Source organism: Arvicanthis niloticus, chromosome 11 (genome assembly GCF_011762505.2).
Source record: "Arvicanthis niloticus isolate mArvNil1 chromosome 11, mArvNil1.pat.X, whole genome shotgun sequence".
Classification (NCBI taxonomy): domain Eukaryota; kingdom Metazoa; phylum Chordata; class Mammalia; order Rodentia; family Muridae; genus Arvicanthis; species Arvicanthis niloticus.
This window is the reverse complement of record NC_047668.1, coordinates 64811726-64883814: the sequence shown is the minus strand read 5'-3', so window position 1 is coordinate 64883814 and position 72089 is coordinate 64811726. Positions and strand designations below refer to the sequence as shown.

Genomic DNA, 72089 nt, shown 5'->3' with positions numbered 1-72089 from the left:
AACAAAAAAAGTAAAACAAAATGAAACAACCCTAATCGGCACAACTGGCCCCTAATCGACATGACACACAAACACGTCATCATTAAATCATATCCTCCCATTGTTTACCCTTATTTATTCCCAAGTCTCATGTTAACATCATAATATAAAACACAGACCAGCTTTTAAGAGTCTTTTAAATTTTCAACACATTAAAATTCAGTGTCTCTTTAAAATCACCAGTCTTAACTGTGAGCTACCTTGAGACCCAAAACATACTTTCTAATTCCAAGAGTGAAGAATCAGGACACATTTAAAATCATAACCAAACCAAACTTCAACAGTGTAAAAAGCTCCATGTCAGATGTCTGCTCGTCAACTCATGGTCTCCTGGGCTCCACAAAGCTTGGGGTCTTGCTCATCTCTCCTGTTCTGATGTGCACAGTACAAGCAGCTCAGCTCACAGGCTCTGGATGCACTCCATACCTCCCAGACAGGTCTCTGAAACTGAGGCTCCATCTTCACCAATAACCCTCTGGCTTCTTTGGAGGGACTCCATCCCAGCTACATGGTTGTCTCCATGACACCTTTAGTCCTGGGAATTTTATGCCACCAAAACCAGTACTACATAGGAAACTTACACATTACCAAGTTCACCTGCTAGTTTGAGATGCAGCCCTGGCTCCCTTTGTACCACAGAAGACTTCCTCTCATGCATATGTTTTTGCTTTTGCTTTTGCTTTTAGCCCCAGCTAACCAGCATCTATGGTCTCAAGTTAAAGTTTCACTCCAGTGGCACTGGTCTCTTGTTAATCACAGCTGATTCTTCAGCCACACTTCACTGGTGCTTGAGAGTCAGAGTCGGGGTCCCTGAGGGCTGGCTGGTCATCCAGTCTAACCAAGTCAGCAACCCCTGGGTTCTATTAGAGACCTTGTCTCAAAAAGTAAGGTATAATAATATAGTCAAGGCACAGCAAAATGGTTCTGCAGGTAAAGGCACTTGCCATGCTAGCCCAGAGAGACCTGAGTTTGAGCCCCAGGATCCACATAAAGGTAGAACTCAAGACTCCACCAAGTTGTTCTCTCATATCCACATATATACTGTGGCTAATAATAATAATAATAATAATAATAGTTATCTTATTATATAAAATGGAATGTAATTTTAAAATATACTCAGTGTTAATCTCTGACCTTCAAATGTGAAAATTCACACAGATGCACACACAGAAATGTATATATATATATATATATATATATATATATATATATATATATTTCACACTCATACCTATACATACACAAATGAATGTATTAGTTGTATTGACACTAGAAATATTGGAAACTTTAATTTATAAATATTTCTAAATGTGTTGGCATATAGTAAGTGAACATTTAATATGGAGGGGAGGGGAACTGAATAAGTGAACCAGAGCTGGTTGATGTAGATGAAACTTTAAACACAGAAAACCACACTAAAGGTGGGTTCAGCAACTTGCTGACTACAGTGTTGAGGCAGTAAACAAAAGTTGTCTGGGTGCTTGTTATGTTCTAATACAGGGAAACGAACAACTGAATGGAATAAAACTATAGGGTATAATGAAAAATTAAAAAAACAGCAAATACACAATATGATTAAAATCAAATGTTCAGTCTTTCTCTTGACAATTAATTGTATGATGATATGGCTGATTTTGTGTCAAAAACAATATTTATGACTCTGCTTCTATTTTCTTTATCTCCAACTTTTTAAAGTGTGTGTGTGTGTGTGTGTGTGTGTGTGTGTGTGTCTGTGTAAGTATGCCATCTGTGTGCCTGGCACCCAAGGAGGTCAGAAAAGGCTGTCAGATCCCCTGGAACTGGAGTTATGGGTGATTGTGTGCCACCATGTGGGTGCTGGAAACGGTACCTGGGTTCTTAGCAGGAGCAATAAGTGCTCTTAACCTCCTTAGACATCTCTCCGACCACCGCACCAACTGTTAACTCTCACTTCCTCGGCAATACTATCAAAAAGTAATCCTTTGAGGTTATCTCTGTTTCTAAAATGTTCTCACCTCAGTATAACAGCCACCACAGAAAACCCGTCTGTACATTGTCTACAAAATTAAGTTTCCCAATGTATTATTGCTTTAGGTGGAATATTCTCCCAGTGGCCCCAACTTATCCAATAATATCAGAAACTTTTAAAATGAAGAGAGAAAGAAAGAAAGAAAGAAAGAAAGAAAGAAAGAAAGAAAGAAAGAAAGAAAGAAAGGAAGGAAGGAAGGAAGGAAGGAAGAGACCAACCATGTTTCTTCTCCTGCCAATACTCTTATTACATGACTATTTCAATAGAAATTTAATTAATAGGAAGCAGTACAGCAAACAGTACCCTCAAAGAAGAACAGAAATGATGATTCTGAGTCTCACTAAGCTTTGCTACTCCCTATGAGTACCTTTCCCACCTCACATAGCAATCTCTGTGGCAGCCTGCCTGGATTGGCTTCCCACTAACTTCTGTTAGGGATTCTCTGATGGGGACTCTTGGCTCTTTCCTTCTCTAGGCACCTCCCATCTGGAATCTGTCTTCAGCCATTCACCATCTCTGAGAGAGCCCAGACAACACATTGACTAGATTATTTAGAACTGAGAAACCTGCCCCTCAAAGAGCCTCGTAGAAAGTCAGATAGAGAAGAACCCTCCAGTCTTCGATTTTGCAGCCCCAGTGGAGCCTTCATCCATTGAAGGTTATTCCAATTGTTATCCTGTTAAGTTATCCAGTACCAGGTGGCCCCTAACAGCTCTACCCTGGGGTTCTAGTCCCTCACTTAGGGTTCTCCTCTTAGGGATACCACCTCCTTTTTGGTTCAGATACCACTGACCGACTCTCCTCTTCTATTTCCAGATGTGCTGGCTGGTTTTATGTCAACTGGACACAAGCTAGAGTCATCAAAAAGGAGATAGATTGGGTTGAGGAAATGCCCCCCATGAGATCTAGTCTAAGGCATTTCTCAATTAGTGATCAATGGGGGAGGGCCCAGCCCACTGTTGGTGGTGCCGTCCCTGGGCTGGTGGTCCTGGGTTCTTAAAGAAAGCAGACAGAGCAAGTCAGAGAAAGCAAGCCAGTAAGCAGTACCCCTCTATGTGGCCTCTACATCAGCTTCCACCTCTAGGTCCCTGCCTTTTTTGAGTTCCTTGATGTCTTTTGGTGATGAACAGCAATGTGGAAATGTAGCCAAATAACCCCTTTCCTCTCCAACTTGCTTATATGGTTGTGCTATTTTGTTGCAGCAATAGAACACCTAACAAAGACATCAGACATTGTCCAGATTTTCTCCCTCGTGTGGTGGTTTGAATGAGAATGCCCCCCTCCCCATAGGCTCATTATGATAGTTTGACTATGCTTGGCCAAGGAGTGGCACTATTAGGACATGTGGCCTTGGAGGAAGTGTGTCACTGTGGGGATGGGCTTTGAGATCCTTTTTCTACCTCACATCTGCACACAGTTTCCTTTCACAGCATCTGACCTCTCTCTCAAGTAGCCTCCCATAGCTCTCTTAGAAAACCAGTTACTACAGCTACAAAAATTCAGGAAAAATTTTCAAGGACTCCTCTCTCCTTTGCATTAGTGACCAAATCATTGCTGTTAATGGGAGACACTTCCACTGAGGCCAACTCTTAACACAAACACTCCTTAGTAGATTTGGACCCTCATTATTGGTCCAAATAATGGACCAATACGTTGGTCCAAGAACATGACACAGGCGTTACTTCAGCTCGGTGAATTATAATGTGTGCCTCAGCAGCATTTAGTCAGTTGTTATGGGATGTCCCAAGAACCTAGCCACAAATATAGTAACATAAGTTTAGAAAATGGAAGCCTCCATTTCAAATAACTCCAAAAGGACCTTTGGATCTTACTTTTTCATACCTGGCATCTGTAGGCATTATCACCCTCTCCACCCACATGGCAGCTTCGTCTGAGTCTGGAGGTGCTAGATACTCTGTTCCAACAATTTGGAAAGATCCAGAAGAAATACATTATCAACCGGAAGAAGCCTATCAACTGGTAAAAATCACAATACAGCACTCACTGATTTTCTAAATCTTGATATGCTTTTATTTGGAAGGGGGGGCAATCTAATTTTCAAAATCATTAAGATATTCAGAAAAAAATAGTATAGATTTAGACAAACAATTCCCTTCTACTTATAGAAGGGAATCCTGGATTAAGGCCTTCCTCTGGTATTGATACAATATGCATTTAATAAAGTCACCAAATTCCTCTGAAACTAAAATTATTCTTTCTTGTCCAGTTGTGAGATGTTTTAGTAAAGGATGGTCACAAGGCAAACTAGGGGTAGTTGTACAACTTCTGGGCCAAGTAAGGCCCAAAAGTGACAAGAGAACCTAGGAGAAGCAAATCCAGCATGTGGAAACCAAGGCAACTGAACAGCATCTAGACAGAGCCACATGTGCTCCCTTAGAAGACAGAGAGACAGAAAGGCCTCACCCACACCTTACAGCCAGTTAGCAAGACTAAGTGAGAATCCAGTAGTTTATAGAATCTATTCCAAGGCCAGAATATTATCCCTGGGGAAGAAAAAGCAATAAAACTGCAGGAATATTCAGAAGTTCCAGGGAATCCACGTTTTATGAAATGGAAGGTATAGAAAACACTTGGAAACACAGGTATCAAACTACAAGAATGCTACATATTGGCTTAACTGCAGTTCAGGACAAGGAATTCTAGTGCTCTGGGCTGCTGCAATCCCATGCCTTATCACAACAAATCTCAGATGACTGAAGCTCACACAAGGTCATGGTGAGACAGATTCTAGAGTCTACTGAGCCAACAGAAGCTGGGCAAGAGACAGATCCCAGATTCTTCCTAACATGGGTGGGCCTCACTGAGGATCACATACAGGTTGGGATCTGACAAAGTTCAAGGGTTAAAGATCAACTTTAAGTTAAACCTAAAGTTACAGTCAACTGTAAGTTAAATCAGTTGACTGGGGCTCTGTCTATTTGGCTGGGTGCTCATTCCCAGAGCAGAGGACGATGTTTCTTGAAGCCTCCTGCCCACAAGTTCCTCTTTCTTCTTCAGATGTTCTGTAATGCTAACACCAGAGAACCTGGGACATGGGATAAATAGCAACCTATCAGAGGCTAACCAACGTTGGAGGAACGCAAGGAGAAATGACTATATAAATGTTTCTCTGTGTACAAAGGAAAGGACAGTGGCCTGATCCTGTATGTTAACTAGTAGACTTCCTTAATCTTCCACTCTCTGCATGTTGGAAGACAGAGTGATACTTTCTAGGTGTCACATAAGTACCACAATGAGAAGACAAGCAAGCATAAATGAACAGATGAGGAGTTGTCAGAAAAAAAAAATTCAGAGTCCCTATTGAAATGAGTCCAAACGGTGAAGATGAAAGTGTTAGGCAAGGAGAGTTCACTACTATACTAATATGTTAATACTTATTTGATTGACTTAACAGCCCTGACATCTGCTGCACTGTGCATTGAAGAACGTATTCTAGGAAGGAAGTCAAAGTGTCCCATTCCCAGCTGTATCTCTTTCTCACCCTCTTACTGATTATGTGAGGAATGTGACTAGGCAGGCCCCGTCTACCCTTGAACTCTGCCAGATTCCAACCTGTATGTGACTCTCAGTGAGACCCACCCACATCAGGGAGAAGCTGGGATCCCTCCCTTCCCCTTAATGCTCCTTTCCCAGAAACTGGTGCTTTCACATTTCCTAATTAGGTTATATTCAGTGTCTATGGGATTGGTGATGAGGGAGATGCTGAAGTATAATCACAACTGATATTATTCATGTCTCTGGAATGTGCAGCCGAAGCTGCCTGCTAGCTCTAGCAGAAAACAATGGTATGGCTGACAAGCTGCCCTTTTATGCTGCAGATTTGGATCCAAACTATTTCCTTGTGCTTCGTCATAGATGCAAAAGAGGTATCTTGAGAGATGAAACACACGTGTTATAAATTCCCATCTCTCGGCTGTGTGTGGTTCATTACGTCTGCTACAGACTGGTATTACCTGTTAGAATGTCCAGAAATGGGGCCAAGTGAAACATGCTCTGCACCTCCCTTGAGATGTTTGGTTGCCTAGAGGCCCAACTAACCACACAAAGAATAATGATCTTAATCATAGGTGTTCAGCCTGGTATGGTGCTGAAATATGATGAGGAAGATACATGTGTCTTCTGAAATGGCTTACAAATAGGTGAAATTAAAAAAAAAAAAAAAGGAGGGGCAATGGTTGCAGGTGCATCAGAAGTTCAAGATCACTCCTCGCTACACAGCAAGCTTGACACATGGTCAACAACAAAAAATTTGTAGGTCAAAATAGCGAATAACATAAAGCCAAAACAACTGGGGCTAGAGTGGAGGGATAAACAGGGTGTAATGACTCATCAGAGGAAGGGATGATTACCACTAAAGGGAGGAGGGCTACCAAAGGATGGTATAAGGATGAGTAAGGGCTTATGAACATGGGTGTGCATTCCAGAAACTAATAGATGGGACAGAGCCATGAGCAGCACAGAACAGTAGTAGTACTGAGGAGGGCTAATACCCCAGTGGGCAGGACCCTAAAGCAGAGATAAGACTCCTGCTGAGATGCAAAGAACACTGAGCAGTCAGATGAAGGACAAGAGGAAAGTCAGGGAAAGGGTCCCTGAAGAGAGTGAAAGACCACAGCAGTGTGGAATACCCCATTACTCACTGTTTGCAATACCTCTGTTACTCACAGTGTGGAACATGGCAGGCCATCAGATGAGGCTGTAGATGCAGGCAGATGTTTGTAGCCTGCTAAATGCTCCCTGTTTTATCTCAGTGGCTGTGAGAAGACAGCTAATGTACTCCCATCTATTCGACTTGATGACTAACCAGACCTTGGAAGAGTGTAAATGAAGGATGCAGGTAGAACATTATGAGAACTTTAGCCAAAGGTGTAATTAGGTGTAATTGGGTGATAAATGGTTTCGTATGATCCCATAAGTTTTCATAAGTAGTAGAGGAAAATTGAATAATTATATCTACTCGATATTATTAATCCCCAATGATCACTCTCTCTTGTTTCATTGTTTATGTGAGACTATTTTCTCACCAGTGATCAGCTCCTCAGATCAGTGAAGCCCATGTTTAATTCATCTTTGTGCTGCTCAGCTTCCAGCACAGCCCTTGCACATATCAACTGTTTTGTAAGTATGAGAGAATAAACGGAAGACATTGAAGCTCTGTGTTTGGGTTGTAAATGTCAGCTAAACATTTAAAACAATCTGGATTCATGAGCCACTCACACAAAGAGCCATATGTTGGTCAATACTAGGCCAGATGAAACGGAAGCCTCTTGTCAAAGATTCAAAATCCAATCACCTATTATTGACAGGTAAGGATCCAGGGTCACCAGGATTCTCTAAAGCAAAGGTTCTCGACCTTTCTGATGCTGCAATCCTTAATGAGGTTTCACGTGTTGTGGTGAGCCCCAACCATTAAATTATTTTTCTTCTTACTTCCTAACTGTAACTTTGCTATTGTTATTAATTGTAATGTAAATACCAGTGTTTTCTAATGGAAAGGGTCATTAACCTTCAAAGGGGTCATGACGCACAGGTGGTATTCTGTATATTGAAGCAGTATGCCAATACAGATGTGCTGAGTTTATTTTTGCCATGGAGACTTCATGGTTTCATCCCAATATTGCAACCACAATTGGCATATGACCACTCATATCATCAGTATTGGAAAAAGAATATGGAGTCTTGGGATGGAGAAATGGCTCAGCAGTTAAAAGTGCTTCCTGCTCTTCCAGAGGACTTGAGTTTGGCTCCCAGCACCCCTATCATATGACTCACAACATCCTGAAACTCCAGCTCCAAGGGGATGATACCTTCTCATGGCCTCTGAAAGCACTAAATAAATATGGTATACACAGATACATGCACATGCATACATAAAAATAAGAGTAAATCTAAAAAAATATGGAGCCTTATACATTTTATGTATAAACACACTTGGTGTTTTACTTTGCAGGATTGTTAATTCTAGTTTTCTGTTTTTATTTATTGAAAATTTTCAGCTCTTTGGGTGTTTTTTTAATGTAATCATTTTATATTTTTAAAGAAGTTAAAACCCCAAGCCCTCAATTATAGAACAACGAATAAAAGATGAAAATCAGCTTTTTAAAATAAAAAAATTAGGTGAGGACAGTACACTGTGTATATCATATACTGAGTATACACACCCCCTCCACTCTGTCTCCCTTTCTTCCTCCTCACCGCTGCCATTAGGCCCTCTTGTTCTCCTAAACAGTTGCGTCTCCCCTTTGATGTCATGCCTATGTACACAAATTTTTTATTGTATCTGCATAAAACCTGGGAGCCATATGTAAGAAAAGAAGGACACCATTTGTTTTTCTGCAATGGCTTAATTTGTTTAACACGATTAACATGTTTAACATGATTGGTTAACATAATTAGTTCAGTTGCATCCATTTTCCTGAAGGTCTAATTTCATTCTTCTTACTTCTGGCTGAAAATAATTCCATTGTGCATTTTTGCCACCTTTTCTTTATCCATCCTTCTGTAGCTGGATTCCTAGGTTGGTCCCTTAACTTAGCTACTATGAACCGATGTGCAAGCATCTCTATGGAATGCCCATTTGGAGTAGTGTAGCTGGGTTTCTTGAGGAATCACCAAGCTTACTTCCATAGTGGCTGGACTGCTTTACATCCTGGCTAGCAGTGCACGAGGGTTCCCCTATTTCCATCTCAGCATTTATTTTTAAGAAAAAAAAAATCTTAAATAGTCCTAAATTTGCAAGTAAACTATGATATAGTACACCAGTCTCACCTGTTAGCAATTAATGAACAATATTAAAGTGCTGTTTTAAAGATTTTATTTTAAATTATGTGCATGCGTGCGTGCGTGCGTGCGTGCGTGCGTGCGTGCATGCATGTGTGTGGTATGCCCTGGTGTTCTTGGAGGCCACTGGAACTATAGTTACAAGCAATTGTGAGCAATTTGGCATGGTGTGAACCAAATTTCTGGTCCTGGGAACCAAACTCAGGTCCTTTGCAACAGCAGTCTGTGGTCTTAACCCAAAGCCACCTCTACAACTCTGAAATGCAATTTTAATTAAGGTCCTAACTATTCGAGCTTCCTCTGTGTCCCCAGTATCTTTTCTGGGCCTGGATCCTGTGCAACACACCTCATTACTTTTACTTACGATGTCTCCTTAGGCTCGTATTTGAAGTGCCACTTTCTAAAATTTTCTAGGGTTTTGATGATCTATATGGTGGGTTTAGAAACAGGGTAACCCAGCTGACCTTGAATTCTCAATCCTCCCAGCTCAGTCCCCAGTGTCCTGGGCTTGCAGGCATGTGGTTCCACATTTGGCATTCTTGAGAGTCTTCAGAGTCCTGAGACATTGTAAAATTTCCTGAAATTAGAAAGTAACTGGTTTTTTTTTCTTCCCATGATTGAGCGGAGGCCGTGGACTTGAAGGTCAAGACCACAGAGATTAAGTGGGTTCTGATCACACCACACGAAGGCTGCTATTATCGACAAGAATTGTGACTATTGATGTTAATCTCAGCCACTTGTCCAGGATCCCACTTACTAGATTTCTCTTCTGTCCTTTCCCCTTCACAATGTGTTCTTTAAATGAAGTCATATAGTTTCAGCCTGCAATGAAAGAGCAAGGATTTCTAACTTACTTTTTCAGTGACTGTCTACATAAGCAATTTGACACTATTCTAATGGGAGCTGTCACCCATTTATTTGACTGCTCAGTCGTGCACATGGTCTTGTGGGTGTTGATCATATGTTCTGGAGTATAATTTAATTCTGCTTTATGATGCTGCTCAAATTGTTGCAGAGTTGGTCACTGGGAATTTTCTGTCAACTTCTGTGTTCCTGTCACATAGTCATCACGGTGTTTTGATGGAGTCTTTTTTATTTCTAGAACTACAAGATGTTCAAGACTTGTCAAACATATTTCATCAGCCTCTCCAAGAGCTAGCTATTTCTTTAATGAGCTTTGGCCCTTTTACTGGAGAACATTAAAAGCTGTAAGGGAAAAGGGCTGAGTAACATATAAAGGCAGACCTATGAGAATTACACCAGACTTTTCACCAGAGACTATGAAAGCCAGAAGATCCTGGGCAGATGTCATACAGACCCTAAGAGAACACAAATGCCAGCCCAGGCTACTATACCTAGCAAAATCCTCAATTATCATAGATGGAGAAATCAAAATATTCCATGACAAAACCAAATTTAGATAATATATATCTACTAATCCAGCCCTATAGAGGATTCTAGAAGGAAAACTCCAACACAAGGTAAGTATCTACACCAAAGGGGGAAAAAAAAAAACAAGAAATAAATCATCTCACAACAAACCCATAAGGAGAGATTCATACACACATAACTCTACCTCCAACAACAAATGTAACAGGAACTAACAATCGCATCTTTAATATTTCTCAACATCAATGGACTTGATTCCCCCAATAAGAAGATATAAGCTAACAGACTGGATAGAAGTTCAGAGAGACAGCAGAATGAATGGAAATAAATGAAAAATGCAGTCTCAGGGTGTTGGAGGTAGGGGGACTCTCTAGAAAGTACTAGAAATCTGGGAGGTAAGAAACTCTCAGGACTCAATGGGAGTGACCTTAGATGAAGTGCCCAACATCAGGAAGAGGGAACTTGAAGAATCCACCTCCAGTAGAAAGACAGGGCCTCAAGTGGAGAGACAAGGTTATCAACCCACAGTCAACATTTCTAACCCCGAATTGTTTCTGTCTAAAAGAACTACAGGGATAAAGGTGGAGAAGAGACTGAGGGAAAGACAGTCTAGTGACAGGTCCAACTTGGGATCCATCTCATGGTGAGGCACCAAGGCCTGACACTATTACTGATGCTATGGTGTGCTTACAGACAGGAGCCTAGCATGGCTGTCCTCTGAGAGGCTCAACCAACAGCTGACTAAGACAGACACAGATACTTACACCCAACCATTGGACTATATTTGGGAACCCCTGTGGTTGAATTAGGGAAAGGCTGGAAAAGCTGAGGAGGAGGATGACCCCATAGGAAGATCAGCAGTCTCAACTAATTGGGACCCCTGGGAGCTCCCAGACACTGAGCCAGACACTAACCAGGCAGACACTGAGCTACCAACCAGGCAGCATACAGGAGCTGGTCTGAGGCCCTGACACATATGCAGCAGAGGATTGCCTGGTCTGGCCTCAGTGGGAAAAGATGTGCCTAATCCTCAAGAAACTTGAGGCCCCGGGGAATGGGGAGGCCTGTGGTTGGGAAGCATCCTCTTGGAGAAGGGGAAGGAGGAATGGGATAATGAATTACTGGAGGGGGGACAATGAGGGGGACAGTGGCTGGATTGTAAACAAACAAACAAACAAACAAACAAACAGTTCCTCATGCTGTGATAACTCCCAACCATAAAATTATGTCATTGCTACTTCATAGTTGTAATTTTGCTGCTGTTACAAATCTTGTAAATATTTTTGGAGATAGAGGTTTAGTGAAGGGGTCATGACCCACACCACAGACCCACAGATTGAGAAACCAATGTTTTATGGTATGCGTTGTAGGGAGCGGGTGTGGTGGCCAGCTAAAATGGTGCCTAAGCTTGTGAATGGCACCCGCCAAAGCTTATGAATGGCACCTGCCTTATTTTATGAATGGCGCCTGACTTCCTCACACACCCAGTCAGAGCCACGTCCGCAGAACTACTGCGCAGACTCGCTGCCACGCAGAATCAGGCCATTTGAAGTGTGCCAATGCTGTGTGTCCACGTGGCAGGCTCTGAGTGACCAAGCATGGGGATAAAAGGGAAAGTGGAATTGGGATCTGGGGCTTCCAGAGAGATATTGTAAAAAGGTTCCTGAGTAAACTGCGTTGGGAAGAATCTCGTGTCGTGTTGCTCCTTTCTGCGGGTCGGAATGGGTAGCGACAATGTGTGTCATTTTGTTGTTGTTGTTGGTTGGTTGGTTAGTTGGTTGTTTTGGATTTTTTTTAAAGCAAGTGCCTAGTGCAGTGCTTTTAGTCGAGGAATAGCAAAACAAAGTTTAACTATGTTGGTGAAGTACCCAGGGGTTTACCTAGCCAACTCTTCCTCTTACCCAGAGTCCCTAGAAACCAATGATTGATTTAGCCTGTCTGTAAGAGTTTTGTCTTTTCAGAATGTCCTGTAAATGTGATTATACAGTATGTAATCTTTAGAACTGGCTTTTTTCACTTAGCAACTAGCACACAAGATTCATCTGTGCTTTTGTGTGAGTTGCTAACCTTTCTATTGTATGGGGGAAGTGCCGTCTGTTTAACCGGTTTGGGGTAGTTATGAGGCACTGTTATAACATTCTGGTGCTGGTCTTTGTGTGGTTCTTGATTTAATTGGTAGTGTGAGGGGTGGTTCTGGTGATGAGAAGATGTTTAACTCTGTGAAGAACTGCCCAATTGTTTTCCAAAGTGATGATTACCATTTTTAATTTGTGACTTTAAGGAATAAGAGTTTCTATTATCCCACAAAGTTCTCTGGACCCTTTATAGCATTTGTGTGTGTGTGAAAGCACCAGGAAGAAGATGGAATGGTCACTTCAATAGTGTTTTATATGCCATTGTTATTTGAACATTGTTTAAACTACTAAAACTTTGAGTTTTATCTGAAACCCAAATAAGAGACTTGAGTCTCAGGCACAAGCAATTAGGGACAGTCTGATGTGGCTGAGGCTAAAGGAGAAAAGGTGGTTCTCTAGGGTCCTCTCAGAAGTGGGGTGTGGCATGTAGAGACCTTCCTCTTGAATCTTCCATTTGAAGCGCTTATGTTCATTATTCTCAAATAAGAGAACAATGAGGGCCGGGCGGTGGTGGCGCACGCCTTTAATCCCAGCACTTGGGAGGCAGAGGCAGGTGGATTTCTGAGTTCGAGCCCAGCCTGGTCTACAGAGTGAGTTCCAGGACAGCCAGAGCTACACAGAGAAACCCTGTCTCGAAAAACCAAACAGAGAGAGAGAGAGAGAGAGAGAGAGAGAGAGAGAGAGAGAGAGAGAACAATGAGGTAATGCTGAAGAGAGATAGACAGAGACAGAGACAGAGAGACAGAGAGACAGAGACAGAGGGAGGGAGAAGGAGAGTTTTTCCGTGGTTTTCACTGGAAGGGTGAGGGAAGGTGTGTTTTTAAATTTTGTTTTATTTGTTTGCTTGTTTGGTGTATGTGAATAAAGTCAAGTCTCTCCTTCCAAGGAGAGAATAGGAACCACTTCAAACTGTTCATAATGGCTTATCAAAAGGACTCTAGAGGCTTATCTAGCCCTGGCCTGGGTTGATTAGGCCAGGAGATCTTGAGTCTACAAAAGGAGAGGTTGATAGAGAGGGTGGCCCAGTGTGGGTTTAGATTAGCTGGTTTGCATATGAAAGGCATCCCACAAGGCAAGAGGTTCCCTGCCTCTAGGAATTTGTTACACTCTGAAGAGCCTGGCCCCTTTCAAAGCCAGCAACGCTCCCGGGGTTAGAGCACCAGAATAAAGATACTCCAAGTACTCTTTCTTGATTGTCTACGTGCACTGGTGTTAACTGAAGCAGCTTCCCTTTGCTACAGAAACTTCCTCCAGATGCTCAGGACCTCCTCCTTCAGGATCTGCTAAGGTGTGGTTGCTTCTGGTGAGAGTGACTGTGCTGCACCTGTTCTATCTTTCATGCTTTGTAAATCAGGCCTATGCACCTGTTGTGTGATCCTTTGTGACCCTTCTGGAGATGGGAGATTCGCCTACTACTTTTACTGCCATCTAACAAGCTCAAGCCTTCCTGCTTGCCAGACAATCTAAATGTTTGCAGATGCCCTATCTGTTAATCATTGGGCGATCTTTGTTCTGTTTCCCTTTTCTCTCCTAGGCTGTAGGTGCTATTCTTTCTCTCCTAGGCTAACCCGGATGCTTATCCACACATCTGCTCTACAGAGTCCATAAGGGGAGGTGTTCCCAGAGACACAGGGATGAGTGGGGCTGTTCCTGTATGGTGGGAAAAATAGATATGAATGTTTGTTAAAGAATAAGGCAGTCACATTCACGTTACTCTCAAAACATGCTGTCATAACCTCCCCCCCAACACACACACACACACACACACACACACACACACGACTCATATACCACGGCTACCCTTACAAATAAAAAGCAAAGTCCAGAGAGCTGAGGTAGAGTGACCCCAGGCCACTGATGGGGAGCTGGGGACTGTTCCTGCTGCTGACTCCAGAGCATGTGTTTTTCTGGAAGCCACAGCCTTCCCACAGCCATAAAGTCAGGGCGCTTTCTCATCCTACTCTTTGTAAAAGTTCCATTTCAAATAAAAGCATTTCTTTGGGGAAAAAAAAAAGGAGAAGAAGAAGAACCTAAAACTTCTATACTAACTGAACAATCTAGGGGGGAAGCCACAATGTTGGTTGATTTTTTCATTTCCATAGTTAAATATTTGAGGCTAACTTTAAATTTTAGAATTTCACTTATTGGTATCATTGTGTGTGCACACATGTGTGCTATTGCACACTCGTGGAAGTCAGAAGGTGATTTTTTCAGGAATTAGTTCCGTCCTTCCATTTTGGGTTTGGGGTGGTCATCAGGCTTGTGTAGCCGCTGGATTGATACACCAAGCTATCTTGCCAGCCCCTGAGATAATTAAGTTTAAGAGAGAAAGTTTATTGCCTAATAATGAAGACCCTGGACCAGGTGCTTTTGGACTACAGTTAATGGAACCAATAGCAATGGATGAGATGGAAAAATGATGTGACAGCATCCCTTCAAAGGCATTCACTCAAAGACAGGGCCAGGCTCTGAAGGGCTACAGAATCTTCTAATATTGTAACCCTTCTGTACAAATCTTTCAACATATGGACCTTTGGGGGACATTTAACATTCAAACAGCAATCTGTAACTTTATTTGGGGCTTCAGGTTTCCCCCACCTTAAAATGTGAGCCAAGAATAGATAAAACCTTAAAATTCCATGAAGCTTTGAGGATCCTTAGATAATCAGATGCACCTGTGTCTTTTGCGTTTGGGATAAGAAACACAGAAGGAAAGCCAGACAAGGCATTCATCTGGTGACCGTCATTGGTGTTTTTTTGAGAATATTCGTCTTTAAGTTCTGTGAACTGGGAGTAAGCAGAAAACCAGCTTTTATTAACTTGAAAGTGTGTAGACTAGAAATGGCTACTATGGCAAGCAACCAGCTATTAAGCTAGCTGGGCTCACAAGAGCAAGTGTCCACTCCATTCAGGTACCCCACTGACTGACTACCTTGCTGGTTACCCATAAGCTTGACCCTTCCTGGTAAATGTCCCTAGAGTGCCAACAAACCCCAGATCCACCTTGTTCTTGAGCACAGGTCATTCTTTACAGCCCCTGAGCAGCCTGCCTGCTCTCACTGTTCGTCCTGTCATTATATGTATAGCTCCTTGCTTTGCATTTCTGTTTTATTATGCCACCATAACAAAACACCACTGGGTATATTGTAAAGGCTAGAAGACTTAAAGTATGAAAAACAATTTACTTCCTCATAGTTCTAGAAACTTCAAGTCTAGGATTAGCAGGGTTGGTTTCTCCTTAGCCTCTACTTCCTGATTTGAAGATGGTCACTTTCTCTCTGGTGTCTACTTGTGCATCCAAAGCTTTAATAAGGATGACAGTTGGATTGATTTGAGTTGACTTAGATGATCTCACTTAGCCTGAGTTATCTCTCTTATTATCTTTAAATACAGGTCATTCTGGTATCTAGAGGCTTGGAACTCTAACCTGTGAGGAAAGGGACTCAACTGAGCCTATAACAATCTTGGCTATTATCCTATTAATTCTTTTCAGCCCCCCTCAAATACATTTTCCTTTCAGTGAGGCTGAATCTTAACTAGATGGAGTCTCTCCTTCCTTCCTTTTTACACCAATCTGCCTTCGAGTAGATTATAATCCCTTTACACCAATCAAACTTAACAAAGGTCCTAATCGAAGGTTGATTTTATTAAATAACTGAAAAGCCTTGTTTAATGAATGACATTCTTTATTCTCTCTGCATTAGTTCACACGGTCTTTTCTGTCCTTCTGTTCAAAGGTGAAAAACATAGGAACATAAGTCAAATGGAGAATGCGGACACACACCCATAGGTGCCCATGAAAGAGAAAGCTATGGAAACTGTGAGTGCTGCTGCAGGCAAAGGAGAATCTAGGGAAGTCATGGCTCGGAGCAGTGGGAAGGAGAGCAGGGGGAGACATGTAGAGAGATGGAGAGGAGGAAGGAGATGGAGAAGGAGGACACAGGAGAATAGAGATGAACCTCATCTTCACCATAATGCCAGGGATCCCATATGGACTCCATAAAACTCACTAATGCAGTCCTTAGCTCTCATGGACACCCTCTGTGTCTGGCCATTTTGCCTAAGTTGTAAAGATCCTTACCACATGTGGTGTGCTCAGACCTGTGCAATGGAAAGTTCAGGAATCATCCCATATTAATCAAAGCACTATTACTTATTACTCTATAATTAAACTCTCCACTTACAGATCATCTCAAAGTGGTTTCAGCTGTGTTTTTTGGAGTCTCTCTTGGTCTGCGTGGTTTGCTATACCAAAAGGATTATTCTAGATCCTGGGTGGTGTACAGACAGTATTTCTCTCAATTATGGAGGCTGGAAAGTGCAAAGTGAAGGCCAAGACCTGCACTGAGTGAGTCCATTCCTGGTTACCAGGCAGCTGTCTTCATGGCGTTCTCATATTTCAGAAGAGCTGAGAACTTTCTGGAGTCTCTTTTCTAAGTAAGAGCCCTAATGACAAGGGCTCCATCCTGGTGTCCTTAAGCACCTCTCAGAGGCCCCACCCACCTCCTAACACCATCACTTTGGGGATTAAGATTCTTAACAAGTGAGTTTGGGAACACAAGTATTGAGGTCATAACAGAGCCCGGAAGAGTCAGGAAGGAATTTCAGTGCACTCTGGTGAGAGGGTGGGGCGCTAAGATGCAAGAGCTCCCTACAAGAGCTCAACAGGGACAGCTGCACCTAGGATGTGCATTCATCACTTCTCCCATTTACAATATCACATCAACTAGGAAAAATCTTGATACTACACTGATACATTCTATATTATCCATGTCACATGATTCTCATTTCAGTGAATACTGTCCCATTGTCAGATAAAATCAAAATACATGCCATTGGCAAGCACTCAGGAAGCAGAGTGCTTCAAGAGGCAGGAGAATCCCTGTGAGTTTGAGGTCAACTTGGTCTACATAGTGAGACCTTGGAGAGAGGAGGGGGGCGGTAAACAAAACAAGGAATATGTGTTCCTATCAGATGTTTGTAAAATACCAGGCAGATTATCTTGCATTAGTTTAGTTGTGTGCTTGCTTTATCATCTCTTCAAGTTTAAATAGCTTATGAGTAGAAAGTCTATTCATCTTTGTAGCCCTTGGAGTACTTGTCACAATGCCTCAAATTCTGGTGTTCAACAAACAGAAGATAAATGTCAAGAACATTAGACCATGTTCACCAGTGCGAATCCTGGGAGTTACTGCTTAGGGGAATGAAGATATACAACGCTTATCTTTGCTTCCTAGACACACTGGCAATTAGAAACAACATAAAGATAAGCTTTATAAAACAACAAGGAAGCCCTAGGCACTTCTTAGGGACAAAGTTTTTCTGTAGGTTCTCAGAGGACAACTCCCTTGGAAGAATTTAGCCTTCAGTGTTGTGTGAGTTTGGAAGCATTTCTGGGCTAAGATACAAAGCAAAGTTGTTTTTTTTTTTTTTTTTTTTTTTTTTTCCTGTGTGTCAGTCAACTCATATGGGTACCCAATCTGAATGTTTTTTGACTCTCAGATAAGTGCTCTAAAACACAGCCAGAGGCATCTAGATGTCCCTGGAAAGTCTATTTGGAAGCTTTGAGAATGTAGCTTTCATATGTAGCCAAGTGCCATGGAAGAGCTAGCTGAAGGAGAGGGCCAGTGTGCTAGCTCAACTGCTTGACACAAAGTGGGCACTTCATGAATGTGAGTGGACTATGTCACAGGGCTCCCTCCCATTGTTAGTCAACCTGTTAAGTCAGTGGCCCTAGTAGCTCAAAGTGCTGTCAAGGCCACACACCTACTCATCTGTTGCTACCTAGAAAGTAAACAGCCAAATGAAAAATCTAACAAACATTCACTCTACCAAGTAGTAAAGATTATTTAAGAACCCAAAATATTAGCAAAGGGAGATTCTGGTCCCTGGGAGAAGCCACATCAGATCCCTGAGAAGAAAGTGTGAAATACTACCAGTTGTAGTTCACAAATTGTCTCTTAGTCACTGCTCTACAGTGATCAGTAAGTAATCAGATTGTCCCCACATCTCCACTTGAAGGTCACAGCCACAAATATTTAGATATTTTCTGTGATATAAAGGTCAGGACAGCCCTGTGTGTGTGTTCTGTAGTTCATTTTCTGGTTCTTTTGAGGGGGAATCCAAGTTAAATGACCTGCATAAGCCCTCAGAAGACGAGGGCTTTATCCCTTTGTGCACAGAGATTTCTGACTATGGGTAAGAAGAAAAATGCCTGGTGGCAGAGAGACCTTTGTGTCTGCACGTCCTGCCCATGGAGGAGAAGAAACAGGGAGGATTATCACGGCAGAGGTTCCTCCCCCCACCTCCTTTCACATCATTCCCCCCACAGAACTGAAGTCATCATTCTTCCTGCTCACTTTATAGTCATTATCACAACTCTAGATGACATTTTTGTCTGGCACCAAATAAATCCTGTTGAGAATACAATAGTCTAGATTTGTAAGCAGATGCACAAATGAAAGAAGACTCAGAAAGAATCAGTTGGAACTGAGATCTCTATAAAGCACATGCTCACTAGGTATATGACCTGGAGTGAATCATAGATCTGTCCTGTCATTTGCTCATCAAAGCATTATTTCATTAAATAAATACTTACCATATGCCCAGTACCAAGTACTGGGATTTATGCTCTTTCAAACACTGCTTAAGTTCCTGCTATGTGCCAAGCATTGATCAAGGGGTCGAGGTGTAGCCGTGAAACAGGCAATGTTTCTGTTCTCCTGTAGTTTATGTTCAGATGTCGGGCCACATATGATCAATATGTCAGGTGTTAAGTACTATGGAGAAGAATGAGAAGGTGAAGGGATGGAAAGGGTCCAGACTTTATCTTGGAAGTCCTCTGGGGAGCTAACATTTAAGCAGAAACCTGGAGACAAATAGAAGGCGAACATATAGATACCATAAAGAGAACATATCCAGAGACCGTGAAAGCAATGATTTAATCAGCAATCCTCTAACGCTGGGGAAAGGAGTCAACGTGGAATGACTCATTCCACACCAAAGCCTTTTAGGTTGCCTCAAAGTGAAGAGTGAAAACTGAAAGCTTGGTTTTTGTTTGTTTTTAAGTTGTCAGCTTGCCCATTGCAAGCCTAAATACCTTATTACCCAACACAGACAAAACAACCTGCAATGAAGATGGCATGAGATATACACACAAGGGTGATTAAGAGTAGCAAAGGCTACATACGTCTTAGACAACACTCTTCATCAGTCTTCGATTGCAACTAACAATCAGATGGATCACACCTGCATCTATAGCTGAAGGTCTTATTCACAAACTGAATTGGTGCTGGCCCGTGTTAGCAAACTCACACAAATGCCTTCAAAGTTCCAGGCTGACTTTCTGCCCTGCTTAAACCTGTACACCAGGCCTGCAGTTTGCGAGCTACCATAGTGTCGAGTATACTATTTCCTGCTCCGTGTGGTTAGGTGAGACTCAGGCTTATAACCAAAGGTGACTTGAACTTCTTTATTTACAAGGAAATTGCTAGTTAGAAAATTTCTAAGGTTTTGGCAACTAATGAAGCCAACTATTAGCAGGGGTTAGTATGTACAGTTCCTCTCGGGTGTAGTTACAGTCAGTGAGCCAAGGGAATACCTAAGCTGCAGCTAGAGGTGCACTTAAAATGTTGTAATCAAGGTGGGACTGTAGCTCAGTGATAGAATATGTGCCTAGTATGTGCCCTGGGTTCCATCCCCAGCACCATCAAATAAAAGGTCTCAACCTTGCAGTTTCTTACTCACACACACCCCCACCCTTAGATCTAACTTGGGGGGATAATGGGGAACACACATGCTTCAGTTCAACCCGAATGTGGCAATTTAGGAGGAAAACCCCAGCTGAGCACACACGAGTACATTTCAGCTTTGCCAGAAGAAAAATAGTTATGCATTATACATGGACTACAAAGACGTTTTTTGTAAGCTTTCCTTTCAAATGTTTGAGTTTTAGAACTTAAAACGTTCCATGTGTTTTGTGTTTCTCCTTCAGTTAGACTAAAGAGAAGGGACTGAAATTTTGGTCTCAGCAGTCCCGTGCGGTATATCCCAAGAATGTTTAATATAATATTATCCTGTGCTATAGAATTTGTAAACAAGGCTCTTATACTCACGGCTGATTGCTATTAAGGGCTTTCTATTCAACAGGTATTATATGTGCCAGGCCCTGTTCTAGGTACAGAAACTACAAAGTACTTTATGTCCATCCATGCATCACAGAAAACAGGCCATAACCAACACTATAAATACATATGATGTCATGTCAGGTCATGAAGAAACTATTCTTCCTGCTTTATTCAGGGAAAGGGAATTTGGGTGAGGCTGCTATTTTAGGGGAGGGAAAGTCTCACACTTGAAGTCTTACTTGAAAAAAGATCTTAATGAAGGGAGAAAGGAGGCTTTGAAGCTATAGGAGAAGTGTCCTGGACAGAGAGAGGGCATGGCTCAACAGACATGAACTGCAGGGCAGCTTGGAGTTGGGTACAGTCAGATGGAGATGAGTTTAAGTATTGGCAAGGCAGCCATAAATGTAAGCTACATGATGCTTACTTCTCCCGTATCCTGCCTCTCCTCTCCCTACTCCAACCCAGTGGGACCAACACTAGTTTAGTCTGGCTTCATTTGGGAGAAGTCAAAGAGATGATAGGGACTCATCCATAGGTCCCACGTGCTATAGATATTAGTCACAGACTTCCAAGATTCCCATTGATTTTTTTTTCAAGGCTAACCTTCTCTGAAACACAGAGTTTCACAAGTGTCAATTGTCACTAGGCAAAGTTTTCCTTTCTGCTTAGCGGGAGAACCTTCTAAAGTTAACACTAAACCCACGAAACCTAAACTCTGCCATGACTAAATCAGGAAATGAACTCATTTGGAAAGAGAATTTGCAACACGAGGGCTTTTTTCCCCACTGAAGGTGTTCGGCACAAATAAAACAACACAGGGCCTCAGAGAAGCCAGGATGGATCAAGTCAGCACCACCAGACCCTTGAAGAAGTAGGTGAAGCAGGCATTGTTTAGGGCTCAAAGGTAAAGACTTTAAAAACACATAAAGAGATAAACCACCTCTAGATGAAACAGAAACAGCACGTAAGAGTGAAAATGGAGTTTTGGAATAAAAGTTTTAACTTCTAGCCATCTGCCACCCTATATTTGCACAAACTAACAAAAAGAAGTTATTTACTTAGACAAGTGGAAATGGACTGCTTTTAATGGCAGCTAACAATAGAACAAATGAAGAAAAATCACACACAAGACATATGTGTAAGGAATGTCTTTATGCGTGCAAAAGGAATTTTCATACAGCATACGAATGTATATACATGCATATTTGGACTTTTTAAAATACCATATGTAATGAAAGCTGTGCATAAATATTTATAAAAATACCTTTATCTAACTAGGCCAGTAACATTTAATATTTTTCAATAAATTCATATATAAAATATATACACTAGTGCCAAATGGAACATATATTTTGAAATATGAACCCCAAGTAAAACTCTGAGGAATCTGGAGTGGAACCCAGGTATCTGCCAAAGGCAACTTCGAAGCAGTTGGTCAGCTGGAGAAAGGAAACAGTGCCGGGTCCCTTATCTTCACCGACTGTTTTGCTTGTCAAAATTCTGGTATCAGTTCTGCGGTTTTGTATTTGACTTCCGACCTCATGGCCATTTAACCTGCCAACTATTATTTTCTTTGAGGCTTTTAACACTCCACCCAAGTATTTTGCTTTCCCGAACAGTTGTGTCCACTTCCTTTTAAAATTCACCTTAAAGTGGACCGTGGTTTAGGACGCAGGCTTAAAGTGCACCCCATTCTAAGGTTTCAGAGCGATTCGGATTCGGGGACGCCCACCCTTGTGATGACCTGAAGCCGATAGAGCTCGGAGAAGCCAAGGTCTCCAGGAGGGGCTCCGCTTTGTGCCAGGATTTCCAGGCAACCTGAGAGTCCCAGAGTTGGGGCCAGGCCGGGAGCGTGCGACTCCTCAGGGTTCCAGCTCCTTTTCCAGGTCAACTAAGCCGGCGGGGACCTCAACGCCGGAAAACGCCACCTTTTCCTGTCTCCAACCAGGCGGACTAAGGGAGAAGGAAGAGAGGGCGACTCATTAAGACAATTAACATTCATTCACTGGGTTGCTACAGAGGTCCAGGGACAGAGGGGTGGGTCGTCCTGAGGCCCTGGCCGGGTGACCGACAGGCGCAGGTGTCGCCACGGGCAGAATTTTACGGTCCTGAGCAGCAGCAGCTGCGCCACTTGCGCCACCTCGCAGAGCGTCCGGGAGGGCCGCCACCCGCTTCCGCAGCTTTAGGTCAATCTCTGAGGGACCTGGAGGGGAGGAGACGCCTCCCTCCCGACAGGAAAAACCTGCTGCGTCTGCGTTTCTCTGCGTCCCGCAAGCTCTCAGCCTCCAGCCCAGCGTTTCCCGCGCGTCAGATCCGCGCTCCGGGTTTTGGCGACAGCTTGCAGGGGGAGCCGGCTGCACGTTGACAGCACGCGACCCTCCTCTTTCCTCCCGAGAGCTACAGCTGCCAGGGGGTCCCTAGGGAGCTGCGGCGACCTGGTCAGGTGGCCCTTCTTCCCCGCAGGTCCCCTTCCTCCGCTGCGAAGCCCCGCATTGCTAGGTGGGGTAGGTAGGACAGGGAGAGGCGGGAACACGAGGGTAAGCACGAGGGTCCCGGGTGCGGGCGGAGTCCCATTGTTCTCCTGCTCCGTGCGGATAGCAACACTCCGGGATCCCCCTCTTTAAAGGGAGAACCCCGCCACTTTTCTTTGTGCCCGAGGAAGCCCCAGCCGGCTTTGCCTCTGAGAGAAGCCACACCGGTGGGACTGGGAGGTGACAGTGGGTGCCCTTTGTCTTCCAAGAGCCCGCAGCCTCGCCAGCAGTCCTGCGAGTCTGGGGGTGTGGGGAGGTGGGGAGGTGGGGGACAGGTACAGCGGAGGGAGGATCCGGGTCCGCCCGCACCCTTCTCCCCTCCCTGCCCTGGCCTCGCAGCCCCGCCCCGCCCCGGGCCCCGCCCCATCCCGGGCCCCGCCCCGCTCCCCGGCGACCCCGCCCTCGGCAGGTTGAGGCGGCGCGTCGGGCAGCCGCGCGCACAGCGTTGCGGGCGCTTCTAACTGCCGCTGCGAGCACAGCCACGGGGCGCTCGCCGGCAACCCAGTTCCGCAGCCGCGGCCTCCCGGGAGACGCCGCGCACAGTCCCCGGAGCAGATTCTGCGGTGAACCGTCGCCGTCCCTCCGATTCTGCGCGCACCGGCGAGGAGTGTGTGCGCCCTCGGGAGGCGACCCGGGCCGACGCCCGGCCCCGGGGCAGAAGCAAGGAGCCTTGGAGACTGCTGCTGAGTGTGTAGCCCAGGCTGCCTCTCCACCTGTAAGTCTGTCCGACCCTCAACCTAAGCCCCTTCCAGCTAGTGCAGATGGTGGCCTTGTAAGACTTAGAGGGTGCGAGGATAATCTAGAGCACCGCCTTCTGGAGCTGATGTCCAGAGGATCAAAGGGGACATCATGCTTGATGTCCGGGAGGGGGGATCAGGACGCGGAGCTCTGCCATCGGTGCCTACTTCTTTAGGGTGGGGCTGCAGGCAGCAAGGCCCCCTCCGGGCCATTGACAGCCATTCTGGGCGCGTGTTGAGTCTTTCTATCAGAACAAACCATACTGGGCTACCGCGCCCCTCTAATTGTGTGTTTGCACCGGCGCGGCCGGCGCGTGTGAGTGCACCGCGCAGCCTGGCAGTCTCTGCACTGACAGAGGCAGCGCATTGTAGCTGAGGCTCCAACCTGCAGATCTGGCAGATGGAAAAAAATTTTTTTTCTTCTTGACTGCGGTTTCTGAACAACTGAAGCGTTTACAAGATCTTTACAACCACCACCACCACCACCACCTCCTCCTCCTCCTCCTCCTCCTCCTCCTCCTCCTCCTCCTCCTCCTCCTCTTCCTCCTCTTCCTCCTCTTTCTCCTCCTTCTCCTCCTCCTCCTCCTTCTCCTGCTCTTCTTCCTCCTCTTCTTTTTCCTTCTTAGTATCTTGACACAGCCATTCGAGGACGAATGGATCTGGCCAGTCATTTTTTTCTTTATGAATTATTATACTCCACCCCCCTCTCGCCTTTGGGAGGGAAGGCATGTGTTTCATCTTATAAATAGAAAGTAGCATATTTTTTTGGCAGGACCTGCTTTATACTGCACCGTCTAGGAGAGGTCAGTTTAAAAATAAATACGCACTTGAATGTTACATTACCGAGCCGGCTGTGGCTGGGACAAGCTGCGAGGACAGCAGCATCAAAGCTTGGTGCACATCTGTGTTGAAAGGAGTAAAAGCCCCAGAGTGCAGCCCAGGCTGACAGTCAAGTAATTACATTTTGTTTTTTTTTTTTTAAAAAAAAAAAGCGAGGGAATTAAAACGAGGGTGGGAAGAGGAATATCAGGCGGGGACTGGAACATGAATCTTTGCAGCCTTGGTGCATTTTTGGAGAGCAGGCTGCTGATGTGTGTAGTGTGTAGGGGGCTCTGGGGAGGGAACTGATGTATGTGTTAGGGAGACAAAGATTCCTTCTGCTTCTTCCTCACCCTGGCAGCTTGTAGCCCTCACAATATACTCGAGTTCTGGGAGGGGGTGGAGGAGGGGTGCTGCCTTGAAAATATTAGGAGGGTAGCAGATGTCCCTGCTTTAATAGCAGACCCGGACTTGGGAACTTCCCCTTAACATCACAGGGAGGAATAAGCCTCCCCAGGAAGCAGCCAGGATGCCCCAGGGGTATCCCAAAGTCCATTAAAAGACTCCCATAATGGTCTGACTTATAAAAGATCTTTCAACTAACAACTGAGCTAGGGAGTACAACTTCTGGGCAGCTGTAGACGTCTCCACTGTGATTTGATGGGCAGTTTAGATGCAAGTATACACAAACACCTTTTTCAGAATGAAGGACTCAGACATAAGGTGGTTGTGAAACGTCTGGCAATGTAACGTGTGAGATAAAGGATAAGATGGATATTCAAGGAATGGTTGGCAGTCCATCTGGAAGTGCCTAGGTTTCCAATAGGCCTGGCCCATGGGGAAGACCCGGCTACTAGCCCCTGGGCTACCAGCCCCTGAGCTCACAGATGATGTTTGGAGGAGAACTTTGGAAGCCTTCTGGGTCTGTGGCAGTTTCTGTTTCCAGCCATCTCATCTGCTAGAGATTTGCATTCTGAATTCCATGATTGGAACATGGTGCTGAGGCTGTGGCAGCCCCTGAAGACATGAAGTAAGATGAGGTCTCTCCCACCCCCCCTAATCTGAGCCCTGAAATTCTGCCTCATATCTTAAGGGGACCTAGAGAGGCAGCTAGAGTAAAGCACTTACTGTACATTTTCTTTTTTGCTTTTTATTGTGAATTTAAATGTGGTCCAAGATGCATAGAAAGCTATAACCATGATTGCAGAGCGGCTCCCAGAGCCAGTTGGTCCTGTCTGCTCTCCAGTTTCCCCTTTAATGTGGTGTTTTGTTTTATGTCTGACATGTTCACAAAAGCTGCCTTTTCCATTTATAAATTTTCTGCTATTCAACATTATTGGGGATAAAGCCTCTTTAACCTATATCACACTAAGGTTCTTAACCAAGCCATCAAAGTTTCACAGGTCCTTTGCTCACTAGATATAGCATTTAGCCAATGGGTGGCAATACAATTCCTGACCTAAAAGCCCCTAGAAAAACTGTGCCAATTTATTATTATTATTATTATTATTATTATTATTACTACGACGACGACGACGACAACGACGACTACTACCCTTGTTTCAGTTTGATTTCATAGAGGCTCAGCCTAGTTTATTTCTAACTAGAATCCCACTGACCTATTTTTCTTTTCATTGAGTAAGAACCTAAAAATTGTATTTTAAAATACACTGTTTCCCAGAGAACAAGTTAAGCCATTTGAGACTAGTAGATTCAACCAGGCCAATAAAAAAAATAAAATCTCTTAAGATTTCAGAGAATTCTAATGGACATCAAAAGTAATTCTACCACAAAGCCTGTCCTCAGTGCTAAGCTGAGTACTCTCCTCAGTGCCTACGTTAACCTCTTCACTGCTAAACAATCACTCTATGAAAGAAGGTATGTCAGTGCCTACACTTTACAGGTGTAATAACCGAAGACAGACTAGTGATGTAGTTTGCCCAAGGTTAGACAGAACATACCTAAATGTGGGTGTGCCTGAGTGCCCAATTCTACGTGGAAGTCTGCCTTTTTGGGTTAAAGAATTGAGAAAGCCTGACATTATTACCATGGGGTAAGACCACCTAGACACATTGCCTGGCTCTGACATATATCACTTGTGCAATAGTGGACAAATGATTTGACTTGTGTGATTGTCTCATTTAATATCCACAGCTAATCTTTTAGATAGATGGTATGGTACTTCTCTTCCAGACAAGAGCTTAGACTCTTGAGTTCTGTAACTTGGTCAAGGTTACACAGCTAAGTAAGTGGCAGGGCACAGTTTGAACTCAGGTGTATCTGACCTAGTTGTGAATGCCACGCCTCCATTGTCTGGGTGATGGTTATGAGAGTAATCATATTAAATATGATTACTGTATGGCTTTGGCCTCTGGAGAGGAACTCATCCTGCATTCCTCTAGCTCACCATATCACCTCCCAGAGGAAGGCGACAGTAATTGTCAGCCTGAGGGAAGACAGCTTGAATTACTTAATTATTAAGGGTGGTTGGTTCAGTCTTGTATATGGCGACCTTGTGCTTCTATAGTAAAACTATCGTGAAACTTCTGGAGTTGGTCTGAACAGTTTATAGCATAAACAAAGAGATTCACTAGGGGCAAATGTGGAACTCAGAAAAGAGAAAGCCATGCCCCAGCTGGGGACAAGGCACTCCAGTATCCAGGAATGAACACAGCCTCTATGTGGGCGTGTCCTTGGATCAGTCAGAGGTAATAGGACTGAATAACCATGTTTGGTATGTCATTACATCCATGGGGCCTGCCTTGCAGCCCCTGGCACCCAGTGGATATTCAGTGCCTGTTGGGTGGTGATACTGCCCTGATAATTCCAGGGAAGTTAGGAACTACAGGAGGTTAGGCAGAAAGGCCCTGAACTCTGTCCTTGGCAGAAGGGGGCCCGTGAGAGTGGTGCACATGCCCTGGGCAGCGCTAGATAAATGTCTGGTGTGAAAGATAGCATGGAGAAGCCTTATAGGCTAGAGCGCCCTTGCCCAGGATGATCTGCCTGGCCTCTGCTTCCCGTCAGCTGTGAAGTCCCAGTTTCATCCCAGGACAGGCTCTGGAAATGACTGAGGTTTGCTTCACAACTAAGGGGACAGCTGTTGGAATTGGGGCTGCCCAACCTGATTTGGAATTTTCTCTTTTCCTGCCTGTTTCCTTTAAAGATGACAAAACAAAACAACATCCTGCAAACTAAATTAAGTAACCAGCCGCATCTACAACAATTAGCAATCAGCCACGGAATTTCTTCCCCCTTTGGCCTTGATGCACTTCAGTGACAACTTTTACAGAGTGGGGTGCCAGACTAAGTGTGCCATTGTGGAAAAGCAGCTTTTGAATACAACCTTAGAGCTTTCTAGTAGGAAACAGACATTAAAACGGTGGCTGTCTTGTGGTTTTGTTTCTGACCTTGAACTCCCCATCCATCTGTCTCAGCATCCCGAGTGCTGGAACTATATACAAATGCCACCATACCCACAGTGCACCTCCACCACCCCCTTCCTAAGTAGCCAGACTATGGAAGCCGATGAGTCTCAGTCGGTCTCTGGTCATTAGTGCCTGCCTAAATGGCCCTCACAAGAGACCTCAAGAGGAGGACATTTTTAAAACCAAAGGTTTTAGTGGTTTGGAAGCTGTTTGTGTGTTTCAGAAAGTTAGGACTGGCCTAGCCTTTGGCTCTTAAGCAATATTAAGTGGTCACATCCTGTAGTGACCCAGTGGGATTGATACCTAAAGCATTCCTGAAGACTCAGAAAGACCAGGAAAGGCAACCGCAGGAAGTCAGTTTGATGATGTCCCAGCCCCCTTCCTGCACAGCTTTGCAGAGTACCCACTATACCCCCAGGCAGTGACTCCCAGTGGAGAGAGCTTCTACTGCCTCGTCTCAGATTGTTTTGCCCTCACAATGGCTGCAGGACTACTGTGGTAGAAAACTCACTCTGGAAGCACCAAGCCACAGTTGCACAGATGACTTGTGTGTTGTGTGCCTTGCAGCCTGCTGAGCTGAAGGCGGTAGATGCTGGAGGAACTCAGTAGTGGTTCTGCTTGGGACCAGGCAGAGGTAGCAAGGACTGATCTGAAAACACAGGTTGGCAGCTTGACATGGATCCGTATGGTTGTGATTCAGGCCTCTGGAAGCCTGTTTCTCATCTCTAACAGGATTTGGTGTTTGATGAGTTCAGATCATCCCTAGCTCTAGATTTCAATAAACCAGTATCCATGTGACCTATCCTGCTAACAATAAAGAGGGGCCTTGGGCTGGAGAACAGTCCTGTAGTTCTCTAAGGAGCCAGAGCAGGCTGGAAGGCAGGAACTTCAAAGACAGGCTTCTGTTTGGACAGCTTACACATTTGGGAATCTGTCTTGTTCTGGTGACATCCTGAAGGTCATATTTATAGATACATGGCTCCCTTCGGGCAGGTCCTAGCACTAAACTGCATGTGGTGTTGTCACTTTTAGATGTCTTCAGAATAAAATGTCTTCTAGTCATGCTGAGTTGGGGTGTAATGGTAAGATTAGCTCATGTTCAAGCTGGAGGCTTTTATCCTGGATTCTTCATGAAGGACTCTTTAATCCAGTGGCTCACGTGGGGAGAGGTGATTGCTGCCACCAGCCTGGTGGGGAACCTGGTGGGTGTTGTGTATGGAGTAAAACAGGGATTGCTTCATGCTCAGTTTTGTCTTGGGCAGGAAGTTTGACTTTTGGAGCCGCATCGTTTGGAAGACTTTATACTTTAATCAATTAGGTGTCCAGATCCTAAAGCCTAAAAGAAATAAAGAAATAAAGTTGGAAGAAACTTCTGTGATGGCTATTTTTGGTGGTCATCCTTACTGTATCTGGAATTAGCTAAAACTCAAGCAGCTGAGTACACCTGTAACAGATTTATGTCGCTAAGTAATTTGAAATGGAAATTCCCATTTCTAATGCAGATCTTGAGAGGTGAGGAGATACACCTTTAATCTGGGGTGCCCCTTCTGATGACAATCTGTGAAAAGGACTTGGAAGGAGGAAGCTTGCCCTCTTTGTCCTTTTGCCATCACTGGCATGGGAGCCTACTTCTTCAGGAGTCTGGCTTATCCTGAAGACCAGCTGAGACATCAGCCCTGTGCACTGAACAACTCCTACTGGATTGATTCTTGCACCTTCCATTGGTAGACAGCCGTTGTTGGACTGGCTACATAACAGCTTGTAGATCATTCCAATGAATCCCTATATAGTCCTTCTATATGTTCTGATCCTCTAGAGAACCCAGACTAAAGCAGCTTCCGATGATGAGTTTCCAAAGCCCACCTGTGCAGCTCTGCTCTTTCAGAGTCACTATTTCTAATATCTACCTTTCTCTTGGATTGGGGCTCATTGCCTTCCAGTCACTTGCCAGGCACTTCATGCCCCAAGAAGATGCCCACAATTCTATTTAGAGTTTGCAGAGGAGGAAACTCAAGTCTCAAGAGGAAGTCACTGGCACCGATTAGCACTGTGACACCAAGAAGGGGGACAGAAATGCTATGAGCTGGTAGAAAGTATTGAGAAGAGCACTGGCTTGGAGAGCACCGTATAACATGGGGTCTCCAGATCGGTTCCAACACAGCAGGGTATGGAGAAAGGTCTGGTTGGGGTCTGTGCAAGGGAGCTTCCAGCTTTCTCCACTGGCACTTCAGCTCACAAGCTTGTGGTAAGCTAAGATGCCCAGGTCTGTTTTCATAAGAGCTGCCAGCCACATCCTGCCTCCTTCTGCACTTATGTGATTACATAATGAGCTTTAACCCAAATGCAGGACTTCCTACTTATTCGCTTGATTCTTATTGACTTCATCCTGCCCCTACTGAAGTCCTACAAGGTAATTCTACACCCTGGTCTATCAGGGGCACATGGAGGGGTCCCTGTGGGTCCCCTGCTGTCTAGAGAGAAATACTGCTGCTCTGTCCGTCAAGTCATTGTTCTAACATCAGGGCCCTCCTCAGGCTTTGCCAAAGTCAGTGTCATACGTAATCTTCCCACCTAGCAGCTCTCTCCAAAGAAGCAAAGGAATCAAGGTGCTGAGTGGACTATAGGGCCTGCTTGGCCATATTTCTTCAATGCAAAGATCTCAATTGCACTACAAATAGATGCCACAATTGACAAGGAATCTTATCCTCTTTTGAAAATAATTTGACTATAATTTTTTCAAAGGCTCTGCACAGTGACCAAATGGAGACAAGTATTTGCTGGGCCTTAGGACATTCCATCCTCTGTAAGCCTCGAGAAAGCTGTTCTCAAATGAAGTGGAGTCCTCTCTGTGGCTGTCACAGGCCCCACCCAGGCTTCCTTTTGCTATAGGATGCCCACTGTGGTTTCCTGATATTTCCTCATATGCTTTTAGGTCACATGAGCCAAGTTCTCTTGAACTCACTTCCACTTGAGAGGAGAGGTCAGCAGAGTGGGCTCATCGCTTCTCCCAAATCGTACTGTTTAAGTTGAACTTGAGTGTAATCAGAAGAGTTGAATGGCAGGTGGCTTTAACTTAAGACACTTGTCTGTACTTTGTAGGCATGGGTAGAAGCCATTTCCCCTTTAAATAACATTCACAAATATATACTCTCTTTAGTTCCTTCTATGAGTAAAATAATTCATTCTCATAGATGACAGCCTAATTGGGTTTGGGGTAATATTCAAGGAAGCAGTAACTAAAATACACTGTGATGGTTGGTAGATGTCAGATTCACACAGGATGCTAAGGAGCTCCAGAGGCCTTGGCAACAGGAAGAAAAGCTAAAGCTGCCGGGCTGGGCAGTTCCTTGGTTTGCCTGTGTGGTCATGTGCCGTCCTATCTCCAGGCTGAAAGGGTGGGCCTGCCTCTAAAGGATTTTAGGATTATGGGTAGGATTCTAGGCAAGACGATAAAGAGGAAGAGAGGCAAATGCACAACAGGGCATTTGATCATGGAATGAGGAGACTCATGATAGGACTTTGGACTTGACGAATGAAGCTAGGGAGAGGTTGAGATGACAGCTGGGTTTTGCCATTTACAAAGAAAGAGAAGAAAGAACAGAAGGCCCTCACCATGGGTAGTCAGAGGGAGGGAAGATAGAGTTTCCCAGGAAAGTAAAGGGAGGAACCCCAGAATGCAGGAGAGAAATACAGTGCTTCAAACTCTGAGAAGAGTCACTATTTTGCTTAGTGATTTCAATTTCCAGTCTGAGGCAGAATTATACTTACACTTACTGTGCATAGTGAAATATATAGCTCAGACCCCACACAGCAAGATCAACAGTGTACAAGCCCCAGACTTACCATAAACCACTTTAGTGAGAAAAGAAACACCGACTGTATGCTCGGTTGCTATGGTAATGTCAAAAGTTTCTAAGAACTTACTTTCTGTTTCTTTACCTGTGGACTGGTCTGGTCCATGGACCGCTTTGAGTGGTTCTAGTCTAGACTTAAGTAGGCCAGTGTGAGCTGAAGTTCTACTCCAGAAGTTATCATTAGAAGTGGTAGCTGGAGCCATGTGCAGGGTGTGATAGAAGCATGGGGGCAGACAAGAGCTTTGTAGAGTTGCACGCATCTAAAGCAAGGGTTCAGACATTTCAGTGAGGGGTCTGGTCCTTTGAGGGACACATGTAGTCTCTGCCCAGGTGATTCTGGCTGTGGTGATTCTGCTGCAGTCTCTCAACTTCAGTCTATTGAGGCTCGAGGCCTGATCGCTTTCTTTGAGGGACTGTTTTAGGAATGGGTGTCTGTTCAACAACGGGTTTGCTCTGTGTCCAATGAGGTGCCACTAGCTACTCCTCTCCACCTAAGGTCACAGGATCGAAAATGTCTGTAGACATTTGTTTTGTTACTTGTTGAGGGTGCCTGCCAGGCTCCCCTCTGAGGAGAATTGCTGTGCTGTGGAGAGTACAGAAACAAGTCCCCATTCACTGTGTGTTCCAATAAAACTTTATTTACCAAAGCAGGTAAGGAGCTAGATCTGGCTCACCTATTACAGGCCCTTGATATAATAGATGGGCAGAAAGAGAATAAGAGCTTTTGCAGTGAAATCTGAGGGACTTGTGTTAGCGGCCAGCATGTAAAAAGGCCCAACAGGAGCTCTCATTTAGAGTATCATGACTTACCTTACTCTTTTTGAGATGGGCATAAAAATCACAAAGGCAGAAAACAGGAAAATAACAAATGGCACAAGTTCTACACAGACCTAAGAAGAAAGCCCAGAAGCCAGGCAGCATTGAGGCAGGATTACGTGAGGTGAGTCAGAAAACTTCCTCCCGGAAGGAAATGGCTCTTGAGCAGGTCTCAGAGGATGTTATGAATTGTGTTTGATGGTAAGAAGGTAAGGAAGACATTCCACCTTGGGATACAGAGTTCTTGGTTCCAGAAAGTTAGGAGGGAAGTGTGAATAGCCATGGACAGAGGGAGCCATTGTCCCCAGGGCAGTCGAGCCCTGAGATCCCTCACGGTCACATGCATGTGCTTCCTCTGGGAAGAGAAATAACAACACGGGATATTTTCTAGGAACAGAATGTTTGTTTGTTTGTTTGTTTTCCCTTGAGGCCCAGAGGTATTCTTGTTGCTTTAAATTTTTAATCTTTTGACTTTAACCAACCACAAAGTCAAATTCCTTTTGATATTGTGTTGCATAATAGCAGAATTAGCAAGAAGCTGTGGTGTGTCAGAAAGGTGACTGTGTGGGACCCTTTTCGTCCACTGTGGGTGTCTGGCAAAGTCAGGTTGGTGTCTGCTGCCCATTGCTATTACAGTTACAGTCTCTGCACATCCTTTTCTCTGGTGCTGTTGGACTTTAGGAGCAATCATTTTGATTGGTACGTATCATGTTATTCAGTTGATGGAACAGATGTGTCAGAAATTCTGGCTCCTACTGATTGACCTGAAACATGGGCTTAATGTGTCCTAGGTGGTGTGTCCTAAGTATTTCATGAGTGCTTACCTGGCCCACAGCAAGCACATATCTATCAGCCATTACATGTATAAATTCTTTAAAGAGCAAGGCATTTCAGATTTGCCTCATCTACAGAGTCAGTTTGCACTGTGAGTTGGTTTCTTGGAGCCAATCAACCTGTCTCCTGTGACAGAAAATCGAACTGGCTATTTCAAAATTTGAAGTTTACTGTGTGCTTTGTGATTGATATAGGAGGCAAGCCCACTTTGGGCTCATAGAAGAATTCCAACCTAGTTAGAGCTTTGAAAAGCTGAAGGATCTAAAGCAAGGATTCAAATCTTTCCAGTAAAGAGCTTGGTGCTTTGAGGAACACATACAGTCTGCATTCATTCAGATATGTGTATATAATATAGACAAGCATGTAGTTAACAGAGGGAGTCTCCTGTACAAATGGTCAGCAGTGAAATGGCCACATAGCCAGAGCAGATGTGATGCAGAGAAACCTGTGGTTTTAGCCCATTCAGAGAGCATGGGTGATTATAATCAGCCCTAACAAGATACCAGGATAACTCGGAAATCCCCAATCTGTCCCTTTTGAGACCACAATGGAGAAACAGAGTATTCGGAATGTCCAATTTGAGAATGGATCATAACAGCAAAGGAGTAGCGACATCCTCTCTTCAGGCCTCTGAAGAGTCCATAGTCTGAATTTCTAGGTTCCCACTGTCAGATCTGGAGTTCCACACAAGCAACTGCCGATGTAAATGTTAGCAGGCTTTGTTCCGCTTTACTGTTTGAGCATCTAGGCAGTCTTGGGAGATCCTGGCTTTTGGCAAGAATTGGAAAGACTGAACAGTGCTGTAAACAAGAGGGTCAAAATATTTCTGTATTGATACTGTCTTTGTATGGTCGCAGACGAAGTTGGATCCATTAGTTACGGAGCATGTGAGAAGTTCACAGTGATGTCCTTGTTGGACTCCTACCCATCAGTCCTTGAGGGCCTGCTGGGTGCTTCTGGCAAGCACGGAGGCTAAGTCTCAGTAAAACCAGTCATGCAAAATGAACCAGGCATGAGAGAACTTGCCCTCGGCCTACCTTGTTAATAACTGTTAGGAATCAATGTCCATATAGTCTGCCCTTGTAACTCACGTTCATAAGGGGAAAAAAATGCCCTAATGGGCTCTCTTCATAAGTGTTGGAACCTTGGGAGGTAGGCGTCCTGTCATTTAGTTTTGCTTTTAAAAATCTTTTAAATAGTGCAATTAAGTTCTGTAAATGTAAGGAGTGTACATAAATTAGTAGTGAGTCTCCCACATGGCATTTGTGGCTCCCTGTATAATTGGGGTTATAAAAGGAAAGTAAATACAGGCTGTTGTTTAATCATAAGTGAGACGTCCATTTATAAATAATTAAAGGTAGGTGTATCAGACTTTCTGAGTAGGTCCATAAAATAGAGCCTGCTCAGGCTGGTGAGGATTTGCAGGCCCGAGCTCCGCAGCTGGGAACTTTGGACTCATAGAAGTTCACAGTTTTGCAAGAGGCAAAACTGCCCTCAGTTTAAGAACCATGGGCAGAAGATAAGACTCTAAAGATAGAAAAGGCATCTTATCTTCGGATGGGTGGAGTAGAACAGCCTAGAAATATGGAAAACATGCCCTGGGAGATGCTGTGGCAGGGTAGTTTACTGGCCTTGTTCTACCCCCTTTAAGTTCATTGTTAAATGTTTAATATCAAAATTCTTCTGTGAATTATTTTTTTTTTCCCATAGAGGAGCACCCTTGCCCCTGCCAGAGTTGCAAAAGGACTGGCGTACGGAGTGCTTGGTGATGATGTTTAAGTTTCCTGATAGCAAAGGTTGTCTAGTCATTAGCAAGTGAAAGCATAGCTGTGTTTGAACAGAAAGCCTTTTCAGGGACAAGTCTGTGGACCTGTTTATAGGGGAGTGTGAAATGGAGCCAGGGAAATAGATGAGTGTATCCCCTGTAAAAGGCTTCCATGCACCCAGGGGGAGGCTCCAGATTCTGGCTTCTGCTGCGAGGCCCTCATTCTGTGGAGTGTGCATTGCCTCTCTCTAGCTCCCTCGGCCCCCATCCCATCTTTCAAGAATTCTGATTCTCTAGTTCCTCCCTAGAGGAAAGTCAAACTCCGTGTCCTTGTCTCCTCCTCTCTTCTTCATTACAATGAAATGAATCCTTCAGATGACTAAAGATTAGTGTCCCATTAGTTTTCTTTTAGACCTTTCTTTCACCTTACTTGGTTGCCCTCCAGTTGCCCTCCGCAGGACATGTAGAAACACATTCCAGGTAGCCTTTATCCCTTCCAAAGAGTACAGTCCAGGGACCAGCACAGTTTAGGAGTCTGAATGCCATGGAGGGACGAGAAGTTACTATTTTATCCTCCTGGATGGTCACAGAGAAACATGCAGAAGATGCTCTGGGCCAGGAGCAAGGTGGAGGCAGGTGGTCATTCCATCGTGTCTCCTTAAGACTGTTCGTTTACACAGGAAAGAGTAACAATATATATTTTTTGTTTGTTAATGTGCAAATGGTGCTGCTGCTGCTGGGTGCTAAGGGAGGGCTCCGTGGTGACTGCTGGGGCAAAAGGGAGAGAGGGTCGAATCTGGAGCTGGGGATGTAGCTTAGTGATTCAGTGCCTGGTCATTTGCCAAGCTCTGGGTTCCATCCCCAGTAGAGACTTGGGGGGCAGTGGTGGGGAAAGAAGGTTGAGTTGTGTGTCCTTGAATGATGTGAGCATGGCTCTTTCTGACTTCTAAGTCAGAAAGGGGAAGTTGAATTCCAACTCACTTCCTACAAGTAGAGGAGAGGAAAAGAAGCAGGGGTCCCTCAGGAAGGCATCATCCTCAGCTCACACAGCCTGCCCTTGTTTTCTCATGTGTGTTTTGAATTAACATTGCAACCTGTTTTGCAGGATGCAGGGCATTTTTTTTTTTTTTTTTTGTATCCTTCTCCCAACCAAGAATTAATCTAAAAATAATTAGCAGATAAACCAAGCATTCCTTTCTTAAAATAAATGGATTTTCCCTCAAAATTTCAACCTCTTTGTTCTTTTCAGAACCTAGTAAGTTGCCAGAACACTCACTTCTGAGCAATCCAGGAACTGATTTTTCAGTCAGTAATTTGTTATTTTTTATAACCCCCTTGTCCTTGCTGTGTGCTTACTTATTTTGGTATGTGTATTATTAGTCAGAATTCTCTAGTCACAGAACTTATGGAATGAATCTCTCTCTCTCTCTCTCTCTCTCTCTCTCTCTCTCTCTCTCTCTCTCTCTCTCACGTTCTCACACACTCTCTCTCCCCCCACTCTCCATATATATAAATATATGATTTATTGGAATGACTTACAGGCTGCAGTCCAGACAATCCAACAATGGTAGCTGTAAATAGAAAGTCTAAGGATCTAGTGGTTGTTCAGTGCCACAGGCTGAGGTTTCAGCTGATGTTCTTTATATGTGGAATCCCAAAGAGATAGGGTCCGATGCCAGGAAAGGAAGGATGTGCTAGCAAGGCGAGGGCAAGCAGGCAAAGATAGCTTCCTTCTTCTGTGTCCTTATATAGACTTCTAGCAGAAGGTGTAGTCCAGACTAAAGCTATGTCTTCTTACCTCAAGATTGGATTAAAGGTGTGTGTCTTCCAGCCTCAAAGATCTGAACTAGAAGTGGATTCACTCACTGTAAACCAAGCAGGAAATCTCTCACAGATGTACCCTCCATTTCTGGATTGTCGCTCATTCCAGATATAGTCAGGTTGACAACCAAAAATAGCCATGACAGTATGTTTAGAATTATTTTGTTTGCCAAAGGAATGACGGAAGAAATAGATGGTAAGACCATCATCTTAAGTGAGGAAGCAAGCTGGATATGGCGACTCTTGCTTGTAATCTCAATGCTTGGGAGGCTAAGGCAGGAGGATACCCTCAAGTTTGAGGCCTGCCTGGGCTACATAGTTCTAGGACAGTTTAGGCTATACAGTGAGACTCTGTTTCCATAAATCAAAAAGAAATTAGATAAAAGGAAAGAAAACAAAACTGAGTGTATTGATATATACCTGTGACCTGAGCAGGATGGAAGCTAAAGCCTTAATTATGAAACCCTCTCATCCCTACTCCCACCAAAGATCAGTAGTGAAGAAATGGTCCAGTTTTCCCCATAATTAAGATGTTATTGTTTTGGGTTTTTGTTTTTAATCATCTGCTTATATGCTTAATGTAGTCACAAGTAAATAAAATTCCTACATTGATACAGGGATGACAGCCCAGCCATCTGCCTTCCCTATCAGAGGTGTGGCTTTCACACCCCCTAAGGTCTTACTCTGTGTCTTGACATCTTGGGTTTCTCACAGGTACCTGCAAGTAGGAGCATGTCCATCAGAAGCTGGGTAGTCTGTCTCCTTGGGAGAGGATGCCGAATGGCTGCCTGGGAGCTCGGCCCCTTCTGTTTGTTTGCTTTCTAAGGAGTATAACTTCCCAGATGAGTGTTACCAGCTCTCCTCTTCATTTCTGTCCTGGGAAGGAAAACCACAATCTGCAGTCATGAAGACTTCAGATCTCAGAGTCAAGGCATGGGTTTTTGAGAAAGGTCTGTGCATAGAAACCTTCCTTTCTGTCTTTAAAAGATCCAGGATAATAGTGAACATACACAAATGCTAAAGAGAGGACACACTGGAGCTTGAACAGAGAACTCTTGATCACAGGAAATGGGTGAAGATGCAGGATGGCCCAGTGTCAGTGACCAGCACCCTCTGTGCCTAGATGCCCTAGAGTCCATGATGGTGGTAGAGTCCTGACTGAATCACTGTAATAAACACTCATCCTGTGACACCTGGATTTTGCCAGATTGAAGTACCTCGTGCAAAATCAGCTCTCTAATACATTGTCTGAGCCATACACATTGAGTTCTATTTTTATTACTCAAATAGCCAATTGATTCAGTGGTTCAGAACACTGACATCACAAAGGATGAGCATGGCTGTCTCCTTTTCACCTTTGTCCTTTCCCGTTCACTTTGGCTGTCTGAGGACAGTCACCATTGTTAGTTTCTTGTGCATCGTATTGATGTGTTTTATAGATGTACAAGCCGACATACTTAGATTTACACACTTCACTTCTGCACCTACCTTTTCTTCCTTTGAACATGTGCATCCCTGGGCTCTTTCCCTGTGGCCGAATTAAACATTTCATTCTTTCTTAGATGTAAATACTACTAATTTGGGAGGCTGTATCGTCTGTACACATCTTCTGAAGGTAGACAACTAGACTGTTCCCAGCTCTTGGCTATTAGACATGTGTGATTGGATACCCTGTAAACAGTGTCTCCTATATCTTTAAGTGGACTATGCCCCTATATGTAGAATCTGGGTCCAAGGGCATATGACTCGCTAGTAGGAAAGACATCATCCAGCTGCCCTGCATGGAAGCTACTGTTCACACTCCTATTGTCATGGATACAGAAGCTCTTCTCTTTCTTCTGCTCTGCGTGCATTTGTATTTCCAACAGACTCTGGAATGCACCCCCTTGGTAACTTGGGAGATAACTAAATTCCCAGAGACTGTACTTACTCTCTAAATGGCTTACCACCTCATACAAGGAACCTAGTCTATTGGTTGAGTGTGTCATTCTTGGGTCTAATATGTGGTCTTTTCAGGCTGACTCAATGTCTGGGCCACAGTAGTGTCTATTTGTAAATGGGGACATTTAACATTCTAGCAGGAGCCGCTTGGGTTCTTGTGACTGAGAGAGCATTGTGGGAATGCAGAGGCTCTCATAAAAATGCTGTCATATTCGATTCTAGCTGCTGGGGACACACATACCTTTTCCAGGACCTGCCACTTCTTACTAGGGAAGACTTTAGCTGTCTATAAGCAATCCAAAGAGCCAAGAGCCTGGAAAGGGAAAATGGACCTACCAGCCAATAAGCAGGAATTTCACAAATCCTGGGAGAGGAGAGGATGGGGTCAGAATTACCGGGTGCTGCCCAGCACTGTATATGCCAACTCCTTTACATGAGAGAGCTGATGGTTTTGCCCAATAATTCCCCCTCTTAAAAATCAAACCAGCCTCCCATTGTCTTTGGCAGCTGCGAGGCCTGACACATGGTGTTGGTCATCTTACTCTCTGCTGCTTCTGTAGATTCCTCACAGCCCCCTCTGTAGCATGTAGTCTTACTCGACTGCCTTAGCTCTGGGGCTGCCCGTGCTACCTTCCCTCACCTGGCATCCCTTTTGCTCTACCCACCTTTAGCTCTGGGGTCTGACCGAGCTACCCTTGTCTTTTTCCCTCTTATCTCTGGTCTCTGTCTTAGTGCCACCAATATAAACCCCAGCCTTTACTAAGCCAAAGGAACCTCCAGCTGAAAGCCCACAATCCTGTAGCCAGGCAGGGGCTGCTCTAAGAGGCCCAGGCAGGAAGCCTTGGTACTGAACATTCCTCCCTCAGATAGGAGCAAGTGTGCCTTGTCTTTCCTCATTTGTACAACCCCCCATTCTCCTTCCCTTACACAACAGATGTGAGTGGCCCTGCCAGAGACAGAGAACTACACTCTGGTATTGGAATGCCCTGCCCTGGATACTTCTTGGCATTACATACCCCCGCAGACCTCAGGCACACATCAGTGGCAAGCCTTGAATATTTTCCAAGACAGCTGCCATCCTGGCCCTGTTGATAATCTGCCCCAGGAAGTGGTTCTTCCCAGGGCTTGCCTACCATCTCCTGAGACAGGAAAGTATCATTGGGGTCCTAGGAAGGGGGTATGTGTTGTGTACCTATATGGCAAGGAAACTGGTGTTTATTAGGACTACCAAGGCTTCAGCTTTTCCTGTTTGTTTTGTGAGATAGGATCTCAAGTATCACAGAATGGCCTTGAACTAGCCCAGGGTACCCTTGAAGTCAGGATACTCCTGTCTCCACCTCTCCAGTGCTGACATTGCAGGAATTCACTACCACTCCATCTACGTAGTCTTACCTTTTGTTACTGAGACAAGACGCAAATCAAAGGTAACTAAGAATGTTGGGACCTGAGGTCCTATTATGTTTGCTGGCTCTGTGGTCTTGGCAGGAACAAACCTGTTGACCTGGGCCTTCTCCTCACACACAAAGCCAAGTGGGGCTGCGTGTCTCCTACTCTCCTTCTCTGCCTTCTCAGGCCTGGCTGGCTGGACAGTATGCTTCCCACACAGTAGGCTGTTACCTTTGCCAGTGGGTGGTACATACAGCCTAGCTCTTGTCACCTGTCACTGCTGAGTGAGTTTAAAACTCTTGCTGAAAGGAAAGAAATCTGGAACAGATGGAGAGACCTCCAGCTGCTGCCAAGCAAGTGTGACTGTCTTCATGCCACTGTCTGACCTAGTCCCAAGAGTATTGTCAGTCCCAGTGTCAGAGGACTGGTCAGGGTGGGGCAGGAGAAGCAGGGTGAGAGATTTCAGAAGAGTCATGTGAGTTTAGCCTCTCTGTATCAGCTCTTGGGGTTGGTGGAATGATGGGGGATTTTCAGGTTAGTTTTTCATCAGCAAGGGAAGTACTGATACTCCTCCTGGACCTTCTTCCTCACAGCTGTCACTTATGCCTGCGTCAAATACTATCTACAGGGAAGATGCTTTGGTTTTAACATTGTACCTGCATTGGTACCCACTTATTAAGTCATGGTTTCTGTGGGTACCTGGCCAGGGCTTAGAACCTGGGCCACACTAGGATGTGACCAAGGTTCCAGCCAGAACTATGTGTGTTATCAGAGACTAGATGGGGCAAATCGATTTCTACTTCAAAGCCAGAAAGGGAGCTTGCTCAGGTGCATGGACACCTGTGAGGTCAGGTGCATGGACACCTGTGAGGTCAGGTACATGGACACCTGTGAGGTCAGGTGCATGGACACCTGTGAGGTCAGGTACATGGACACCTGTGAGGTCAGGTGCATGTCAGGTGTGAGCACCTCTACACATAGTTTTCTTTTCGCCCCCTCTCTATACCCCCTCCCTTCCTTTGTTCTCCTTTTCTTTTTCTCCTTTCTACTCTTCAGCTCAGATGGGGTCTTCTATAATGTAACCTAACCAGGGAGTGACTGCTGCCATATTTCCCTGGGTAGAAGCAAGTCACAGTTGGATCTGCAAAGGCTTTAACACCAGGAGGCGGGAAGGCTTACTTTAGAACCTCACCTCCCAGAGACAAGGCGATGCACCTTATCAGTGATGATCTCAGGGACAGCTCAACTTATACATGGTCACAGTGTGTCTTGAAATGGAACAGTTCTTTTTCTTTCATGCCAGAATACCAGTTCATGCTGGAGTCCTCGACAGATGGCTCAGTGTTTTCTCTACCACACCTGGATTCCAGCTGCAGCTCTTCTCTATCCTACCAGAGTGTTGGCGCCCCTCCCCCATCCTTAGTCTTATTCCCCCATTTGTAAGAATGCATTCTAGTGAGGTGTTCTTGAGTCCTTATATACTAGCATCACTTACTAAATGTTAATTTCCAGCCTCCTTTAGGGCTAGTCATTTAATTTCGTTTGTGTGCAGAACTCAACAATAAATCACTGTCAGTCTTGTTAGTGTGCATTCAAAGCAAAGAGATATAATTTTAAACAGACCCAGTTGGTGCTATGTTGATGGCAGGTCTTTCATATTGTGTGTGTATGAGTACCTGCACATATGTAGTGTACCACATACATGCATGCCTACTACCCACGGAGGTCAGAAGAACACATCAGATCCCCTGGAGTTGCAGGCAGTTGTAAACCCCAATGTGGGTGCTGGGAACTTAACCCAGGTTCCCTATAAGAACAGCAAATTCTTCTAACCACTGAGCTATGTCTCTAGTCCCTTGACATCAGTTTTGAGAAGAGAAGGAGGTGAAAATCTCAGGTGTGTTCAGAAAGCCATGTCCGTAGCTATGTTTAAAGAGTACTGATGCTTAGCCTAGGGCCTAAGTACCTCAACTAAGAATCAAGGATTTGTTAGTGAACCCCTGCTGAGGCTAAAGTTCTTATCCCAGTTAGTAGTAGGAAGTTGGGCTTTAGATGGGAGCTGGCCTTGCCATTGTTTCCAGGCACTGGAATAATATTCTGGGGGAATGGCAGGCCTGAGAGGACTCTAAAGGCGGGCGATCACAACCTGCTCTGGTTTCTTTTCCAGGTTTCTCCTTGCTGTAGAAGGGACTGGATAATGTAACTGGCTCTCCAGAAAGACCCACGTGGCCCTGCACTGAGCAAGATCTCTCAGACCGTCACATTTTAGATCCACTTTGAGAAGAAATGATGTGACAATTCTTACCAAAAAGGACTTTTTGGAAGTGTGGGATACCCGTGAAGAAGGTCACCCTTTTCCTGGTCTGTGAAATAGACATTCTCAGATTCCAAGATGCCAGCCAAGACCCCAATTTACCTGAAAGCGGCCAACAACAAGAAGGGAAAGAAATTTAAACTGAGGGACATTCTGTCCCCTGATATGATCAGTCCTCCCTTGGGGGACTTTCGTCACACTATTCACATCGGCAAAGAGGGCCAGCATGATGTCTTTGGAGATATTTCCTTTCTTCAAGGGAACTATGAGCTCTTGCCTGGAAACCAAGAGAAAGGACTCTCTGGCCAGTTCCCGGGGCATAACGACTTCTTCCGGGCCAACAGCACCTCGGACTCAATGTTCACAGAAACACCCTCCCCAGTGCTCAAAAATGCCATCTCCCTCCCAACAATTGGAGGGTCCCAGGCTCTCATGCTGCCCTTATTGTCACCAGTGACATTTAATTCCAAGCAGGAGTCCTTTGGGCGTCCTAAGTTACCAAGGCTCAGCTGTGAGCCTGTCATGGAAGAGAAAGTTCAGGAGAAAAGTAGTCTGTTAGAGAATGGGACAGTCCACCAGGGAGACACCTCGTGGGGCTCCAGTGGTTCCGCTTCTCAGTCCAGCCAGGGCAGGGACAGCCACTCTTCCAGCCTGTCTGAACAGTACTCCGACTGGCCAGCGGATGACATGTTTGAGCATCCTGCCTCCTCCTGTGAGCTGGTGAAGTCAAAGACTAAATCAGAAGAATCTCTGTCCGACCTGACGGGCTCCCTGCTCTCCCTGCAGTTGGATCTTGGGCCCTCACTTTTGGATGAAGTCCTGAATGTCATGGATAAAAATAAGTAACCAGGAGTCAGCTCTTTTTCTTCGGAGTAAGAGGTACCAAAATAAGCAGAAAAACAAAATATCAACTAACCACAGCTGATGGAAAGAGCTTCTCTGACTGGTTTTTTTTTTTTTTTTTTTTTTTTTTTTTTTGCAGCCATGTGATGCATTTTCTAAAATAACGCTCCTGTTCCTACAAAATATTTTTTTAACCATCATGCCCTGTTTGCAAAAATTTTGAAAACAATAATTTTTAAAAATTAAAAAAAAAAAAAAACAGAAAAAGGAGGAAGTGAGTCAGAGCTCATTCTCAGCAGGCACTGCTGATACACAACCACGCTCAGTTTCGTTTGTTTGTTTGTAGACATGTGCAAGTCCAGGCTGTCAGGAGGGCTAGGTCTGCGGGCCTCTCCAAGGCCATTTACGGCATGTTGTAAGAAGGAAATCAAACTTACTTAGCACCTACACTTTTTTTCTAGACTCTTTTGTATATTGGATCTCTTGGGTTCACCATAGCGAGTTCTCCAGTGTTAAGATTTTACTCTCTTTTCATATTCGAACAACCTTATGGGATTTGGGATTTTTTTTTCCTTGTGGCTCTTATATAACCCTGTATATTATTTCTATGTTGCAAAAGTTTGACTGTCAGCTACATGTGGGTTAAAAACAAGCAAGGTGTTACTGTAACTAAGTTATTTTTAAAGTTGAAATATATTTTTATGTGCCTTTGGCTTTTTATTGCAGAGTCTACGTTTTATACATAATACATCAAGTGTCGTTTGTCTTGTTTCCGTTGGGGCTTCCTTGTAAACTACGTATGTGTATTTGAAAAAACACAAAACCAACCCAACCCTATGCATCTCCTTCCCCCCCCCCGCCCCCTGCTGCTCATGTGTTACTGTATTTCCAATAGGACCACAGTGAATTGTAAGGTGTGGAGGTACAGGGTGATACTTCTGCAGGGACTGGAGGGGAGGTAGGTATTTAAGGTTAGCTCATGCCCACATTACTTGGGAACATCATACCACGCAATAAAGAGTAAATGCTAAAATGAGCATGCTCATTTACAGTCATGAACAGGAACAGAAAAGATTTTAAGACTGTCTAGTAAAAGCCCTTCTAACATGTACCCACTCCTTTAATGTAAGCCAAGAGGTGGCTGCAGTTCTGACTTTTTTAAACATTTGATTCTAGAAATAAGAACGCTTGAGAGAAATGAACATGGGCAAAATTATTTTTGTTGTTGTTATTGTTGGTTTATACAAAGCTCAGTGCTGAGAGAGAGAAGAGAGTGAAGAGAGGAGATAAAGCGGGGAGGGAGAGATCAAGGAGAAAGAGAGGAAAGAAAAAGGAGAGGAAAGAGAGAAGAAAGGGATAGAGGAGAAAGAGATGGGGTGGGGGGAGCTGAGACTATAGGCCTTTGCCACAGGGCCAGCAAAGCCCTTCTTCATGCTTCCCTTCAAGGTTGGCTACAGCATGTTCTTACAAACTCAGTTATCCAAAGGCTTGCTTATAGTGTAGGTCCATCCTGCAGACAAGATTAAGGAAGCTTCAGAGCATCAGTCAAGGTCTCTTCCCCTTTACAAGATGCCCTGAGGATTTTGGTTAAGGAACTCAGAACAGGAAATTGCACACAGATTCCAGCCAAAAACTATATGCTAAAAACAAAAATATCAGGGTACTTAGCTCCTTGTTAATATACAGCCATCAATCTCCGTGGGCCAGCATCACTGTCAGCAAGCACACAGAACACAATTGGTTGAATAGGAAAGAGAATCTGATACCCAAGATACAGCCTCAAGCTAGCAGTTTTTCCTGAAGGCCACTGCAAATATTGTACATTGTGGAATGGTGGAAACCTGTGAGTCCATGAATTAACTTGATAACTATTTTAGAAAATAAAACAAGGAAAGTATACATTATATTTCTAGTTCTCCCGTTGATGCCGAGCTGGGGAGACTGAGTCGTTTTGCTTTGAGCTGTATCACAGTAGAGCAATTCAGGATGCTGCCCTCTCTGCAGTGAGTCTCACCTTTGGGAATTCATACTGACAACCTATCCCCAGGCAAAACCCTCCATTTAGGATTGGTCTCCTAGACTATGAATAGTTAATTACTTTCTCAAGCAACTAAGGTGTATAAATAGGCCACCTTGTCCTTTGCCCTTGATGTAAATATAAAACAACTATCTTGTGTCCCCACCTGCACTCTCAGGCTAGATCCAGTACAATAAGAGAACACTCTGGATGTCACACCACATGGTGAGCCACCTTTCTTTGAGTTGTATGAGACTCGAGAAAGCCGTATGCTGAAAAGTAGCCATACACATTAGCTCATAGTGCTGGCTAAACAATACGCTTGCTTTGTAAGGCAGAAAATGGTCACTGCTAAACTTACTGATGCAATTCAGTCGTTGGATCTGGCACTGCCTAGAGGGTCACTTATTTTATTCTGAAAGCACAGTGGAATCTGTTCTACAGCCATTGTGTTGTGCTACATGCCATGTTTACTGTTAAGATTCTGATAGTGATGACACTTCCAGAAGCTTCTGAATGAAGTCAATAGTCTTTATCCTTTGAAGGTTGGCCAGAAAAAGCAGACTGACACAGGTAATAGAAAACATCTGCCTGAACGGAAGCTGTTGTGTGCAGGGCTGTGGTGCCCATGCGTGGGCGTGGGTCCTGTTGGGCTGAGTTGTAGGTCCTGCACGTCTGCCACAGCTGGGGGCGGGGTGGGGCAAAAGTGCAGGAATTTGACTGAATTCACTCCATGTGGCACCCGGGCAGACGTAGGGCTGTGAGAAGTTGCAGAACTCTGCTCCAGGCGTGGGGAGATGTAAATCTGAGACCCACGGGGGTGGGGATCCCCGAGCAAGAAGGGCATCGACTGGTCTCAGACTCTTGGGCTCCCATGCACCACTGGGAGCCGCGGATGAGTTGAGACTGGGAGCGTACGTGCTGGACTGACCCACAGCCAAGGGAGACGAGGGAGAGAATCTCTGGCATCGCTTCACGGGGTAGAGACTCTCTTGGCTGGGTCATGCTGAAACGGAGAGAGGTCCTAAGCGGGAGATTAGGCAGCAGCTCATTGGTTGGAGGCCCCTCTACAATTCTCCACTGCTGGCCCCAAAGACACGAGGAAGTCCATGGTTTTAAAAGGTTTATTGTCACAGCGGAAAGTGGATGAAGCTGTACCCCATACCCCGTATCGTCAGGGCGGGCCTGAGGTTAAGTATTTTTTGCAAGGAGGAGGGTCTGGGAAGGAATGCTTAATTGGCTACACCCTCTGGCCTTTGGGTATCTCATTAATATGGAGATTTCTTAAGGCTCTGTGGACCCATAGTCATGCCCTCTACCTGTGCTACCTGTGCAACTTGACCTAAGGCCACAAACCTTTCTTTGGGAGGGGCTGTGGATAAGTGAAAGGAACCAGGGCCCAAGAGTAAGGCCAAACTCCTATCGTCCCATTAGGGTCACTGGGGTTCAAAGCAGACTCAACTGGGTACCCCACTCCCTATCACAGCCCACCGCCCCACGGTTGTGCAGTGTAGACTTAATACTATCTTCTGACACTCACAGTGGAGGTAGAGGTACTAGTATCCATCAGAACTAGCAAGCAGAACAAATGAATAGAGTATGGTGTTTGCCATAATAAAATCACTACTGGGGTAGGCCATAGAGTATGCATTGAAGTTTGTTGCCAAAAGGATTACTGTAGAAAAAATCTCTGAGGCTTCTGCAAGGAAATAGTAGGGTGGCTTCATGGAAGAATAGTCTCCAAAGAGGTTCCTCGGGAGACTGGGAAGATTTTCTTAGGGAAAAGGGGCAGACTGGGTGAGAAAAAAAGTCAAGAGCAAACAAAAGGATGTAGCTCTGCACTGACTAGGGTTTCTGTTCAGGACATTCCAGGCACAAGAACTAGGTTTTCGGTGCCCACTTCAAGGCCTGAAGAAAAGGACACCTTGGGATCAACTATGTTGAAGAGCTGGTTGCCAGAGTTAATTGTTATCAAAAGTTGGCCACTATCTTGGATTTTAAAATTCATCCCCAGTCTATAGAAGTTGAACTGAAGGCCTTGACCCCAACCAAACCAAACCAAAAAAAAAAAAAAAAAAATCCATTTTTACCAGATATCACCAAAAAAGAATGTCCATTAGAACTCCAAAGGATGTTGTCTTCATACCCATGGTTAGCCTTGTTTATGAGCAAAACAGGTAAATCCCAAGTGATTCTGGGCAGACAGTTCTACTCCTAAATAATTCTTCCACTGTACAGTGTCTCCCTTTTTGAAGATGGGTGAGGCATTTTCCTTTAGGTGAGGCATCACATTAAACATGGAGTCTCCTGTAATGATTAAGAGTTGATAAAATCTGAAGGTCATCCATAATGAGATGTGAACTTGCATGTTAGATACTGAGTGGAGGAGCACAGGTCCCTAGCAACTGGAGCAAGTCTAAAGTAGAAGAACCAATGAGTTCATTTAATGTATCATTTTGCCTGGGACCAAACAGGAAGGCGAGAGGGCAGCTATAAGAGGGTTATCTGCCACTGGATGTGGCTCTCACCAAAGGAGGTTATGGAAGTTATTGTTGGCTGGTCCCCTCCCTGGTGCTGGAGAAATACATGCAACTCATGATTAAATTTAATTTTAAAATCAACCAAATTTGGTACTTAGCATAAGCTCTTCATGAGTGACAGCATTTCTCTCTTACTACATCTCAAGCCTTCAGGGCATTAAGTCATTGATGCCAAATATCAATGCTTCTGCATCACTATCAGAGGACTCTGCCCTGTCCACCTTTTGGTTTGGTTTTTGCTGGTTTTGCCTGTAAGACAAGCCATTAGGAATGCCCATACCATAGACACACAGATCTTGGGAAAACCTAAAACTATGCTTTAAATATTAGCATTTTTTACAGCAGTAATGCCCAGATGAACTTTAAGAAAAGAAAGAAAAAGAAAGAAAGAAAGAAAGAAAGAAAGAAAGAAAGAAAGAAAGAAATAGAGGGTATTATTAAAACTAGAAGAAGTTAGATTATCTTCTAACCTTTACCTGAGCTGCAGGAAAGTAAAATTGGGATGAGATTAGAAACAAGAAGCCAGCATTTATGGTGCTCAGGCACCAGCCTTTTCACCATAAATGGCTAGAAGAAAGAACAGATGAACGAGATGTTAGATATTAGATTAGCATCCAATAAAATTCTCACAGCTTGACCATAGCCCCTGTGACCAAATAAAGCAGTGTTGTGAGGCGGCACCCTACAGTAACCCCACTGTGTTTTAAAGGGAACAAGTAAAGAATGAGTTTACTGTTATTAAAAATACAGCTGGCTCTCTAGACTTCATAAGGACATTGGCTACCCATCAGCTGTCTCGGATAAATGAGAGGAACCCCAACAAGTGTTTTTATAGTAGAATACAGACAAGACCCCTGAAGGTGAAAATCTGAGGAAAGCAAGACCTTCCCACAGAGCCTCCAACCCTAGGAAATTTCTAACCATAGGTCACCAAAGCATCCACAGTGAAATGGCTTCCAATAGGGGAGAAGATCCACCTTCTACCCAGCGAGGAAGTAGAAGCACATAGGAGGTCTCCTGTCTCCCTACCCTTGAGCATCTTTCATTTTGCCTCTCAAGGGACAATCATCATCAGATCCCTAGGCTCAATCTTGCCCTTGAAACCCAGGGACAGTCTACAGTGAGATCAAAGGACATGATCTGGTTAGGACACAGATCTACAAATCTATCTTTCCAACAAGAGCACCTTGTAGGTTGACTCCACTATTAAAACAAACAAAATCTAGTAAATAATAAAACTACAGTAATCATTAGAGTGCTAAAAATACGAAGTTCTCATTCCTGGAACCTGGGGCTAACTTTATTGGGGAGTCAAGGGAAAGACTTTGACAGGTGTGATTGAACATCTTGAGATAGAGTTATACCAGAATGCCCAAGGAGACCCTAATTGAAATCCCAATGGTATGTATAGCAGACAGATAAAAAGAAAATTGGCCCATAGAAGAGGAAGAGACAAGGTGACCACAGAGGGCAGAAACCAGAGCGATGCATCTACGAGTCAAGGATGTTAACACCCACCAAGAGACGGAAACATGCTCCCACAAACCTCCAGAGAGCACGCTGCCTAGCTGAGAACGCCAGTGCAGAACGGGAAGTACACAGACAGAATTTTGAGATGTATCATCTAAATGTCCAGGTGGCTATTTGGAGTGAGGGCTTAAAAGTTTTAATTAAGGTTGAATATGCTTACAAAAATGGCACCCTAATTGGATAGGACTTATGCCCTAATGCAGAGAGGAAGAGACACCAAGGGAACACACACACACACACACACACACACACACACACACACACACACAAACGCAGGAAAGGCTAATGTGGGGATACAGCAAGCAGGCAGGCATCTGCAAGCTAAAGAAAGAAGCCTCGGGAGACATCCCCCTTACTGGTACCTTGATCTTGAATTTCCAGCATCCAGAATTGTGCAAAAATATTTTTATGTTTAAACCACCCAGTCTGTAGCATTTTGTGGGAGCCCTTAGCTAACTAATATAGAATGTTAACAAAAGAGATTCTTGAAGTGTTAGGTTTTTTAAGGGGATGAGGTCAGGAGGACTCTCACATTGCCTTTGTCTTAGTCTGCACTAGAAGAAGGGTTTCTGCAGTCACCTTGGCTGCAATAAAGACAGGCAGGTCATGTGAGGCAGAAGCAAGGCATTCTGCACTGACAGCTGAGAAAGGCTCTCCTGCTACAAGTGCAGAGAAAGCTGCATCCCAAGAGGCCAAGCTCAGCCTCCTTTGGGAGGGTCATGTCACTTGTGGTGATGCTTCAGTGAAAAGCGTGGAGGGAGGACTCTGAGGATGTGGAGGGGAAGGAGTGATTTAAAGCGTTTTAATGTTCCCAGCCCCAGACAGCACTTGATATGGGCAGCAGCCATCCATCTAAGAAAAGGAAGAAGAAAGACTACATAAAGCGTGGTGTATGGTTGCTAGGGAGACTGTCTTCTCATAGCTTCTTTTTCTAAGTGTTCCTTCCCACACAGATGCCAGGCAAGTTAAAGGATACTTTCCAGGACACCGAGGGCAAATCAAAGAAGGGGCCAGAGGGCTCTCCAGAGGTCCATTTAAACACCACTCAGGACACCAGCTGACAAAGCCAGTATGTTGGAGTGGGCAAGGCTTCCCACATCAGTCTTCCACAGAAAAATTGATGGCATTGTAAAAGCTCTATAAGCAAATGAATGGGCTGTCATGGCAACCAGGCCCTAGATACCTACTCAATATCAAAGGCTCCATTTCTTGGCACTCTTGTAACGTACTGAACTCCCAACACTGGCACTGTGGGAAGTTCCACTCTGGATTGCCTCATCTCCTGGCTATCACTGGGGGATGAGCTGAGGCTCCCTACAGGATTCAGGGTCCGGGCTACTCTATGTACCAAAAGCAGGTGAGAGAGAAAGTGTGGCCTTAAAGATGTAGAATGTCACACCAGGGTGGGGGTGGGGGGTGAATGACTGCTTCAAAGGCAGAAGCAACTCCTTTATCTGTAAGGGAGGTGAAGACAGGGAGGGAAAACAGAAGACCTTAAGAGTCCTGGAAGTAGAGAGAGACTTAAAAAGAGCAGGACTCAGTCTAATAGGCACAAGTGAGCCAAATGGCTGGCATGGCCCATCAGTTGCACTGATGGGAACATTTGTGGGGAAGATGCTCAAGTGTCCCCTGAAAACCAGCAACAGCCTTGCCTCATGCTGGAGACTTCTAACACCTCCACAGGGTCCATGTCTCCATTTCCTTAACTCAGCGCACATTAGCCAAAGCCACTGTCATCTGGATGCCCTGCCACTGTTCCACCGAAGCTGCATTTGACAGACTCCAGAGAACTGTTGTCCTCAACTCATGTTGCCTGTGCCCCTTCCTGCTGCTTCTTCAGTTCTGACCCCACAAGGCCAGGCATCTCCTGTCTCTCCTCTCAGGTTTCCTTTCTCCCTCTTTATGCTAACCTACATCCTCACCAGTTCCTCTTCCTCCACCTGCCCTGACCCACCATGCCACCCACTGGTCCATGAACCAGAATTGGCATCTACAGAAGATGTCTGCGATAAAGCTGAAGCCAGTGCTGGTGGCATGTCCTTTCCCAGGAGTGTTGCTTACAAACTCCCTTTAGTATCAGGGAACAGGACGGGACTGGGGATTTAAAGTCTTGACAATTAACTCCTTGTAGATGAATCACTGCTCTTCAAACTGCCACCCAGGGAGCATTCACTTTGGGCCACGTTCTATTAGTCACCTAAAGAAAAACCTTGTGTTTTTCCTTAACTCTTTTCTGTAGATTTCAGTGTGAATTCACATTATGGTAGCTCACAGTGGGAAAACAAACCACGAAATAACAACATCTCTCCCCTACTTATAGCTGTCTCTCAAAGAACTCCAAAAGAAACCCAATTCCTAGTCAGTGGTTCTGCCAGATTTTTTCTGGAGAGGGCAGAGAAAGGGAAGGGATATTAACCATTTTGTTATGATACATATTAGCTTTGTACATAAGCTTCTGGAAAAATCTTAGTTTTAAATCCCATGTTCATACTATTGTAAGAACCTTGGGGCACTGGTTCCTTCCTGTCTGCGCCTGAGCACTGAGCAGATCTTGGGCCCCAGCTCTAACCCCATTAGTAACACCCACCCCACACAGTTATGATACAACCAAAATAGTAGGAAAGACAGGCTCCAGTCAGAGACAGGGCAGGTAGCACTAAGGAGATCCAGATGGCAAAAGGCAAGCGCAAGAACATAAGCATCAGCAACACAGGGTACTTGGCATCATTAGAACCTAGTTATCTCACACAAGACAGTCCTGAATTCCCCATATCACTAGGAAAGCAAGATTCAGATTTAAAATAACTTCTAATGATGATGATTGAGGACTTTAAGAAGGTCATAAATAACACTCTCAAAAAATTTGAGGAAAACATAGGTAAACAGGTAGCAGCCCTTAAAGAGGAAACACAAAAATCCCTTAAAGAATTACAAGAGAACACAACCAAACTGGTGAAGGACATAAAAATGGAAGTAGAAACAATAAAGAAATCACAAAGGGAAACTACCTTTGAGATAGAAAACCTAGGAAAGAAATCAGGAGTCATAGATGCAAGAATCACCAAGAGAACACAAGAGATAGAAGAGAGAATCTCAGGTGCAGAAGATACCATAGAAAATGTTGACACAACTGTCAAAGAAAACACAAAATGCAAAAAGTTCTTAACACAAAACATCCAGGAAATCTAGGACACAATGAGAAGACCAAACTTAAGGATAATAGGTATAGATGAGAGTGAAGATTCCCAACTTAAAAGGCCAATAAATATCTTCAACAAAATTATAGAAGAAAACTTCCCTAACCTAAAGAACAAGATGCCCATAAACATACAAGATGCCTATAGAACACCAAATAGACTAGACCAGAAAAGAAATACCTCCCATCTCATAATAATCAAAACACCAAGTGCACAAAACAAAGAAAGAATATTAAATGTAGTAAGGGGAAAAGGCCAAGTAACATATAAAGGCAGACCTATAAGAATTACACCAGACTTCTCACCAGATACTATAAAAGCTAGAAGATGCTGGACAGATGTCATACAGACTGTAAGAGATCACAAATGCTAGCCCAGGCTACTATACCCAGCAAAACTCTCAGTTACCATAGATGAAGAAACCAAGATATTTCATGACAAAACCAAATTTACACAATATCTTTCCACAAACCCAGCATTACAAAAAGATAATAGCAGGAAAGCTCCAATACAAGGAGGGAAATTATTCCCTAGAAAGAGCAAGAAAGTAATCCTCTTTCAACAAATCCAAAAGAAGATAGCCACACAAAGATAATTCCACCTCTAATAACAAAAATAACAGGAAGCAACAATCACTGTTCCTTAATATCTCTTAACATCAATGGACTCAATTCCCCAATTAAAAGACATAGGCTAATTGACTGGATACGTAAACAGGACCCAGCATTTTGCTGCATACAGGAAACCCACCTCAGTGACAAAGACAGACTCTACCTTAGAGTAAAAGGCTGAAAAACAAGTTTTCAAGCAAATGATCCTAAGAAACAAGCTGGAGTAGCCATTCTAAAATCTCCAGCCCAAGAACACAAAGGGAGGGACTCATGGCTCCACCTGTATAGGTAGTTGTGGGTGGTCTTTCCAGGCATCAGTGGAAGTGGGTGGTCTTGGTGCCTAAAAATTGGAATTCCCTACTGTTGGGGAATTTTGAGAGCAAGGAGGCAGGAATGGGAGGATGGTGGGAGCACACCCTCATAGTAATTGAAGGAGGGGGGATGGGGTAAGGGGTTAGGCATCAGTGGAAGTGGATGGCCTTGGTGCCTGAAAGTTTGGATTCCCTAGTGTTGGGGAATTAGACAGCAGGGAGGCTGGAATGGGAGGATGGTGGGAACACACCCTCATAAAAACTCCCACAATTATATGGATTAGACATGACAGAGGCAGGCCGCCAGAACACTAGATTCCAGAATTCAAACAAAAAATTACCTTGATACTAAAATTTGTTTTGAGAATTGTATATTGCAGAATACACAGCCTTGGTGTATCTACTCATCAAGCAATCTGAGCAGACCTTCTCAAACCTCTGATGTCCTGGAATTCCAGCTGGATGCAGTGAAGACACAGCGTCAGAGGCTTATCAATTTATTCCTCCCCCCACCCCTCTTTTAATATCTCAACTGCCATAATCATCTTGAAGAAGTTAATGAAGAGTCAGCACCCCTATTCCCTGGTCTTGGGGACTAAGGTGGTTAATATTGGGCTGTCTTTCTAGGGAAAAGTAATGGTTTTGCTGGAACAGGGAGAATTAGCTAGGATTTATTGCATAGCCATAACCTATTGGTAGAAATATGTATAATTGTTATTAAGATGAAGTTATAATTTCTTAAATGGTACAAAATTTACTTTGATTTCAAATTTGTTTTCATCAGTATGAGCTTCTTATTAATATAAAAGTGAGATTAATATTGTTACTCTCATAGGCATTGTGCCTATATAACACATTTAGGAATACAAGGCTTAGACCCAGTCCTTCTTTAACTTTTCTAACTGATTTGAGATGGTTAGCCTGTGAGTTAATGGCCTATAGCAAATTCATGGCTCTGAGTTTATTGTTAGGGTGGTGTCTATATTTTCTTTAGAAAATAGAGAGAAGTTAGCAGACAACAGTCCAGATTGCCTTACATGGATAGTTGGTTTTCAAAACATCAGAAGTCCACAGAATTGACATTACAAACCTTTCTGTAGTAATGTTCATTTTGATTAGAGATCTGTCTGCTTCTGACAGCTTCCTGTCTTAGATTCTAAGAAGAAATTGAGCATCCTTGGAGTTACTCCAGTTGTGGGGAGACAACCACTAGGCAAGAATTGCCTCTTTTCATCTACAGACAAATCACCATCCAGAAAAGGACACACTTGCAGAATAGTCAGCTGGTTATATCTGCCAAGACAGAGTAATCAGCCGTTAATAATTCTGCATCACTAGGTCTGTCAGATGATCCTGGGCAAGAAGGCTGAAGATCAGATGCTCCAACGTTTTGTAGTATAGGGACTGTCCAGGTGTTCAGCGGTCTCTATAAATTGGCTAAGTTTTAGAAGCTATGCTTTGTGCTTCCCATAATCTCAGTTAACTCAGTCATTCTGGATTTCTGACGGGGTTGAAGACTTATAGTCTCATAGCCAATCCCTGCTATTTACTTTGAGAGAAAAGATTTGAGAGGATAGTTTTCAGGTGACATTCATTCTAAAGCCAAGAAAAAAAAAGCCAGGTTCAGAACTAAGTCTTTTAGTTAGGAGGGATGACAGAGGTTCTGGTTAGTCAACAAAATGATGGTCTGGGTATTAAGTCTATCTTGTACCTTACTGACCCAAATGGTATAGTTATGCTCTAATTGTATTTTAAGAGAAAAGTTTTATTTTAACAGGAAGGGTGATATGTAGGAGGAGCTAAGGTGGGAGGAGTAAGGAGAGGAAAAAGAGGAGTAAGGAGAGGAGGAGAAGGAGAGGAGGAGCTAAGTGACGAGAGAGAGAGAGAGAGAGAGAGAGAGAGAGAGAGAGAGAGAGAGAGAGAGAGAGATGTTTGCGTGTCTCCACCAGTCAAAGATAGTTGATATATCTAGGTTGGGTATTGGGTTACACTTCTGATTGTATGAACAGCTTGTTATTGAGCATTACCAAACTTATAAAGCCTTTGATTAACATTTTAAAAATAGTATAAAAGCAAAAGGGAGAAAGGGTGATGGGATAGGGGTGTTCTAGGGAGAGGAAATGGGGAAAGGGGATGGCATCTGAAATGTAAATAAAACATCCAATAAAGATTTTCATATCTCCTTACCTTAAAAAAGGTAAGGAATTTGGGTTGATTTTCTATATTTAGAGGTTTTAGTTAATTACCTAATAAAAGAAAAGTAGTGCTATAGAAAACATATTATTTACACAATGAGATAAAGCTTTTTGAGCAGGCTTTTAAAATTGCTGAAGGACAAGAATGTGGTTTGGATCTTTTAGGAGTCCTGACCAAGCCTAAACAAACATTTTAATCAACATTAGTGCTTTAAGAAGTTTTTAATCTGCCACGTAAGACACGCTAATGTACAAATTGGCACAAAAGAAACAAAATCCTGTCACCTTCCCCATGCATTATCTAAATGCACTGAAGTTGCTGTGTCTCAGATGCCCTGCCCTGTTCTGCATGAGTGTGTAATAGCACAGGAAGTCAGGAGCAAATGATTTTATAACCTAATTGGTATATGTGGTAGTTTGAATGAGAAATGTTCCCTGACACATACTGTGACTTGAGACTCTAGATGTAAGATCTGAGAATAAAGGCTATCAATTCTATCTTCTCTTTCCTAGGTCAGGTGTGTGGGCTTCTGTGTCATAATCATTAAAGCAAGGAACAGATTCTGCATAGATATACCTATATGTTAAAATGTGTATCAGCTTGTGTAGTGTGTGTGGGGGGGGTAGAGAGAAAATGAGTGACAAGCTAAATCAGATAGATGACAGAAAAGAGAAACAAATGGTAACAAAGCTACGTGCTTTGAAAGAAGTCGAGCAGTACACAATACCACAAAATATTAAGTTAATAGTTGAAAATTAGACTACAAAGAAAAAGCAACCTAAATGAAAGAGAAAAGAAAGAAAGAAAAAGAGAGAGAAAGAAAGAAAACACAGGCAAGAGTGTCACCAAGAAAGAAAGTTGACACCAAGCAGATCCATCTCTAGAATATGCAACTCTGGCAACTTTGTTTCAAGGATTCTGTCTATATAAGCAATTTTATTGTTTTATTTACACACCTATGTGAAGCATAATGATTTTTCAGCAAGGTTTCAGAATAATGAGTAAAAGGGAGTTTTTCTATTTTCTTTTATTATCCAGTCAGTACATGTGATAATTAGGTAGCATCCTCACTTCCTGTAGATGCCAGAACTGTTTGTGTTCGTTATTGTCTAATATTCTAATTTCATATTTTTTGTTCAGAGAAAAGAACGGAGACACTGTTATGGCTTCCATCACCATGGCTCTTCAGAATATGTTCTGTAATCCCAGTACTGAGGAGGGTGACAGCGTATGTTAGTGGCCACCTGGGATACACATAGCAATTTCTGGGTTTCCCTAATGCCATTTATTTAATGCTGGCTCTATTATCACTCATGAATCCCAGCTTCCTTGCCTCAAAAGTTGCTACTAATGCTCTGAGAACAACAAAGGGCCAATCTTACCCAGAACATTAAGGAAACATTTTGTACCACTGTATTGATTACTGTATAGTAAAACTACAGCAGATTTTCCCAACCATATTTTCATTTGAAGCCCTTAGGGACATTGCTACATTCTTGTAATTTGATTTCTTTCAACACTGACAGACCCCTACTCTTTCACACACCACCTCCAATGGGAAAGGAAAGAAACATGAGAAGAAATGAAGAATAGAAAACAAAAGAGTGGTCCCATGTGACCAAAACATGCCCATATCTTTACCAATGTGGCATACACATGTATATTTCATGCCAACACACTGGAGGCAGTGAAAGCATCATCAGGGAGTCTGTTAGCTTTGGCAGACAACAGTCTCCATCAATCCCTGAGAACAATGGAATGACTACCTCTGTCTGTCATCTCAGGGGTGGCTGTCAATTATGCTGAGACATTGACAAGAGCAAGGATGGAGGATGCCACCTTTGTTTCCCCAAGGCGCCATGGACTGGAGGCTGCTGGATATCAGAATGTGAAGGAGTAAAGGCTGATAAGCCCCACATGCAACTCAAGTGTAAAAGTTGGCAGAAAACCACAAGTACCCCCAAAGTCTTGAACTCATAGATACTGAGTTTGACAGACATCAATACTAGTTTATATGCACTCAGGGCTCAACTGTAGAGTCTCAAAGAGTGAATTTGCCTGAGGAGCAAAGCAGCCAAGCTTTGCTTTTTTGCCAAGCAGCCTTAGAATCAAGGTCAAGTCTGGGGCCCTAGAATGACCTCATCAAAATAAGATCTGGACTTCTGGAGACCATCACATGAAAATGGAAAATAGACTTTAAAGATAACCAGTAAGTGAAGAAATGGGGGCCAGGGTCTCATCTCCAAGGTTCCCACTAAGGTGGCGCTGCTACCCAAGATCTTCCTTGAACTTTGGAAACATGGAAGATGCTACTCCAAAGAATGGCAATCCCAGGGATGGATCATGAGGACTGGACTGAACAGACAGGGTCTAAAGCTGTGCTTAGCCAAGGGTACCAACCACAGCTTTCACCAACTATATTAGTCGGAATTTTCATCACTGTCACCAAATACCTTACAAAACACCTTAAACAAGAAAAGAGTTTATTTTGGCTCATGGTTTCAGGAAGCTCAGTCTAGAGTTCCTCATCTCATGTCCTTAAGCAGAATATGATGGAGATGCTAGCATGTGGTGAGTGATAGCTTTTATCATCTCAATGCAGACAGGAAAGACAGGGACAGGAAGGAGTGAGAAATGAGATTCCCAGGAACCTAGTCCCAATAACTCACTTCCCCTACCAGGCCATAACTCATATTTTTTTTCTTATCTCCAATAATGTCACCAGTTTTATGATCTATCAGTTGATTAGATCTGAGTCCACAAAATGGAATTGTTTGTTTCTAGAAGTCACTCCCAGACATACCCAGACTATGCCTTACTAGTCTCCTAGGTCTTCCTTAGTCAAATCAAACTGACATGGTTAGCCATCACTTCAATCATAAGAGAAGAATCACAGAAGAATCCAAAACACAGACTAACTAAGGTGATGCCCTCCACACAGCTACAAAGTGATAGCCTGATCTTGACTTAAATATCCTGACTGTAGCAGCCAAGGTCTCCTGTGTGAAGTTATCTAGGTACAGCATGTGCAGATAGACCAAGTTTGGAATCACTATCATGATAAACGCCAGTCTATAACTTTGCATAACAGTACTACCCCATCTTTTTCAGGAATTAAACTAACTTTGCTGTAAAAGATCAGTAATAAATGTTTTTTGCTTTTGGCCCATATATTTTCTGTCACAACCACTCAGTTCTGTAGCACAAGTGCAAAGATAGATGATAGACAATACATTGTAAATGGGCATCACCGTGCTCCAGTAAAACCACACAGAAAGAACTGGGGCAGCGGAGATAGCTCAGTCAATAAAGTGTTTACCTATTGAGCATGAGGACCTGGGTCAATGCCCAGTAACCAAACTGAATAGGTAAATAAATAAAGTTGGGTATCTAGTGGCATCAAGCGCTTATAGTTTTAGTCTGGGGAGGCAGAGACAGATGGATACTGGGGGGGGGGGAAGGGCGTCACTGGTTACAGGCCAATTAAAGTCCTTGTCAAAAGAGAGAGAGAGAGAGAGAGAAGGAAAGAAAGAAAGAAAGAAAGAAAGAAAGAAAGAAAGAAAGAAAGAAGGAAAGGTGGGTGGAGGGAGGCAAGGAAAGGGCGGGAGATAGATGGGGTAGTGTTTGAAAAAATGATATCTGATATTGTACTATTGTACACACACACAGAGAGAGAGAGAGAGAGAGAGAGAGAGAGAGAGAGAGAGAGAGAGAGAGAGAGTTTGGTCCACAAGACTTTAGTTTACCAAGTGATTATGGGTTGGGGACGGGGAGGTGGGGACAGTGCTGCTGCTAATCTTATATCCCACTGCTGTCTAGCACATGTTAGTCAGAAAGTTTGGAACCAGTAAGCATAGGACAGCAGGAACCAAGGAAGGAAGGGGATGGAAGACTTCCGGTCATCCAGGCCTCTTCCTAACCATTTTGAAGGTCCAGCCTCTTCCCTCTTGTCCTGAGGTTTGCTATGAGGGGCATGAATTCCCCATTTTGCCTAAGCAAGTTCCAGTTGATCTTGGACAATAATAATACCGAGTGATGTGAATTACTGCCCTCAACTTTTCCTCTCTTCCTACCCCATTCCAGAGTGCTGTGGCCTTAAGAAAGTAGAAAAGAGAACTCATTCAAGGGCAAGAGAGCACAGCTGAATACGGCTGGCTTCTTTTTATCCAAAAGATGGGGGAAAGCTAATTGAGTCAAGAAAAGAATGACTATAAATGACCATACATGGTTATTACATTTATCTTTTATGATGAATACAAGTGGAAACATTGTGCCTAGTTAGGGAAAGCTGGGGGGGGGGGGAGGCTTCCCAGATAATCTCAAGATTAAGATGTCATGGATATCTACAGAGAGAATCTCTTGTTTACTGTGTAAAAGTATTCACCTGTCAATTTAAAAAAAAAAAAAAAAAAAAACCTATGGCCAATGAACTTGAGGCAGGAAGCAGAAGGCCAGAGTTCCAACAGAGAGAGGCGGGATTCTGGGAAAAAGTCAAGACTGGAGGTTCACTCTGAGGAGATGGATGCATAAAATTGAGAAGAAGGTGACCAGCCATGTGGCACTCTTAGAATAAGCAAGGGGGATTTGCCCTGGAGCTGGAGGAGGCAGACGCATAAACCTGAGGAGAGATGACTAGCTAGTGGAAGAACATAGACTAGAATCAACTGAATTATTGAGGTATGAGCTAGACAGGGAACAGAGCTGAAGCTTATGGCTTGAGCATTTATTCATAAAATATTTAGTCTCAGAGTCATTATTTTTGTGGAACAGGGGCATAGCGACATCTAAAAGCAAACAGTCATAGGTATATTAGGCAAATGGCCAGCCCTGAAGCTTAAGCAGCAAAATATTAATTTAGAGAAAGTTCATGAAAAGAAGAAGCCAGTTATTGTTTTTCAATTGTATTTCTTGAATTTTAGGGACTTACAATGCAGTTAGTTGGGAAGTAGAGAGTAGGTACGGATTACATTTGGCACAATGGTGGAGGTATAGGTTAGACGACTACATACTCTTAAGGGTGAGAAGAATCCATTTGCTATTTGTTTGCAGTGAGAAGAAATGAAGGAACGACCAAGACCTTTTGGGGCCAAAAGTCCTGGTTCAAGTCCTGCATCTTTTTTTTTTTTTTTTTTTTTTATTCAGATAGGTTACTGAAGTTCTCCAATGGTCAGTTTCCTTTTGCATAAATTTAAGTGACAGGTTTGTTTGAAATAGGATCATAGATGCCAAAGGAAAGCTTTAAGCTATTCTCTTATAGCAAATAGATATTGTCATTTGCTAACCTAGCAGGGCATCAAACACTCGCATATTAATGTGACCTAACCAGTTAACTGCTTCTCCTGGGGCTAACCCTGAGAAAATGGTTGTTCTAAAGTAGAGGAAGAAATGTTTAGGGAAGTGGTGTATAGAAAAAGGAAGGAAGAGTTTGATGGTCTTCTAGCCTCTTAGAATGTGGATGTAAAACAGTCATCCATTGACTCCTGCCTTACATGGCTATTCTTCTGCTGGAGGTGCAGTTTCTGGGGGCTGTAAGATTCTTAGGGGGTAGGGCTAGGGGGTGATGTCAAATGAGGTCACTCTTTGGAGATTACACCTGGACCCTGTTTCAAGTCTTATTCTCTGCACCCTGGTTCTGCTATGATGCAAAAAAAAAAAAAAAAAAAAAAAAAAAAAAAAAAAAAAAAAAGCTATCTACCATACATTTATCCCCACTAAGATGTGAATGGCTTTGTTCTGTTCTATTATGTCTTCGGGACAAAAATTTCAGAAAGTAGAAGCCCAAATTAGCCTTTCCTCCTAGAGTGGTTCCTGTCAGGTGTTTCGGTTTATAGTGACACAAAAATAACCAATATAAAAAGGAAGAAAGCTAGGTGTGGTGTCATGCACCTTTAATCCCAGCAGTTGACAGGCAGAGGGAGGAGGATGTCTGTGAGTGTGAGGCCAGCCTGGTCTACAGAGTGAGGAGTTCAAGAACAGCCAGGGCTATGTAAAGAGATTCTGTCTGAAGAGGAAGAGGAAGAGGAAGGGGAAGGGGAAGGGGAAGGGGAAGGGGAAGGGGAAGGGGAAGGGGAAGGGGAAGAGGAGAAGAAGAAGAGAAAGAGGAACAGGAAGAGGGGGAGGAAAGGAAGAGGGAAAAGAAGAGGAGAAGAGGAGGGAGAGGGGGAAGGATAAAAAGAAGGAGAAAATTGAGCAGTTTGGGGCTGGTGGTAATCTTGATTGTAGATTTGACAGGACTTAGAATCACCATAGAAACAAGCCTCTAGGCATGTTTGTAAAGTACTATCTAGGTTAGGTTATTAAGAGGGGAAGACTTAGCCTTAAGACTTAGTGCTACCATCCCATGGGCTGGGGTCGGGGACTGAGCAAATAGGAGAAAGAGAGCTAAGCAGAGCACTCACTGTTCCCGATTGTTAGCTGTGGATGAAATGCCATGAGTTGCCTCCAGCTCTGCTGCCGTGACTAAACATACTGGACTGTATTGTGGATTGTAAGCCAAAACAAACTCTCCCTTCCTTAGGCTGCCTTCATCAAGAATTTTGTCCAAATAACAAGTAATACAAGAAGTAAGAGAAATTATGCCTAGTAGCACAGGCCTATGATGCAGCTATTTCAAAGGCCGTGGAATGGAGTCATGAGCTTGAGAACAACGTGGCCTGACGAATGAGTTCAAGGCTAGCCCAGGCACCTCAGTAAGATCTTGTTTGTTGTAAAAGGTTAAAAAAATAAAAATGCCTAGGCAGAAAATAGGGCTAAGAGATAACGTGCTTGCCTAGCTAATATCCATGAATCTCTCGTTTTGGTCCTCAGTCTCACACAGATAAAACAAAGGGATCTGTCAGTCAAGTGTGTGTGTGTGTGTGTGTGTGTGTGTGTGTGTGTGTGTGTATGTGTGTATGTGTGTATGTGTGTGCGTGTATGTGTGTGTATGTGTGTGCATGTATGTGTGTGTGTGTGTGTGTGTGTGTGTGATCTGTAATAAAAAAAAGTCTAAAAAATGAGAAAAAAAAGGTCAGAGGTCATCAAAGAACAGTTGCACAGTTTTCTAAAAATCAACTCTGAAACCAGAATTCCTGGCTCACCACAAAGTCTATTAACCTCCATGCTTTCCCCTGAACCCAAAGGAGGGTAAGCATCTCTGTCAGATGTTACAGTCACTGTGTCTGCAGCAGGAGGTAAGTGGAGAATACAGGATCCTATCTGTCTAAGGCGCATCACTCCACAGCTGCATCTGACCCGGAAAGTAATGAGCCAGACTCAGCGCCAGCAGCAGTCCGCCAAGCTTGGGTTTCCTGAGACAGGTTGGTGTTGTATCTGCTCACCAGGAAGTATCTTTGAAAGGCAAAGAGCAGAAAGCAGACATGCGACTTCATAAAAACTAACAAGTGTCTGGTCCCCGCAGCAGCTTGCTTGTACAGCTGTGGCAGTGTCTCTCTCTCTCTCTAGCATCATCTCAGACTTGGCCTTGCCAACCGTAACACTGGGGGGAATGCTCTCCTAAAGGGATTGTGGGAACCAAACCTCACCAGGGATTCTTTCCAACAGTGATTGCAAATGTCTTTCCCCCCAAAACTCCTTAGTCTCTACCACATCTATCTTTCTAATATTCTTCTGTCAGAGTGTGGATTTGAAACTTCAAAACTATGTTTTCCAGAATCTTCCATGTTGTAACTGCCTATTAATTACCTCTGCTTTGTCAGCTGGCCTCACACGCAGAGCCTAACTGTTTAGTCTGCAGTTTGTATAATCAGTCTCCTGCTCCGTAATTACTTTCCAGAATTACTGCACTCTGAAGGCACCACCACAAAGTCTGAGTCTTTCCTTCTCTTACAATAGTGCATTATCAGGTCTGCATTCATAATGCCTTGCTCGGGGTTGGGGTGAACTCTTTATACAATGCTGAGCCTTTGAACAAGTCCCCCCACTTTACACCTACTTTCTCAGGCTCTTGGGTGGAGATCCAGGTGAGTGGGCCAGGTGAGCTCAGGAGCAGAGGTGGATAAGAAAAGCCCTCTGTTTTCACTGTGTGCATGGAAGGAATTCCCACACATCCTAGGGCAAAAGGAAACCACCTTCCTAGTTGGATCAGTAATGCACTTTGCAGAGTTCCTCACCAGGCCTTACACACTCACCTGACACGCCCAGCCTTCATGTTACAGTTACTCAGTGAAGTCAGGAAAGATGGGTCTACTTAATAGGACTGGACTTCTGGCTTCAAAAGAAAATCCAAAGGGGCAAGAGACCCAAGATAGTTTCCTAGGAGACCGGTAAGATGGTGGTGATGTGGTTAAAGGGTGATTCCTCCAAGCCGGGTGATCTGAGCTTGATACCTGGGACCTGAATAGTAGAAGGACAGAACTGACTCCAAAGAGTTAACTTCTGACCAGTTCATGCATGTCATGGTATGTGCATGAGCACACACACACATGCACTCACACACACACACACACACATATACATGCATGCATGCACGCATGCATCCACGCATTCGTGCATACACACACATGCACTGGCTTTGGGGAAATGGGGGATTCAGAGATGATCTCTTTGATAGAGCATGTCTTCCACAGTGTCCTAAGAAGCTCCCGCTTCCTAGATCAAGGACTTCAGCAATTTCTAGTGGCACCTCCGGCTGTCCATCATCCCAAACTTCCTTTCGGTCAGATTGGTTTACTTGCTTTAGTCTTGTACACCAAGATCATCCATCATCCCTGTAACTTGGCTCATGCCTTCTGCCGCCTGGAACCCTGTTTCGCACTCACATCTATCTCCTTTCGAGAGATCTTCTCTTTTGGCCAGTCCTACCTCATCTTTGCTACCTTTCAGACAGCTCCAGATATTCCACTTATAAATTAACTATTAGGCTAATGGTCTTTCTTGCGTTCATTCTATTGTCATCTTCAGGAATCTTTCAGTCCTCTGTCAATTTTCCTTCCCCGGGACTAAGGATCAAACCATGCTCCTTTCACTGCTAGATATATTTTCTTTACAAATATAAGTTCCTCACAGGCAGAGCCGTGTCTAACTTTCTTCATACCCCACAGCATCAGTGATACTCAGTAAGTGCCTTCCTTTGGCTCAGTCCCTTTGCTGTCTGGTACCCACCAAAGCAAGAGTAAGAAGCAGCCATGGTGATGAGTCACTGACATTCAGCTCATTTACTAATTAGTGCCAGGCAGTCTCAGGCATTCATTCACTTTCTTATTCCTTCTAACTGTATGTCTACTTCCAGAATGTATATGCCAAAGACCTTATTTTCTAGGCTGAGCTAATTTTCTCTCTGCTCCTTGAAACAGGGAATTAGTCATGGTTACTGAAGAATGGAACATATATGCAGAGGAAATATTGGTGCGTGAGATTGCTTTTCACTCAGTCTGCACACCCACTGAATTTTGTAAATATTTACTGTAAGTCATGCTGAAAGATATTGGCTTCCTAAGCTATACTGCTGCCAAATATCTCCTTCCCACAAGCCTTCACAGAATACTGGCCTGTGGCTGGCAAAGTACATTCTGTCTTAAGCCAACCTCATAGCAAAGATAAAACTGCAAATGAGAGAGAGAGAGAGAGAGAGAGAGAGAGAGAGAGAAGAGGGAGAGGGGGAGGAGAATTAAAGAGAGAGGAGAATGTTTTCCAAAAAATAAAAAAGGCAACATAGCAATAAAAGTACAACTTGACAGTGCCTTATGTAGCCCAGGCTGACCTAGAAATTACTGTGTAGCCAAGGATGGCCTTCAACAACCTAATCTTTCAGCTTCCTACCACCTAAGTGCAGTGAATCAATCCAGGCATTTACTAAAACAGTGGTTTGTATGGTACTGAGGTCTGTGCAAGCTAGGTAAGCACTCTGCCAAATAAGATAGTCTCAGCTCTCCAAAGTATGGATTAGTCCAATGGCATCTGAAGCCTACTTTCTGAGTTAGAAAAAAACAGAAACAAGGGCAAATGTTTCATAACAGCCTGAGCAGGATGTCTACAGGGCTGTCAGTTTGCCCAGCTTACACAGGCTCTACTCTGTTAAATAGAAACACTCACCACCCCCACCAGAACTGGAGGCCACATAAAAGTCTTTTACACATAGTTTCAGGACCTCCAGAACCACTGAGCAAACACAGCATTCTCACCAAAGTCACATGACTCAAAGGTCAGTTGCTGGCACTGCACTGTACCTTGATCCAATGTCCACCTTGATCTCGTGTCCCACTCAAAGGCATGGCACCTTGATCCCATGTCCCACTAAGCCCTCCTCCATGTAATGGTGAATTAGTTAAACCATTTTGGCTCCCAGTGGGTCATGCACAAGCTGCATCCACCCAAGAGCTCTCTAGATTTACAAATGAAAGACACACACACACACACACACACACACACACACACACACATGCACGCATGCACACACACACACCCAGACATGAGCTAATTTTGCTATGTTTTGACTAGCTCAATGGCCGGACACTTCTAAACTTTGCCAAGGCTAGCACACATTTCCTTCCAGTATTCCTGGCTCAACACCTTCTAAATCTATATTTTATCTTTGCTGCCCAGTTATCTTCTGGACAGCCTCCCCATACTGCTGGATGGTTTCTCTCTTGCAGCTCTTAAGTCTGATCCCTCTGCCTCTCAGTCATAGCGATTCTCTCTTCTTCTTCCCTTTGTCCCTTGCCCACACCATCTAAAAGTCCCACCACATATCCCTGCCCAACCAATGACTGTACAGTAATTCTTTTTTTGTTTGTTTGTTTGGTTTTTCGAGACAGGGTTTCTCTGTATAGCCCTAGCTGTCCTGGAACTCACTTTGTAGACTAGGCTGGCCTCGAACTCAGAAATCCGCCTGCCTCTGCCTCCCAAGTGCTGGGATCAAAGGCGTGCGCCACCACCGCCCGGCACAGAAATTCTTTATTATCAATAAAGGCCAACTGGTCAGGTTGGAAGCACAGGTTTTAGGAGCCAAAGACAAAGCATTAGAACCAATTCCCAACATCTCACCCTTTCTGTCCAAATTTTTAATTTAATTTCTCTCAGATACAAATTAAGCATAACCATAATAATTATGTAAGTTGCAAAGTATGATATATAATTAACACCCAGTCTATCATATTTGTCAATTAGATAAAGTACTCTACTATTTATCCTTACTTAAGAGTTTACAATTCTGTATCTGAATTATGTTCTGACTTTAATTTGTATTATCATCTGAAAACCTCCTTTCTATATCATCTTCTTCAATGTTAAACAATTTGAGTTTGATTATGACACTATAATTAGTTTTCAACCCCATCAGAAATCTGAGAATGAGTTAAATATTACCTGAAGATATAGGAAGCACAAAACATAGCTTCCAAAACTTAACCAGTCTGTAAAGACAGCTGACTACTTGGATAGTCCCTCATTCCTCAAAACGTTGAAGCATCAGTCTTCAGCCTTGACAGACCTTGAAATAAAGCAGGAACTATGAAAGACTTGTTTACTCTGTATTGGCAGAGCTAAACCGTCAACTATCCTGCATTTTGTGTCCTTTCTTGGACAGTATTTTTTGTCTGTAGATGAATAGGTAATTTTTGTTCCGTGCCTATTTTGCCATAACTAGAGCAACTCCATACGAAGGTTTTGATTCTTAGGTTCTTCTTTGAACCAAGAAGTGGGTACTACCAGGAGCAGACATGCCTCTAATGTCATATTCTGTAGATTTCTGATATTTTTAAAGACTATTTATATAAAGTATATCTGAATTGTTAAAGTTGACTACTCTTAGCTATTTTTATTTGAATATTGTACAAAGCACATAAATATAATTATATCAGAATCTAATAAACCATGAGTTTATTACTTGGCCCTTAACTTGTACTACTTAATCATCCTAAACAGTTTGTAATAGTAGCTATTAGAAGGGCTGTATTCTTAATTTTATTAGAAGCCTTGTAGTCTTAAATTAGTTGTATAGGCACAATGTCTATCTAAGAGTAACAATATTAATTTCAAACTTTATATCAATATACAAATTTTATACCAATGAAAACCTTAAATCTGCATCAATCCACGAATTTGTACTAATGTAAAATTATAACTTCAATTTGAATCAATTATAAAAATTTCTATCAATGTAAGATTGTGGCTATATAATACTTTAAGAATAAATTTAGTAAGACATTCCATCTATTTCCTTCCTGTTCAAAATTATAACCATTTCCAAATTATCCCTTAAACTGACAACCTATTTATAATTTATAAAATAACCATAACCAGACACCCAAACTCAAGGGATCAGGATGATAACTCTCCTAAACTTCTTCCTGCTGAATAAGGGCAATGAGAAATTCTTTAAAGGGCAGGGAGGAGGGGTAGGAAAATTAGAAAATTTGGTTAGACTTAAGAAAGCTATCTTTAGCATCTGTTATCCAGTCTCTGTATGGTTAGAAGGCTCAGGACTTTACTGACGTTTTGATTGGATCCATCTGAAAGGCTGGATGAACTGAGTCCACAGGGAATCAGCAGCAGTTCCTGAAGCTGTTCTGGAAGAACGTCTCTGGACAGCATCAGGAGCAATGGGCTGGAACAACAGGTCCTTTCAGCATCCCAAGAGTGAATCTTGCTAAAGCTGAACATTCTGTAATATATGACTCTCACAGCCAAAATTTTAGTACTAGTAAGATATTGTATGAATTGTGCAAGGTGCACAGATCAGTTAAGGATGAATTTTTGCTCTTTTTTTTTTTTTGACCAGGTGAAAAACAACTGTCTTTTTATGAGTTAATTTGTTCAATAACCAATTTTAATAAATCTTTATTCAAACCATATAAAGGAGGGCACAAAGAGTCTTAAGGATTCTATAACCAACAAGATTTGTTGTCTAAATTTAGCTTAAGTTTAGCTAGAGACATGTTTACGTCTAAGCCAGTTATTGGGCTATTGACACATGGAGGGATCAGCAGATCAAGTTACCTGTCCTGTTTGGTCTTCTTGAATTTTTTCTTTTCTATCTATAGCCAAGATCTTCAGAGGGTCTTTCCCTATCATATCTGATTCATATTACTTTGGAAGGGGTTCAAAGCCTTTTTTCCTTTCCTAGTAACACAAATACAGAGCCTCTCTCCCAAAATATCATGACCTTGGTCCAGTAATCGGAAATCATTAAAGGTATAGAATGAATCAGATTAATAGTTTGACCTCTCTCCCAGGGGTTTTTAATAACACAAGTACCATCAAGCTTATAATCATCTTCGTTTTAATAATTAAGACAACTCAAAGCAATTAAAGCAATCTAAACAAATACTATTTGTTGAGATAGTGCTCCTCCATTATCTCCTGTTTTGTTCTTACATGAATAATGTTTAATAGTAAGATCAAGGTCTAAATTTCTACTGTCTGAGATAGGTTTAGGCTTTCTATTCCCTGCTTATAACCTATAATTTAAGATCAAAAGCCTTAAAGTATTTATTCATTTATGCATTTAATTTTTAATAAATTCCCTTCTACTTACTGTATAAGCCTATTTCTGGGCTCTAATTTTTGTCACACCAGATTGAACAATCCCAGAAATCCCATGTAGACCATATTCAAAGATCCTGAGAACTGTCCTGGCATAGACATTTTAAAATTTTCTTTAAAGCATTTTCTTATTCATTCTCCCTAAATTCCCTCCTTCTGCAGAGCTTAATCTCTCTGTGGGTATATATTCCCTTTCTCTTTATATAATTTGAATTATCTATCAAGCTTCTGTTATCTGTCTGAGATAAGTTTATTCTACTTACCTCCTGCTTCTGATCTATAATTTAAGATCAAAAGCCCAGATTTCTTTATTCCATGTACACTCAAGAACATTTTAAAAATTAGCATTATACTCCCTTCTATCCTTAAAAACAATTAAATCAAATTTTATTTGTCTCTATCCTTTGATTATTTGCTTCTGAGAAGCAGGCAGCAACTATCATCTAACTCTGCCTCTGAACAGCCAGCCTGTCTCTCCCAGTGCCTCCAAAGTTAAGCTCTCTGAGGCAGCTAGAAACCTTTAGAAGGGCCTGAGGTAAATCCCTGCCACTGGCAGTGTCCCTTTGTTCTAGTTTTATGGATTGTGTGGGGATCTTGTGACTCAGCTCTGCTCACTGAGAAACCAATTCTCCTCTCCTCCTAAACTTATATCATGGTGTGTGTGTATTCCATTCGAGAATCTACAGGTAATTTTTAAAACTGAGTTCCTGCCCCACATTGGGCGCCATCTATAATGGTGAATTAGTTAAACCGCTTTGGCTCCTAGTGGGTTGTATATGCACTGCATCTGCACAAGAGCTCTCTGGATTTTGTTATGTCAGCTAATTTTGATATATCTTGACTAGCTCAATGGTTGAGCACTTTTAAACCTCCCCACAGCTAGCACACATTTCCCTCCAGTGTTTCTGGCTCAACATCTTCTAAATTTATATTTTATCTTTGCAGCCCTGTTACCTTCTGGGAAGTCTTTCCCATGAGGCCACTTCCCTTTCCACCTACATTGCTGGATGGTTTCTCTCCTGCGGTTAAATCTGATCCCTCTGCCTCTGGGCCATTGTGATTCTTTCTTCTTCTTCCCCTCTCAGTCCCTTCCCACACTATCTAAAAGTCCCACCCTGTCTCCCTGCCCAGCCAATGGTTGTACAGCAATTCTCTATTATCAGTGAAAGCCAGCTGGGAAGCAGGGACCCTCAAATATGGAAGCACAGGTTTTGGGAGCCAAAATGAGACAAATCATTAGAACCAATTCCCAACACCTATATCTCCTCCTCATCCCGTTTTATGGTTCTTGAGTTTCTGGAAACTAAATGACCAACCTTGGTTTCCAGTTGAATCAATCTGAGATTGGAACTTGGTACTGTTTTCAGATCCATGAAGAAATCTACTAACTAAAACCCTTTTACTGAAGATACTGCAGAAAAGGGATGAAAGCCAGCTCCATTATACTGAGTGTCCTACAGCAATGATGTTACCTCAGAGAACATTTTCTTTGTCATGGCCCTCTTTGCCACCTGATCACTTTCAATTATTCTCTGTTTGTCAGCCTGGTAAAGTTTAGGACTCCTAAACCTTATTAGTAGGTTCCAAAGAATGACTGTAGAATATTGGTTCTCAACCTGTGGGTCTCAACCCCTTTGGAGATTATATATCAGATATCCTGCTTATCAGATATTTGTATTATGCTTCATAACAATAGCAACATTCATTACAGTTATGAAGTAGCAACGAAATAATTTTATGGTTAGGGATCAACACAGACTGAGGAACTGTATTAAGGGGTAAGAGCATTAGGGTGGTTGAGAACCACTGCCACAGAACACCCAACCGTCTTAAGCATGAGGCTCTGAGTGACAAGGTGGGTACTATACCTACAAAGCTGGCTTCAACATGAAGATCCACAGGAATTACAGCCATTTACACAGAACATGTGCCATGTGTGGCCAATTACCTACCATATGGTGCAGTAATCAGAGTGCATTTCATAATTATTAAGCGAAAATCTGTGATCATTACATCAACATTGCTTTGTGATGAAACAATGCAATGTTGTTTCTGAGAAGCTGCAGGGTTTAATTCTGTGAATTATAGTGCTGATCACAGATCCAAACCCAGTAACACAGACAGTCCTCAGAGGCGAAGCACCTACTTGCAGATTGTAGCTTGAGGAGGCTATAGATGGTGTAACTCAAAAGAAATTGCTTTAATTAATTCCAATCAGTGCCAGCAATGGGAATTGAAAATAAATCTCTCCACTTCCATTTAATTAAGAAAATTTAGATGTTTGAAAATTATGGGTCATATTAAGGGAAGTGATTTTTGAACTTGTAGGTTTATATGGACCAATGAAATTTTTAAAATTCAGAGGATAAACATAAAATCAACATATATGAAACTTTCGATGTAAGCACATAAAAACTACAAATTCATTAAAAGTAATGTTTATGATAAAAATGATGAGAACATAATTTAAGAATAGAGGTTGTGGTGGTTTGAATGAAAATGGCCCCCATAGGGCCGAAGGAAGTGACACTATTGGGAGGTGTGGCCTTCTTGGAGTAGGTGTGGGATTGCTGAAGAAAGTCTGTCACTGGAGATGGATTTTGAGCTTTAAGATGCTCAAG

General features: G+C 43.4%; 1 protein-coding gene across 2 annotated transcripts; it reads left to right on the top strand.

Annotated features, from left to right (window-relative positions):
• The first annotated feature begins 23447 nt into the window (after positions 1-23447).
• On the top strand, positions 23448-44304 carry Cdc42ep3 (CDC42 effector protein 3). Of its 2 annotated transcripts, none has more exons than XM_034514583.2 (2): positions 23448-23744; positions 42595-44304. In XM_034514583.2, the coding sequence occupies exon 2, from the start codon at positions 42820-42822 to the stop codon at positions 43585-43587; it is 768 nt and encodes a 255-aa protein (XP_034370474.1). In that variant the 5' UTR covers positions 23448-23744; positions 42595-42819; the 3' UTR covers positions 43588-44304. The 2 variants fall into 2 exon arrangements, with proteins under 2 accessions (XP_034370474.1, XP_076798417.1); XM_076942302.1 differs by lacking the exon at positions 23448-23744 and adding an exon at positions 37797-38050.
• Positions 44305-72089: the final 27785 nt, after the last annotated feature.

Excerpts from the sequence above, each read along its gene's own strand:
- Cdc42ep3 (XM_034514583.2), top strand. The coding sequence starts at position 42,820 with ATGCCAGCCAAGACCCCAATTTACCTGAAAGCGGCCAACAACAAGAAG.